The sequence below is a fragment of the Sylvia atricapilla genome, chromosome 5 (genome assembly GCF_009819655.1).
Source record: "Sylvia atricapilla isolate bSylAtr1 chromosome 5, bSylAtr1.pri, whole genome shotgun sequence".
Lineage (NCBI taxonomy): Eukaryota > Metazoa > Chordata > Aves > Passeriformes > Sylviidae > Sylvia > Sylvia atricapilla.
Genome location: NC_089144.1, coordinates 8,626,280 through 8,696,870, shown reverse-complemented (window position 1 = coordinate 8,696,870; position 70,591 = coordinate 8,626,280). Strand labels below are relative to the sequence as shown.

The 70,591-nt window shown below is 40.3% G+C and overlaps 4 protein-coding genes across 6 annotated transcripts; 3 read left to right on the top strand and 1 right to left on the bottom strand.

Annotated features, from left to right (window-relative positions):
* Window positions 1-30,155: 30,155 nt before the first annotated feature.
* Window positions 30,156-35,185, bottom strand: ALG10 (ALG10 alpha-1,2-glucosyltransferase). The gene is made up of 3 exons (XM_066318613.1): window positions 34,959-35,185; window positions 34,596-34,793; window positions 30,156-32,830 (listed from the first exon to the last, which is right to left on the bottom strand). The coding sequence occupies exons 1-3, from the start codon at window positions 35,142-35,144 to the stop codon at window positions 31,775-31,777; spliced, it is 1,440 nt and encodes a 479-aa protein (XP_066174710.1). The 5' UTR covers window positions 35,145-35,185; the 3' UTR covers window positions 30,156-31,774.
* Window positions 35,101-58,381, top strand: GTSE1 (G2 and S-phase expressed 1). The gene is made up of 12 exons (XM_066318609.1): window positions 35,101-35,187; window positions 47,183-47,266; window positions 47,957-48,014; window positions 48,091-48,694; window positions 49,797-49,967; window positions 51,315-51,468; window positions 52,635-53,012; window positions 53,190-53,262; window positions 53,656-53,901; window positions 55,054-55,252; window positions 56,828-56,968; window positions 57,933-58,381. Exons 1-12 carry the CDS (start codon window positions 35,157-35,159, stop codon window positions 58,014-58,016), a joined length of 2,223 nt encoding a protein of 740 aa, XP_066174706.1. The 5' UTR covers window positions 35,101-35,156; the 3' UTR covers window positions 58,017-58,381.
* On the top strand, window positions 35,470-37,604 carry TPRKB (TP53RK binding protein). Its single transcript, XM_066318608.1, has 4 exons — window positions 35,470-35,642; window positions 36,078-36,200; window positions 36,494-36,670; window positions 37,477-37,604. The coding sequence occupies exons 1-4, from the start codon at window positions 35,502-35,504 to the stop codon at window positions 37,561-37,563; spliced, it is 528 nt and encodes a 175-aa protein (XP_066174705.1). The 5' UTR covers window positions 35,470-35,501; the 3' UTR covers window positions 37,564-37,604.
* Window positions 58,382-59,098: 717 nt separating the features above from the next.
* On the top strand, window positions 59,099-69,108 carry TRMU (tRNA mitochondrial 2-thiouridylase). 3 transcript variants are annotated; one of them, XM_066318610.1, is made up of 11 exons: window positions 59,099-59,214; window positions 59,616-59,781; window positions 61,881-61,987; window positions 62,541-62,663; window positions 63,363-63,535; window positions 64,474-64,527; window positions 65,055-65,121; window positions 65,911-66,011; window positions 67,045-67,189; window positions 67,430-67,512; window positions 68,668-69,108. In XM_066318610.1, the coding sequence occupies exons 1-11, from the start codon at window positions 59,127-59,129 to the stop codon at window positions 68,812-68,814; spliced, it is 1,254 nt and encodes a 417-aa protein (XP_066174707.1). In that variant the 5' UTR covers window positions 59,099-59,126; the 3' UTR covers window positions 68,815-69,108. The 3 variants fall into 3 exon arrangements, with proteins under 3 accessions (XP_066174707.1, XP_066174708.1, XP_066174709.1); XM_066318611.1 differs by having other exon boundaries at window positions 67,077-67,189; window positions 68,668-68,797; XM_066318612.1 differs by lacking the exons at window positions 59,099-59,214; window positions 59,616-59,781; window positions 61,881-61,987 and having other exon boundaries at window positions 62,545-62,663; window positions 63,422-63,535.
* The last annotated feature ends 1,483 nt before the right edge of the window (window positions 69,109-70,591 follow it).

Here is a 70,591-nt window from a genome sequence, read left to right as displayed (position 1 = left end):
TGGACTCACCGTTTAATACTTGTTTTTCTTTCACTGTCTTTCAAAATAGATGAGTTTTATGAGACCCATGAACTGCAGATGTTTGGGATATCTGCCTACTGTCCAGGTCAAAAAAATAATGGTCCCTGAGCATAACTTCTCAAAGGAGCAAAGTGTGGTCAGCATGTGAATGTTCTGATTCTGAATATAAATATTTGAGAAAAAAAAATGTAAGAGATATTAAAAAAATGAAAAATGGTTGTAGTACAGCCAAGATGCTGAGCTGCTGGAGGAAGAGGAGGTCATAAAGGTGAGCTGCAGTAAAAAAATACCTGTGTTATTCATTAAGTGGCAACACCTTGCTTGTCTGCAAAATACCATTTATGTCTGAATTTCTGACTGTTTCTGTCTCCAGTCAGGGACTGTTAAGATAATTTATATTTCATGTTTTAGAAAATGTCAGGAATTAATCAAGGAATCAAGAGCAAAGCTCAGATCTGCTCTCGTTCAGTGAGACCCCTGTCCATGAGGTTAAAATTCTACCATTAATCTTTTCCAATTGCATGTTCTATTGAAGGAAGTAGAGATTGGTTAAGCTCTTCTGACTCCTCCTGGTCGCTACAATTTTTCTTTTGGAGCTGTGTCTTTCCACAAGAAAGGCATCAGGATGGCAATGTCAGCGCTCTGAATTACCTTTGCGTGCATTGTTTCTTTGTGGAGAACATAAAATACTGCAATTTATCTGCAGTGAGAAAGGTTTCTGCATCAAAACGTTTCTTAACTGTGTCTTGTGTGGTTTGCCTCTCAGTAAAACAGTAGAAAACACTTACTCCTCTTCTTTTCTGTAGCATGAAGGTGCTAAGGTCTCCTGTGAAAGTCAAACACATGCCAAAAACAGTCAAGGCAGCTCTTGCTTTAAAAGATGAGCAGCTGAAGGATGAAGCATGGGAGATGAGGGGAAACAGCAGAAAGAAATAAAAAGCCAGTGAGGCAAGAAGGGGTTTCTTACCTTTTGTGTGAGAACAGAGGGAGGACATCAGAGGCAAACTTTGTACACACAGCAAGCCAAAGTATCAGAGCTGAACAGAGGTGACAGCTCAGCAAACTCTGGGCAGGCTGGAAAACAGACCTCTCACATCTTTCACATTGTCACCCAACACCATGCCAACCACCTTCTTCTCCCTTTTTGGAAGAAAAGACATTATCTCTGTCACCTTTCCCATTTCTCTGTTGGAGAGACACCAAGCTGTGGGAGAGGCTGTGATGGAGGTGCTGCAGGGTTGGGCTGTCAGCCCAGCAGAACAGATGATGTCCCTCTTGGAGAGCCCAGTGCAGACTGCCCAAGCCTCCTGACAGAGGTGTGGAGATCCTCAGGGCGTGATGCTGATGTCTGGTCATCCTTACTGGGTCTTGGAGCAACAAAGATTTAGGCACCATTATTGCTTTAAGCTGGCCTCAGAACAGTAAAATAAAAAAAAAAAAATAAAAAAAGGTAAAACCCCAAGGATTGGATTGAACAATACAGGAGTGAATCAGAGAAACCACCCACATCCGCCTTTGAGTTTGTTACCTACTTCCACGACATCCAAGGATCCAGCAACTTTTTTTTTACTTCAAACAGTGAATTCATTAAGACATGCTAATTCCTTTTTAAAAACATCAACTGGCCTAATCACATTATAATTTTAAAAAATACATACTCTCATCTTTAATTTATTTTCCAGCATATTCAGGATCTCATTACAGAACAGCATTTCCAATCCAAGAGTGACCTAAAGTTTAACAAAACCCTTAAAGGATTCAGTCCTCCAAAAAAATAAATGTTTGTTTTCCCATCAGATTAATCGTTATTCACACAATTCCGTACCTCAGTTGTGCTGATGACTCTTGAACACAGACTGGAGCATCACCTTCCAGAGGAAAGCTTTCCATGGCAATCTAAATTCCTCACAAACAACAGTTATGCTTGAAATTCCATCGAGAATGTTTTTTTATTAGTTTATGTTTTCCCATCTTCTGTTGCCTTAAACCAGAACTGCCTTTATCTAACTTGTGAGATACTTGTTCTCTGAACCCTTTTAATGTAAATGTCGCTCCATTTTAAATTGTATTTCAAGTGGAGATTAAGAACACTCCTAGAAATGCGTTGGGGTGTTTTAACAAACTGCTGTCTGGTGAGGCAATATGTCCCTGTCACTCTGCTTGTAGCTTTATTACATCAGAAACTTTCCCAGTACCTGAGGCTGAGTCTGGGCTGCATATTAATCAGTGCATATTAATTAGCTGCAAAGCTTCAAACACGTAGCTTAATACAATGGTAATAATTTCTGAAGTTCCTAAATGTGAAACTGGGTGAATGTGTTGATAATGAGTTACTTTATGCTGACATCAAGTGGTGTCTCTTCAGTGAAAACACACCAGCACAGCTGCTGGATGCTGTAACTGATTTGGCACAGGCACAACAGAAAAATATTTGTGCTCCTAGCACAACTGAGGCAGTGCTGGAAGCTCTCAGCATGCAAAAGGGCCACCACTCATCTGCTCAGCAAACTTGTGACTCCAGAGCTGACACAATGCATTTTGCCCCTTCCCTTCCCAGCACCATACTGGTGTGTTGTGCTCTTTCCCAGTGGAAGCAGGGCCAGTGGTCAGCATGGGTGGTCTGAGCAGGGTGTGTCACAGGCTCTCCTGCACAGCCCTGGGGAAACAGCCCCACTTTGCCCCCATGCCACTCTGGCTGACCCTGAGCAAGGCAGACTGGCAGGGGGCCAGCTCCGTCCTGCCCTGAGCAAGGCTGATGCCTGCTTGCATCTCCTGGGTAACACTTGTGCTGCCGAAAAAGTGCTCCACCTGCTGAAAAGGATCAGAAGAAAGAGGAGGATGAGATCCTGCTATGGCTGTGCTCACGCTGCCAGGCAGCTGGGCAGCACAGGCAGTCCTGGGGCTCAGGTTTGGGAGGCAGATTTTTGTTGAGATCCATTACAGATCACAATCAAATTGTTTGTTGGGTGGAGAAATATGACATGCTTGAATTTTCTATGTAGTCTTCATCTGATCCCCAAGAACAAGTGTCCGTGTGTCCATCTCTCCGTGTGTCCGTGTGTACATCTGTCCTTGTCTCCACCTGTCTGTGTGTCCGTGTGTCCGTCTGTCCATATGTTGTTGTGTCCATCTTTCGGTGTGTTCATCTGACCGTGTGTTCGTGTGTCCATCTGTCCATCTGTCCGTGTGTCCATCTGTCCATCTGACTGTGTGTCCATCTGGATCCACGGTACTGTCTTTTGGCTTGTTATGTACATCACCCCATAACACTCTGTCTCTCCTGCAATTTTACATTAAAACTTTTTCCTACTTTTCCCCGAACTTTGAGATCAGGCTGGAAGAGCAGATCTTTAGCAGCACAGTGATGAAAGCTTAGGAGCAGTGGGGCACCGTGGACTGTCCCTGCAAACTCCCACCACCACATCTCCCTCCACAGCTGAGCCAGTCCGGTGCGGTGTGAGGACACCCTGCAAACACAAAAAGTACAACCAGCGCCTCACAGAAACACACTGCTGGCTTCCTTTCATTTCCCCCTCCATGTGATTAGTCTGTGCCTGCAGAGACTGGGCCAGGAGCAGGGTAGAGGTATTAATGAGGATTTCACCAAAGGCTGCGCTGCTGGTTGTGCAGTTCTCTCATAATTGCCAGGTTTCCCCGCGTTTGGGCTCAGCTGTGAAGGCAGCAGGAGGGCCCAGAGCCCTGTCAAGGAGGACACGATGCGCTCAGCTGGAGGGAAGCAGCTCTCCAAAAGCTCTGACTCAGGCGGACTCGTTAAGCCACCCCACATTCATCCAGCCTTGTTAAAGCCCGACATAAAAATAAAACCGCTTGTCGGCTGTGATTAAATTAGTGCCCCTATGAAACTTTGATATGCCTTCTGAAAATTAGTCGCGTTCAGAAAGCGCCGTCCTAAATGTTTCATCACGAGCTTTCCACGGCAGCGGCCACACTGCAAATCTTTTTATTTACAAGGAGAATGTTTTAGGTTAATTGCAGTGTTAAAGACAATGCCAGCTCTCTGCTGAATTGCCTCTTGCACGGAGGCTCGCTCCCACTTCCCAACCAACATTTGTGCAAAATGTGTCTCATTGTGTTTTGAAACACACATCATTTCTTATGCCAAGATTCATAATTTGGGTAGGTTATTTTAAGTAGTCTAAACAAGACACTGTGGGAGCAGTGCTGGGATGATTAAAAGCATTTGTGTGTTGCACAATGCTGTTACTGAGGGACCCTGTTTGCAGCATAGTCTATGTAGGAGGGTATAATTCCTCTCTGTGCTTTAATAGCCAGGCTTGGTGGTTTAAAACCAGGGTGAGCTCTACGGTGCAGCACAATGCAAAGAGAAGCGTAAAGCTGTCAGTAGAGCAGTACAGCTGTTATTGTTAGTGCTGTTTGTTCAGTGGTAATTACATTCTAGACTTAATGCAAGTCATGAAATAACAGCTCCTGCTCTGAACTGTTTGCAGACTTGGATGATATGTGGTCTGCACCAGGCTGGCCACTGGGTCTCCAGCCCTGATGCATCCTCCTCCTCTCTGGGGAAGAGTTTGCTCCTCTGGCACCAGCAGCCAAATGCTGAGCAAGCCAAATGTGTGCCCTGGCTCTCGACAGGGAGAACATGCTTCATCTGCAAGTGTTTGGTAGGCAGGGGCAGGAATTTGGAGCTGGGGCTTTCACATATTGGTGAATACCACCAAAAACAAGGTAATGGGGCAACTGTAAAACATGGATGTCAGTTTTCTTATAACATTGCAAAGAATCTGAAAGTCACCTTCACATGGAAATGAAATTGTGGTATTACTAATTTTGATCAATTAGTGAGGACAGTGGATTGCAAAGAAAAACTTGATGTGTGGTTACATAAGGAACAAGAACAATGTTTTAGGCCTCTTTGTTACGGTGGTAGCAGCCACCAGTAACAGTTTTCCTGAAACCAGGATATATCCCAGAGTGCTGCCTTGTGTTCCAGCCCTCTGAACAGCTAGTTATTCCTTCAGGAGTGGCTTTGAAGTCTCTAACACCTTCATCTTTTTTCTTGACTAAAATTCATAAAAATATATGTCCTTTACTGGGGGAAAAAAAAATAAAAAAGTTGCCTCTTGAAATCTTTACAATTTTTTATGTTGAAGAAAACACAATGCTCTGTGATTCATTTGTTCTCTGAAGAACTCAGTCACAGAGTTTCAATAATGAGTGGAACTTTTCAATCTTTTAACATAAATAGATGGGTTGCTTGTCTTCATAGGCTGAAACCACTAACCAATCCTTCAACAGATAACCTTACTGCCAGCTTTACAAGGAAAGAAAGGCTCTCAGTTAAAAAGCAAAACCACTTAGTATACATAACACATGCAGTACTGGCATTTTTAAATTAGGTTAATGTGTGCTTGGCAATAGAAGGAAAGAACCATTTTGTGGTATCACATTTTCTTCAAACACTGTTTCCAGGCTGCCACAATTTCACCTTCATAAGAGGCTTCAGGCAAGATGTGGCATACGTAAGAAGAGAGAAAGCAAAAGCTGCTTCACTGATATCAAGCCTTGGCTGCCCCACTGGATGTGGATTTTCCATGGGGACTTGGGGTTACCCAGAGCTGTGTCCCACCACCAGCTGTGGCAATCAGCCATGTGCATGTGAAATGAGCCCAGAGACATCTCCTGTCAGCACAAGCTGCCACGTGCTGCAAAGCTTTCAAAAAGCAAAGTCCTGATGGTGGATATTAGTGAGGAGGGTGAAGGGACACAGCTTCAGAGGAACTGCAAACATGTGCAGAAATAACCCTGCTTTTGAATGGTGTTATGCAAAAGAGCATGGCAGCAATAACTCTGAGAAGGAAGAAAGCTTTAGGGAGTTACTGACACAGGTGTCATAACCCAGGAAAGAGAACAGACCTGTCATCAGAAGGAAAAACAAAGTGCAAAGGATTTGTGAAGCAGTGGTAACACTGCTTAGAGACTACGTACTATAGAAAGTCTCTTATCATTTGTGTACCAGAAACGGACAAATTAATAGTGTAACACCCTGCAAAGTAGGGTGTCCACATTCTGAATTGCTAAAATAAAAATGCCAGATGAGGAGCATTTCCAAGTCCTCAGAAAGCTTACTGTCCTGGGGTGACTGTGATGCCTCTGTATCCCCAGTCGTCTGTTCTGTGTGTGCTGTAGGTTGTGTTCTGTGCCTTTAGGAGTGGTTCTGAGAGTGAGCAGAGAAGAAGACACGAGCAGTTTGTTTTAAAAAGTGTTCACTCCTCCACATTCCTTTTTTTTTCTTCCTCAGGATGGTGTGTTCGTCGGTTACTCAGACAGTGACCAGGGAGAGGTTTTTATTTTTCTTTTAGTTAGTTTAGCTAGCTGAGACAAAAAAGCTTCCTGGACTGTTTTTTTTCCTTTTTCTTAGGACTGTTTAAGTCTGCTCTGGACTGAAAACTCAGAGAAGGACTGGGATCCAGAATCCGTGGCCCACTGGGGCCTGGACCTCGGCATTTTCCAGCACTGAAGGGACTGAGATTGATAAAAGACTGAGAAAGAGCTGAGCTAACTCCTGGCAAGGACTTCCTCAGTTTTGCCATCTCTCTTTGGAGCAGCGAGAGGTTTTGTTGGTTTTTTGTTGTGTGTTTTTGTTTTGTTTTTTTTTTCATTACTCATGCTCGTGGGCATTTTGTTTGTTAAATAAATAGTTTTTTCCACTTTTGTCTGAGGAAATTCTTTTTCCTGGGCCAACTGGAGGTGAGGCCATTTGGGTTTGCTCCCCAGAGGAACCCCATTCAGAGGTTTCCTCCCAAATTTGCCCTAAACCAGGACACTTACTAACCCAGAGGCAGAAGGAATTACTGATATCATAGCAAGAAGAATTACATCTTTGAAGTCACACAAACACAGTGAGATTCAGCCGCAGAAGGTATCCATCATAAGAGAGATGGTCAGCTCAGATGCCCATCATGCATGGATGATGCAAACTAAAATACTTCAGGCAGCCCAACCACTCAGTGCTTCCCTGGCTAACCCACCAGCCTGCCACAGATCAGCAGAGCTGACAGCTGAGCTGAGAGCAGCAAAGAGCCCAGCCTTTGGGCACACCCTGCAGTGGGTGAGGAAACTCTCTTGCCCAGAGATCCAAGTGATTAAGCTTGTCAGTGCTCAGAGCTGAAGGAAAAATTCATCAATATGCCTCCTTCAGGCAGGCACTTCTGTATAATTTCAGCAGTACAGAAAGAAGACTAAGCTCATTAGCTAGGCTGGAACTGATAAACTCCTCTACCAGGATATATTCTTTTCAGTTACACACAGAAGAAAAATCTTCTGTCAAGGTATGTTTAGGTGCTGTGTGCTTTGAAGCCAACAGCATTAGCATGGCTCTTATTCAAATCCTAGATAAGCTGAGAGACCACATGCTTTATTCACTGGCTGAGGAATCTGATAAGGCCATTTTCCTCCAGAAGTTAAAATAAGCCTCCAAGCAAGATATTTCCCTGCCAGTAAGAACTCACCCCTATACACATGAGTCTTATTTGGGGAAACATTAATGAAGGGAAAAAATTAAAATTACTTTTTGTGTCCTGTGTGTGGAATCAGTCTGCCTTCCCGGGATCAGAGGAAGATGGATGGGGCATTTATCACGTGTGACATGAAGAAAAGTCTGGTGTGGACCTGCCATGTTTAAACACCAAAATGCAGTCATCAAAAATGGGGTTCAATCAAGCTTACAGCTGTGTCCTGGAGAACCTGCAGTCTTGCCCATGATCAAGTCCTCTTAAAAAAAAAGTCTACACCCAATGACATGTTGCAAACAAGCCATTGCAGATCATGCAGTTACAATACTTGCCAAAAGCATTTGTTGAGTTGACTCAGCTCTTCAGCAGGAAGGACGCAGAAAATTACCATGTTTTTCAAAACTTGGTTTCAGGGAATTGGCCATCTTAAACTAACTCATTCTTTGCTGCTCTCCAGGATTTCCTCTTCTGCCCCACTCAGGTTTGTGTGGCTAAAAGTTAACCCTATCAAGCTGGTTCTAGATGAGAGAAGCAGATGAGCCCTGTTCACCAGCACCATGGGTGAGCAGGAAGCAGGGAGGGCTGCACAAAGAGCCCAGGGGATGGAGGCCCAGACTGGCCTCTGCCTCCTTCTGCTGCAACTTCTCATTTTTCCAGGGCTGAGATGTGGGATCACCATGGGTAGGATGATGCAGGCTTGACCAAGAGCTATCCAACAGGTGAGGAAGGAGCACCATCACAACTGTTCAGTAGAGCTCCATGAGGCTGTTTATGAAGCCTTTCTTGCATTAGCATGAAAAGCACTACTTCTCTGGGTAGGGCATGATTTTGCTGCCAAGCATCCTCTCGTCATTTGCTGGAAGAAGTGTTTAAGTATTTCAGCAATGTTTGTGACAACATCTGCCAGGCACAATTCAACTCAATGCCTTTTAATGATTCATTTTCATGAATTGTCCAGCTATTTTAAGTGCACTGCAGTTACTTCAGAGGCAGTAGTAATGAAAACTTAGCACTTTGGATTTCTTACACTGTCAGGGTAAGCACAAGATGTGGGCCATTGCAAGCACCCAGGGTAAGTGCCTTTACAAGAGCTCTAATATAATTTCTTGGGAAGTGATCCAGATTATTTATGGTATAATTAAAGATATGGTACAATTAATTTGTAATTCTTCACTTGCATGGCAAATCTCCTTTTGATTAGTAAATATGCAATAGTTAAGTGCTATTATGGAAAAATATATTTATCATCAGACAGAGGGGGTGTCATCATTAAGTACATAATTACAGATCTATAATTGTAAGAAAGGCTATGTAGGCAATGTCTAGAGATACAGACATCTTTAAAAAAACATCATAATTTGTGCTCTCAGGGGACACAAAGCCACTGAAATGTGTACCTTTGAGTGCCTGGCAAAGTATTGTGTGCACATCAGGAACTTGGGATGGCCAGCAGCACACAGCTGTGGTTCAGCTCCCTGAGACAGCACCTTCTCCAGCAGTCCTGCCCTTGATTTAATTCACAGCTTAAGATGTGAAAGAGGCTTTAAACAGAATGGCAGAAAGAGAGGACAAGTCTTGGAGAATTCACCTTGTAGGCCATGTAGTGATTTACCTTCTACACCAGGGAAACAAAATTAAAGTTCTTCTCAAGGAAGGCCACATTTCAGAGCAACTTTGCCCCTCTTCTGGAGAGCCATAGATCATCACAAGATGTACAAAACAATAGAAGATCAAGCTTTGACTGTTTTGTTTAAATCCTCGGGGTCACACTTTTTTCCTGTCAGGTGGTTATTGAAGGTGAGCTGCAGAGAGTGGGACAGGTAGTTGAGATAAAATGTCAGGTGCCAATGAAATGCTTCCCTACTCACTTTGGCTGCATACACTTAGGGACTTGCTTAGTTCATGCTGCTAGCACAGCTGTACAATAACCTACTCCAGCCATTTACCCCTGGAAATTGGACTTCAGACACTTTTTGTCACATTGTAATGTAAGCCCATTATAATGTGGAAACATGGGCATAAGAGGATTTCCAGAAAAAAGGGCTCTAGCTGCTCTCCTAAACCTTCCAGAGAGTTCTGATACTGCTTTTTAACATTTTGTCCATCCAACCCTGCTGTTTGCAAGGAAGCAGGGATAAAGGCATAAATAAAGCTGTGGGGTGTGATCTGCATTTTGAGCTGGGAGCTACTGCTCTGGCACAAAGAATCATAGACAATATTGCAGAGTGCCGTGTATGTGACTAATGGTAACAAATGTGCTTACTCCTCTGATTTTGCAGAACACAGAATTCGTGAGAGCATTTATGTAAAATTGGAAATGATTGATTTCTATGCAAACTTCCTAACTGGGCTTCTCCAATTCATCCTGAAGGAGACATCAAGTATTTGTTCTTGTATCACAAGTGTTCCACACAGATAGAAAATTTTCAAATGTTTATCAAAAATAAATTCTCATTTACTGTCTACTTTTCAAAGCAAATTAGTTGAGCTGCCTTGCAAGTTCCAAAGGATATACCTCATTTAAAATACATATCACTTCAAGAGGAATGCCATAAATGTGTGTTCCCAGCAATGAACAGCTGGAGATTGCTTTTTTTAGGCCAGCCTCTTGCAAAAAAAAAGTTGACCTTCGCTTTTACACCCATCATATGAGGCATTCCCCAAGTAGTGGCCATTAGAGTAAATGTCCAAAAAATATTTGAAATGAAGTCAAGCAGCCTTGCCAAAGTGTGAGCAGGGGAAGCAACCACTGCAGGAGCAGAGTATCTCTACTCCAGTGGACCTGCAAGAGCAGAGAATGGCCAGGAAAGTCAAGGACTTGATTGCAGCAGATTTCCCCCAGTGGAGGCTGCAAAAGCACCACAATAAATTCCCATTGGCTGCTTGTGTCTCTGCTCAAGGAAAATCTGTAGTGCTGCAGCTCTGTGGTGTTGGTGCCAGGAAAGGCATTGCCCACCATGCTCCAGCACTGATGAAGTGACCCTGACAGCTCCAGGAGAGGCTGTGCAGTCCAGGCTCCCCAGATATCCTCTGCACCTCCCTGGTGTCTTGCTGGAGTTGGGGAAGATCATTACTTCACCATCTGAAGAGCCAAGCAAATATGCTTTAATTGGATTCAGCGTTGATCACAATATTGATTTAAGTTGGAAGATAGCCTGTGCATAGAAGCAAAACATATTTGGATGAAGAGGAGTCATTTACAGCTTCCCAGGGGAGAATAATTCTAGTTATAAGTGATGCTTGCCAAAATCCATTACCTGGCATTATAGATGAAGGAGATAAATTAATATCATGATTACCTTTTCTAAAAGTTAATGAATTTATCAAAGGCTTGCAGTGAGTCTAGTGCAAATGAGCTCAGAGATACACAGTCCTCAGTCACACCCTTATAACCAGGGAATGTCCCTAGTTGTAGGATCTGCCTTAACAGTTGTGGAGGTTTTAGATTATTTTTCTTTCTAGGGCTATATTGATAAGTATATAAGAAGTAGAGCCAAATCCCACTGTTCTCATTTAAGTGAGAAAAAAAATTGGTGTGGTTACTACTGATAGCACAGTTAATGCTCTGTTAATACAATGGTCTGGAAATGATGGGTCAGTAAGAAGGGACCAGTTTCTCCCACATAATATTAATAAGCAAAATAAGTACCTTCTCAGTACTGATTTTATGGGAATAAAAATTAAGTCTGACATTGCAGCTGTAAATTCAATATGATTTCTTTACAGGTCAACAGGGGGTATATTTCCTGTTTATTTTATTAATCAGTTTCATATGTTCTTCTGGAAATCAAGATATCAACACTTCTGATGTCAGGCAAAGCCTGAAAAAAACTGTCAGATATTTCCTTAATTCCTTCTTTAGTTTCACCTCTTCATTTAAATTAAGTGTAATTTAAATAGCATCTGAAATAAAGGTATGCCATTGGCTGGGTGTAGAATATGATTCATAAGCCTTTCACAAACAGCAGGGAAATAACAATTATTCTGACTGCTATTGCATATATTTTTGGCTTTAAAAGCCCATCTACCGTGTCAGTTAATGCTATCAATTTGAGCCCAAAATAACTGTCACTTTTTCATTTTTAATTCCTACATCTGTTACCCTATTTAATCTTGGCATAATAAGACAATTGGACATTTCCAAAAATAATCCCACAAATTATTTCCAGGCTCATGACTGAATTGCCACTGCATATCCAGAACACAGACCCTCCAGAAGGATTTGCAGCAGTAAACAATGCTTTTTCTTCCACACTAATATTTTTAGAGAATTGCCAGATGTTTTTCTAACTAAAGATGCCTTTCTGGCATCCCTGATTTGACTCAGTCACCTAATTGGCTCTGGTCCTTTAGGGGAGGTGGGATAGGAGCTGGTGATGTGCCTGGGCAGCTCATGATGGCAGACACACAGTGTGGCATCCTGTGCTTTAGAGATGCATCAATGGTACCAACGGGGCTGCTCAGCCCTTGCCCTGCTCCCTAGCAGCAAATTGTTGCATTTTTTTGGAAGGAGTTGTATCCTGAAGTGCAAAAGGCCCACTCAGATGAGTGACACTGGATGTTCATGGAGTGGGCTGGAAAGGCTGGTGAGAACAGGCACCAACAAGTGCAACCTGCCCTAAGGTGACACCTGACCATGAAGGGGTGCAGGCAACTGCCTCATTCTGCTCTGGGAGAGCCCAGGAGATCTGGCAGAGGCAGGAAAAGAAATGCAAGAAAAGAAACTACGCCCTTGGGCTGAAGTCACAGCCACATCCAGCAGCCTGTGACAAGGCAACACTGAAACACTGCACATGAAAGCAGCACAGACATTCCTCTCACAGACAGACAGACAGACAGACAGACAGTGTGTGTTTGACAGGTGTGTGACATCCTGTCTGTGCTTGGGTTGGTGGTGAAAAAAAAGGTATAATTTCAGCACAGGACTAGGCTGGAGAGAGAAGAGCTCATAACAAAAAAGCATCAGTTCAGAGGGCTTTTCTGATTCCTCTACAGTGCTGCTCTTGAAGTTCCTTCTTTTCATGGAAAACTTAAAAAAAAACCTTTTCCTTTGGTTTTCAGCACATAAAGGTACAGCAGAGAACGTGGGAAGGGCAATGGTTGTCTTTAGTGGCAACTTGAAATCTATTTTGACAGAGCAGCTAGAAAGAGTGTTGTAACATTTTCTAAGTACAATTCAGTTTATCAGTAGTTGCTGGGGCCTTCTCAGGTTTTTAAGCAATTTTAAATGAAAAAAAATCTAGAATAATTCATGGCACTTACTTTTTGTTTTCATCTGCCTTGGAGTTTTTTGGAAGTTAATAAAACCAACCTGCATATCTCAGTAATTGTGTTTACAGAAAGCCAGGCTGTAAATTCAGATTTCTAGCTTAATATTGTAAAATTCTAAGACCACTGTCTTCGATTGCTCATTATCCATCCAAAGCATTTTACTTATGCTGGAAACTTCAAATAAATTGATAGATTTATCTGCACCTATCAAATATTTTAGATGAAATGTTTATTTTCCCTCCTTTCAGTATAATAAAGCCTGTGAGGAATGCTGGAAGCCAGTTTTTGAGATGAAGCAGAGTAGAAGCAATGGCAGAGGAGAGGAAGCAAAAGATTGAGAGCATGGGGAAGGAGAGACTGAGTTTTGATCAAATAACTGGCTCCCAGTGGAAACACCCCCCCCAAAACCCCACAAAAAATACAAAACAAAACGAAACACCACAAACAAAAGACAACTCTCTTGCTGACAATTTAGTGGTAAAAGCTTTGAGGGATTTGTGCCTTTGTGCAACCTTATGGAGGTTCCTGTGTGCTGAAGCCAGCTGAATTAAATGGCCATATTCTTCACACAATCATTACAGCTGTATCTTTTGCTGGGTGGTGAACTGTAATGAGTTGATGTTGGATTTGAATAGGCTGCTATAAGGTAGCAACATCAAAAGAAAATAAAACATCCATTAGGAATCAAGGCTAGTTTATCTGACCCCAATATTGCTTTTGAAAATATTCTCCAAAAATTCTTGTCTTGATTTGCAGGGATTTGAAAGCTTCTTTTTTGATTCATCAAATGAAATTATCAGAAGGAAGCTACTTCAGATAAATACATCACTTGAAATGTTGATGAGTGCATTTCTGGCATTCAGGGAGCATTTCAATCAGCAGTGAAAAACATACCCCTTTTAGGTATATAGAGGAAATATTACAAAACTCTCCCATCATGGCATATCAAAAAGATAACTAATATATATTGGATTATCTTTGACAGTATCAGCAATCAGATACTGGAGAAAAAACATATTTGATACATGCTACCGGCTGTGTCTATTTCAAGAGAACATATTTTAAAAAACAAGGATGCATTATGGAAAAAAGATGCTTAAAAAACTCATTGGTTTTGAGCTCAATTGACCACCTGCTCCACCATACAGTAGATGACTGGCACAATGCCATGGGCCACATCTTGGCCCCCTCAAAGCCCAGGCAAGTTCTGCAATTCATTCAGTAAATCAGAAAAAAACCCCTAATTTTCAAGCAAGGTTGGAGGCCCTGGCAGCATCACTGGGGCAGGGACTGGTGGCCCTGGACTGTGCTGAGATGGGATCAAGGCCATGGGCAGGGACATGAGTGACCTCGGGACTGAGGCACATTCTCAAAGATCCTGCCTGTCTCCACAAGATAAAAATATGGGATAGAAAACATAATCTTCTGCTTTTACCTTGTAGGAAGAAGTATGCATCCTTACTTGCAGGACATGAAGAAGAAGAGAGGATTATGGAGGATTTTGAAGTGATGCACCTGGTTATCTCTCTTTTCCTTCACCAGGCAATCCCTTTTAAAGTGACTACATTTCATTCATGCATCATCATAATTCTGTTCTTGCCTAAATCTGATCATGTGCATGCCCTGCTGCTCCTTTTCTTCCTTCTGACTGTTTGATCCATTTCCTGTGCTGTTTGATCCATTTCTCTGATAGTTCAAACTAGAGAGTCCTTTGTAGTATCTGAGCTGGAAGTGTGTCTGCTCACAGAAAGAGTTTCCCAGGCTTTATCCATCCCTGTAGCTGTTTGGCTTTTTTCTTTACTTGTTAGTCCCCTTTTAGGAGGGTGTGGTTTTTTTGTCTGTTGCTTTTCCAGAGGTGCATAATAGTTACTAACCCTCACCTATTTCCTACCTGTAAAGACAATGAGACTCGAAAGTCACACATTGCTTCTGTGGCCTTTGAGAGGAGACCAGAGAGCCTAGGCAGATTGGTCCTTCTGCCACAGAATAGTTTCTCAAGTCATTGATGATGACCCTGGGAGAAACCAAAGCTTGAAAATGAAAAACATTAATAAACAGCAGAGAAAGCAGGGGATTCTTGATACAATGAAATCACTGGTTTAATTAAGATATTTTTCTTGGCGACATTTCTCACATTTTGTCCAATGGGAAGTAAATTAATCCAAAAGAGATTTAAAAAAAGAACACCTAACTAATGGTTTGAGGCATAAGAAAACAATTATTTTTATTTTATACTATTTAATCAAATTCAGAACTCAAAAGTTCAAATATTCTTTAATGCACTAAACTTCTTTATCCATCCTTACTGAAGGACCTATGGTATAAATATTCTGCTTACTCAAGGATAGCATTTGTTTTGCTGGGAGCAGGGCTATGGAGGACATAAATAATACAGCCCATTACAGTGTCTGTTGTAGTGGAACGACACAGAATGGTGCACTGACACATACAGTACATATTTTCTGGTCTTTTCACCTCCTCAGCTTCTACATGGATTCTGTCACAAATGAATAATACTTACTAGACTGGGTGACCCCAGAAATGTAGGGGTCTTCCTTTTTGCATTATGCTTCATTCCACCTGCAGTTTGTCTTTGCTTTCTCTCTCTCACTCTCTCTTTTTTTTTTTTTTTTTTTTTATTGTCATGGTCTGGGCTGATGGACAAAATTTCTGACAAAATATTTCATTTTCTCAGAGAATAATGATTGTTGGGATTTCAAACTTGCCTTTTATTAAATTGCAAAGAAGTTCCACTTATTTAAAGGTGTGATAGCTCCGGTAAAGGAGCTGTATCATACTATTACTGTTAACACAGAATAATTAAATTGAGGTGTTACAAGATACCAGTGTGATTAAAATCTATAACTAATATCAAGAGATCTAAGTCAGGTTTTAGAGGCAGCTGGACTAGAGTGCCCTTGGACTAGACATCTCCATCTGAGTGCTAAGATTCATCTTCCTGATCATCCGGTCACTACCTATTTCAACAAAAAATTCCATCAGGCTTTAGGCAGAAGAGAAGGAAATTAAGGGCAATAAAAAGGAGAGGAGGGAAACTAATACAAGTAAAGGACCTACTACCAAAATGCTGATTGTCAGTCCATGCAAGTGGCAGTGGGTCAAATCCAGTTAAATTATTCCACATTGTTGCATGTTCCAGAAGTAAATCCAAATACAATTTTAAGACTTTGTGGACAGACAGCATAGACAGTTTTTTGGATATGTTTCAACACACAGCACAGAGTGTAAAGTCCATGAAATCTTTGCATTGTCTACAGACTGCTAAAAGGAACCCTTTGCTTACACAGAAACATGCTTGTAGTGTGATGCCCACTGGCTGATCTAAAAAGTACTTTTAAAAAAAAACTTCAGAAAATCTTTGAACCAGCAGTGTGGGATGTGAAGCCAGTAGCTACTCCCATTGTCACTGACAGCCCCAAGTGGCACAAGCACCCGTGGTCCTTTGGGAGAAAATTCACCATAGGGATCAGAACACAGAAATTGTGATTCTCATCCTCTTTTGTACACCCAGAGGCAGCCAGATATTTGTAAGAACATGCACCAAGTGCAGCTATGCAGGGAAATATGCAAAATGTAGCACACACAGGTTTTGCAAGTGCTAACTGGGCAGGGTGAAACATGGGCACTGTAGCTGTGTGCTCTGCAAGGTCTGCAGCGCCAGAATACTGGAGTCAGCTTAGAAACCATGCTTCAAAAGTGTGATAAATGTAATGTATAAATTGGTGTATAAATTATTGTGTCAAAAGTTTGGACTATTAAAAGGCTACTCCAGGGCATCTCCGAGAATCCAAGGCCCATTGTGCAGCTGTGAAACCACAAAATTTGCAACAGAAACAACAGGGCTGGACTGGAGATGGCCCATTCATCAAGGATGGGCTTCCACTTCACAGCTGCTCAAGACATGATATCAATTTTGGTGGATGATCCGGAGGATGATCAAATCAACACCCCAAAGAAAAAATCCAGGAAGACTCCTGAATCATCTGTTCATACTTACGGGAACTCCTTTCAAAATCTTACTTGGGAATAAAGAAAAACATGAATATTCAGACTTTCAATAGACTTAGCCTTGGGACAAATAAACTGTATAAAACCCCTATGCTGAGACCCAGCATTTGTGGCAGGGTTGGATGGCACCTTTGCTGCTGACACTCTATCCACCCAACATTTGGTTGATGTTGTCTGATTTTATTGTGGCTTTTTAATTTGATCTTGGAAAACTGCTAAATAAATTCTTTTATTTTGGATGGGCTTCTAATCATTTATAACAAAAAGGATCTGGTAAACCTGACAGCTGCCAGTGACAAATTACATCCTTTTAAGAGCAAATACCCTGCTCTGAGTCCCCAAGTAAAATGCTAAGTGATCTGCTTTAGAGCAATTTTAGTAGAACAGACTCTGGTCAGAACATCTCAGAACAGGAGATGCTGAGCAAGTAGGGAGGCAATGTGAGGGAATGGAAGGAGCACATATTTCTGTCAGACAAAGAGATACAAATAGTTTGTTACTGCCTTCTCGAGCTGAGTGATTAAGCCCATGTTAAAAACTGTGATTTGTAAACAGATGGCTTTACAACCCTGCTGCTGCTGCTGCTTGCAAATAAACACCATCAAGTACCAACATCAGCAGAAACAGGTCCTTGTCTTCCTAATGGGAGACTTTCACTGGAATAACAGCAAATGGCCTGTTGGTATATTCAGTCTTCCTTACCTGTATTGTTTGGAAATCTGATGCCACCCTTCAATTTGTTCATGTTTACAAGTTGACATGAAGCCTTTGACTCTTACTGGAAGAAATGCACTTCACTACAGATCAAAGAAAAGCTGGTTTCAGAATGCTTATTTTAGATTTGCAGCCACAGGCTCAACTAGAGCAAGTAAGAGCAGGAGGAGTGGCTTTTAGCCAGCCTTGTAGTCGGGATCTTCCCCAGAGCATTCGGATGAGCATCGAAATGAGGTGACATGTAGTACCACAACAGTAAAGGCAGCCAAATATTCACGGTGACCCAGAGAGATGGTCTTAGAAAAAAACCTTATGTATATTTGAGAACACTTTAGAAATTTAGAATTTGTTGAAGTTCTTTTAAACATGGATAACTAAGTCCCTGGCCAAAGCTGACCTGATTTCTTAGGCTTGTAGGAGAGACATTGTAATTCCCAAATTCAGGCTGGCCTCTGGGATATCCCTCTCCTCTTTTTCATCAAACACTTACAGTACAATGTCATTTTCAGATTTTATAATAACCCAGAAATGCATTTACTGACCTGAGTGCCCCAAATGCCCCTGTAGAGGGCTCACCTGTCACCAGTGGCCACATCAGACCACACCAAGACCAGCTTTCCATCTCCTTCCTTGGCTTGGGACCTTGAAGACAGAGAGCATGAAACCCCTCTCATTGTGCTGTAGACTCAGACAAGGTCTTGACTTGTTTTCCCAGGTAGATGCTCCTTCTGACCTATTTCTCCTGACACTTTACTACCTACCATCATAGTTTCAGGCCAGTGCCCAGGGTCGTGGCAGTGCTCCAATCTCAGTGAAGAGCCTTTAGAAACAAAGTGGTTCAAGTGCCAACATCAACACAGACTTATTTCGTTAGTCTGTATAAACTGTCTGACACTATTTAAAGCCCACTTTGGCAATAGCTATGGAAAACAGGCATGCTGAAATAGGGAAGTAATTTAAAAACACTTTTTCTGCTCCTTTCACCCAGAAATCCTGTCTCAGGAAAGCCCCTGAATCACTCCCCTGACCCCATGCAGCAAAGCCAACGTGGTCCTCAGGGCACTGGGGGGAAGGCCAGGAGGGATTTTCAGTTCTCACAGGAGAGGACAGTGCCTCGCCCCCACCCCAGCCAGGTCCTGGCAGGGGGACCCTGGGCAGGAGCCCACTCCAGGGGCTATGGGCTGCACCTCCTGCACCCGAGGGGAATCTGGGTGCTCAGCAGGTAAATGCTCACTAGCAAGAATACCAAAATGAAAAACTAACTCCTCTCTTCATCCTTACTGCATAGATCAGAAAACAGAAATAGAAGATCAGGCCTCCCTGATAAACTCCCAGCCTTAATCACACATTTTCGTCAAACATGGTATTTCCCTTCATACCTTTAAAAAGAGTTCTGGGAATGTGGTTTTTAAGTCTTGCAGATATGATGACACAACACAGGACACTTTTTCCACTGTTCTATGGATGATTAAAACAGAAGATCCAAAGTACTATTTACTGTAATACCAATCTTCCACACGATGACTGTCTCTCTTCCCCCAAAGTGAATTAGAGGCTTTGTAACTAAAATAGTGAATCAATTTGCCGACACCAGAATCAGTGATAACTTTGCAATCTTCTAAGTCCATTAGGTTATTTAATGTATATATATAGACTCCCAGTTACTAGGCAGCATTTATACATGAATCCGTATTTCTTGCAACTATTTGTCATTTTATATTAGGAATACAATTTTTAGAGTTACCTAAGTCATCCTCCAAGATCCTGATGCTATTGAAAATTCTTTATTATTTTGGGTAAGCTGTGCCCTGTAGAAAAAGAATACTTTGGTAAAGTTTTGGCACACATTACAGTCAAATTTTGAGAGAGAAATGAGAATAGAATTACAATTAGAGCACATTGTGTTTGTACTATGATTGGTACTAGATCTAAGGGTCAACACAAGAACTTACAATAAAATACATAAATTAGAATTAGATATTGATTGAGCCTGATACAGCAACTTCCTTGGAGTCCTTATAGGTGAGTCTTCAGAAAAGTGATTCTAATGGATGCTCATCATATTAACAGTGAAACTGTAGGACTTTGCTGATCACTGTGTCACTATCAGCTTCAATTACAGTATTTTGTCTCTGGACAGGTGGATCAAAATCTGAGTGATTTTAGTAACCAAAGTCTGAGTAAGAATACAGTCTTTTTATGAAATCCAACAGGATCAGAAATCTCTTTTTCCCTGAGCTGCATAGTCACTTATTTGTGAGAGATGGATATACTTGGAAGAGCTCCTGATACAGTGATATGTCTAATATCCTGTGACATCCCATCCTTAAAGAGAAGGGAGATCCTGACATTGATGCTCACTTGAAAAAAAAATGACAAAAGTCAGAGGATCTGCAAAATCTACAGGTTTTATTAGCAAATTACACACTTGCCATGGAAACTGGTATAAGTTAGTCCTTTATCTTCTAGTATAAGCACACAACCAGCTATCAACATTTGAGACATACACAGCAGCCCATTATCTTCTGGGCTTCTGCAGTATCAAAGGAGGAACTAAACACAAGGAAAAAGTTAAAGTACCCTTTCACTTTAATTTCAGTGAACCTGGTATCTATTGAACAATTTCTTTAAAAACAAAAACAAACCAAAGATTCCAGAAACCATTTAAGTCATCATCTGTTACCTCTCCCTGGATTCTGACCACATGAACATGACAGATTTATTTTCTTTGCATCTTGTTTAATTAACATGCCTTTGTAGGAGCAGAGGCAGTGGCAGCAGGGGCCACACCTGACACTCACTGAATTCCAGGAAGCATTTTCTGTTCTCCTGCAGACAGGCTTTATTTGACAAGTGATTCTTTACGGCTGACTAATATGCCTTGGGTCAAGTTTATGGTTAGCACAGATACTTGTAGTGCAGATATGACTTACTACAACATGTGCCACTTGTAATTTTGTAATGAAAATCTCATATTCTCCAAGAGAGGGGAAAACAAAAGAAACAAGCAACAGCTTCATAAAGGAACATCTTTCAGGTTGTTCTACTTAGGCGATACCTAATTCCAAGCACACCAGCATTTACTTAGACAGAAGATTATTACTTTTTGAGGCAGGAATGCTTTGTGTTATAGGAATGCTATAAATCAAATACAGTGAGTTTCCAATAGTAAGACATTCAAGAAATCCTGGCTATTTAAGGGCAACACAGCCCGATATGCAATGAACTGAAAAATGGAAATGACAGAGTCAGTGCCAAGGTCTCAGCCTTTTCCTCATTATCCATGTTGTACAGTAATAGGTGAGATGAAGAACAAAAAACATCATTGTTTGAATCATGAGCTCTCAGCACTGTGGCTTTCATGCATAGGTCACCTACCCGCTTTCAGGTTTAAAAGTGTCAGCAATTATTTTAAGTTTCTGTGAAGGAAAAGGAGCAAATTGGACACATTGCCAGAAAAGCAAAAGTCGATGGGAGCTCAGCTCTTCAAGAAATACAGAAAGTATTGCAATAGTTCTTTTGAATTCTTGAACCCCATCATGGCACCACCTCTCACTCCTGTGAAGGAGCTCTTCAGAAGGAAGAAGCTATCTTAATAGAAATCTGGAAACTGAAAGATTGCTGTTGATAAATACATAGTACTCAGGCTTCTCTTCTTCATCCCCCAATTCTCTTCTTCTTCTTTTCTATAAAGTATGTTTTTATTCATGTTTTATTTGCATGATTTATTTAATTTGAACAATAAAGGGAAGGTTTAATAGGAGCAGTAGGAATTTGAGTATATTGACTCTTGTTGTCCAGTAGGGGAATTAATCCAATCTGTCTTTTATGACTGAAGCCAAAATGTAAAGGTTAATTTTTACAACTTTATTTTAAAGCAAAATCTCTTTGTAATTAATGATAAAAGATTACTTTTCAGTCTAATGTGTTTTCCTTCCATGAGGACTTGTATTTTCTTAAATAGCTACAAAGAAAGAAGACTATCCAATACATTTCCTTCAATAAACACTGGCTGTAATTTTTTGTTGGGTTATGTGTATTGGAAATATATTTATCCAAAGCAATTTTTAAGTATTACAAAATAAACGAACTATAGAACAAGAGGATGATACTAATTCTCCGTAAATAACTCACTGTCTGATTATAAAAAAAGCTTTGTAAAAAGCCATGAGATGCAGGGAGAAAATAAAGGCAACATAAAAAAAATCAGAAAAATGTCCTTATCCGCTAAGAGGAAAGACAATGACACTGTCACATATCACATACTAAATGCAAAAAGAAGAAAGTGATGGAAATTGAGGAAAAAAGCCATTCACAAGTGCCACTTGTGACCACTATCAGCAGCTGCACTCATGCATTTTGGAGGACATCAAGTTCTAATGGGTCACCAGGGAACCTGTCTCACCATCCATTCCCAGGCTGAGCAAATGCTGATGCTGCAACATCTCAGAGGAGGAGGCCAGGCCAGGCTAACAAATGACAAGCAGCTTTATGGCTGTCTTTAGTGTTTCTTGAAGGTGGCACAACACAGTCTGCTGAGCTCAGAGCTTTGTTACATTACCTCAGGACAAGGCAAAAAGGCTGTTAGCTTACCCCAGCTAGAAAAGACCAATCATCTGAAGAGGCCATACCAGGAAAACCAAGACAAGCAAAACTCTCACATTCCAAATTTTACTTTTAATAGCCAAGGTAGAATGATCACACACTTTTTCCAGTCTTTTTGATGCCATCCTGATGAAGCTGATGTACAGCCTACATTTACATCTCTTGAAATCCTTGCCCAAATGAACACTGTTCTTCAGCAGCAGGAATGAGATAAAGAAACAGCCTCAGCATGCTAGGGTGGCTGGGACAAATCCAGCTACAACTGTGGGCAGTCTGTGGCACATGCTTACATGGAGGAGAGAGGCCACCATTAAAGAAAGAACAGCCAAGCAAAAAGAGGTACAGCCTGGCGTGGGAGGAATGGGATCACTCACCCTAGAACGGGATGAAAGTGGAGGCAAGGGGCCCTTACCACGGAATTTACTCCTGGCCTAAGATTCCTGCAAATGCACACAGCATTACTTTTATCTTTTTTCTCCATGCAACTTACCAGGAATACCCTACAGTTTTTTCATTTTTTTGTTATCAAAAGAAAGTTCTAGTGAAGGTTCAAAGGAAAATATCAGATTAATAAAGGTATTTAGAATTATAAAAATGCAGATGAGCATATGAACAAATAGATCCATCTTTTCAGATTTGGTGCACTGCTTTCTACCTTATATGAGCTGATAACAGAAAATCTGTCAAAAGAAATCTTTTCAGCTTTGTATTTCCTTGCATTGTCCCATTGTTAAAAAAAAAATAGTAGTCACTGCCCTGAGTTTTAGTTTATTTTTTAACATTATATGTTCTAGTGAATATACAAATCCAAAAATCTCTAAGGTCTTTATGCCTGTTCTTTCAGGTTGTAAGATTGAGAGCACTCAGATGAAGCATTTCCAGAGAGAGTTATTACTTCTTCAGTGTGCAGTTCCTGTTGATTTATATCCTCCAATGTTCTTGGAGAATGCAGTATTGAAATGAAAATAGATCCATCTCATGAAGTTGTACTTACTACAATTTCAATTAAATTAGTGTGTGGGTAATGGAAAAGATTGCAATTGCCTTCTTCAACTCTGCCTTGGAAGTATATGTTCAAAGGCCTAAACAAATTGTCAATATCTATATGCTTGCAGAGTAACATGAAAGATTAAGTCTGATACCAAATTATCCTATCTACTTTATGCTAGATTTAATGAGAAAATAAATAATGGAATATATTCTGTCAATACACACTGTTGTTCACATTTTGACTGCAGGGTATAGATTCATTTGATGGAAGTATTACTCATGTTAATGCATAAACACTTCTTTAACGTAATACAACAGACCTCAAACCACTTTTTTTTATCCAACAGGCAATAAGGCCATGTCAATGGAAGAGGACCTTGCATTGTGAAAGAAAACACAGAGGGCTGAAGAACATTTATCATGAGATCCATCACAGCAAACCCCCTGGAAATCTTTTAAAGCTCTTTATGAAAGAGACTACAATTGATTTTTACAGGCTAATTTTTTGCCAAGTAACTGCAGACTATCAGTTAGTTAGAGGTTAGGGCTGACTTTAAAGGCTTTTTTTGGTTGCTTGTTCTCTGACGAACCGATGGGCAAGAAAGTGCAAGAGCATCATGTATTCTGTTGTGTGTGACTTAAACACAAGGTAGAATCTTTGCAGGTGTTAACATCTTTGATTCAGATTCAGTCACAAACGATTTACTTTAACTGATCTTTGCTTTAATTGCATGATAAGGTTTATAGAAGACTTAATTGCTAGTACCATGGACAATTGTTTTCCAGAAAGACTCCCTGTTCACAAAGAAGCTTTAATTATCATTCTAGGATTTGAAAGTGCAAGAGGAATGAGCCCACCAATTAATGGTGGAGGTGAGTTTTTCTTCAAAATCAAAGGCTTCCTACAAAGTTAGCTGATCTGAGAGTTGTTTAAAACAAGGCCTAAAGTCCTCTAGCCCTCAAGCAGAGGGATTCCATGTATTGGAGAGTGCATAGAGCCCCATCAGGGCAAATGAAATTTGGTTTAGTCAATATAAGGATAAGAAAAGCAGGCTTCCTTAAAGAATTCTTATAATCTGAATATCTTTCTTTTTAATTTGACAGAAAAGGAAATTTCCTGTGCTTGAACTCCACAAAGAAACTGTGTCTCAAGACAAACACAGCCAACTTCTCAATACAGCAGCAAACTACTTGACTTGGCCCTGGCTTTAGAGATCAAGACAGTAATCAACCAATTACACTTGCCTCCACAAGCATTTAACTTCAAAGAGCTCTACAGGAAACAGCCAAATCATAAACTGCTCAGCCACAAGCTGAAACTTCACATGCCCTAACTACTATTAACATAGTAATAACCAAGGAGAAGGAAGCAAACTGTTGTGTATATCTCCAGCCACTTCACTAATAAAGACAAAAGCAGTTGTTACAGGAATTGTTAATATATTTAATTTGGACTGAGTTTTCCATTGGCTTGACTTTGTAAGTCAAAAATTGATGCTTCATGTACAAGGTAGGCAGCATGCTCCTCACAGTAAGAGTATCCATGCATACAAGGTGCCACTGGCCTTGTTTCAGCTAAACAGAGCAGGGTGCACAGGTCCAGGTAGATTATACTCCTTCCTTACAGAAACAGATCTCAGAAATTTTTTGAAGTCTTCAATTATATTAATCATATCTTCATTATGTGCTGAAAATAAAGCTAGGGAAAACAATCTGGAGGAAAACAAATCCTCATATCTCTGTAGGTCAGTAGGTTAAGAGGCTGTTGTGTTGTGAGCTGCACATACCAGCATAAATTATATGCATCTGCACAAGTGGAAGAGGAAAATGGGGAGAATTGTCTTTGCACAGATGCAGCAAAAAGATCATAACTAGAGAGAAAAGGTTCCTAAGAGTTGAAGTAATTAATCCCTGCAAAAGCTCATCTAATGAAATAGCAAATTCATCACTACTTGACTGCTTTAAATAGTGTGTTTTCAAAAGTGTGAGCTCCATTTCAGCTTCGAAATTAATATTAAATTCTACGGGATTCACTTACATAATGTGGAAAGTAACTTCCTTCTTGGCAGAAGTTCTTAGATAAAAGTTTTGTGGCCTCCTGTCAGGCAAACAGCCAGACCAGGCCATTGTAATACTACCTGCCTCTTCCACCCCCACAAAATTTAAGTAATATATATTTTATAAGCAGTATAGGAGGGAGAAGTGAAATTACTAGTATTTATCTTAAAGGCAAACTTAAAGCTTCTCTCAGACAACAGCTGTTTCCAGAATCCCAAATATATTTTCTTAATACTTAAGAAAACTGCCAGACACTTAATTTCTTTTTGGTTTTAAGCAAACTATTCTTCTTCCTTGTTTCAAAAAAGAAGGCAGAAAATTCCATCCTAGTGATAGTCAAGGGAACAAAACTCACTGTTATGAAAGCAAATGTGCACTGATACAGCTTTAGCAAGGATACATACAAGTTTTTACTATAAACAGCAAATAAATGCCTTTTCCTTTGTCGTGTTGCTGTTTCTTTCTCCAGAGGCTGGACCTGAAGTGAGAAGGTAATTCCACAAGGCTTCTTGAGATTTTAATGCAACATAAATAATATAATGCAACATAAACAACTTAAAATATTGAGATTGGGCACTGGATTGGGCAGAAACTTTTCAAATTTAGCTAGCAGAGTGGTTACCAGGAAAATCAACTCAAATGCTGCCCTCAGTCCTGGAGGTGAGGCTTTCCCAGCTCAGGAACACCCTGCCTGAACAGGCAGAGCTCCAGCCAGCAGCCCACACTAGAAGGTGGTTTCAATGAGATGTCTGGCAGATGAATTCCCACCTTCACAACTACCTCTAATGTAAAACAATGCTATTGGTAATAAATACCTAGTGCTCATTCAGGAATGCACAGAGCACCTAGTAAGGAAGGAATGCCACATGCAGCACATAGAACAGCCCTGCTGCTCCTCACCAGGACTGTGGTTGTGCTGTGCTTACTCCCACACACTAAGTGTGGTGGCATTTGATCAGCACTGACCCCGAGGGTGAAGTGCTACCCCTGAAATCGGTGATGTTCCCAACCGTGTTTCCTTTGTTCTTTTGAAACCCCTCATTTAAATTTCCTTTGAGATTTGATGGAAACACAGGAAAATGCAGCATGATTTACATGTACCAAACCTGCAGGTCTGAAGTAGTGCCCTGAAATTAGACTCTTGCCAGTGATAATCACCATTCCTTTTTCATTATATTTTCACAAGATTATTTCTATGACAATACTTTTAGGAGGGTTGATATGAAAATTTCAAAATGCAATCTCATTACAGAAGATGGAAATGTAGCTAAGGACATGAACTTCTCCAATTACATCTTTGAAAAGGCATAGACTGCTGTTATTAATATGAGTTCAAATCAATTTGAATTAAATGCATGGGATATTAATTTACATCTACTTAAAACCAGGATATAAAGCACATGGGAAACATTGCTCTATCAATGTTTATTTTTTAAGACACATCAATTTTGTATTATAAACCTACTAAAGTATCTGGGCAACTGACAATGTAAAAAGCAGCCAGACAATGCTTTGTTTGAGATTTGGTGGGAATCAAATGGGAATTGCAGGAAAATGCAGGAAAATGTGATTTACAGATATTAAACTTATAGGTGTGAAGGGGATGTCTGAAAGTGGTCTCTGAAACAAGGTCAGGGTTGGTTTCTTCTCCCATGTAACTGGTGAGAGGACCAGATGAAATGGCCTTAAGTTTAGATTGGATATTAAAAATTTCTTCATGGAAAGGGTAGTCAGGCTTTGAAAGAGGCTCTCTAGGGAAGTGGTGGAATCAGCATTTCTCCAAGGGTTCAAAGGGTACACGGATTTGGCATATCTGGGGATATGGTTTAGTGGTGAAAAAAGCTGGTACTAGGTTCATAGCTGGATTTAATGGTCTTATGAGTCTTGTCCAACTTTAATGACTCTGTGATTCCATAAAACTGAAAGCAACTCCTTCCCTATTTGTGACACACAGCTGTGTTTCAAGTAAGCTCACAGCTCCTGAACACAGCAAAAACAGTTTTTTTATTCACAAATGCACAGCGAAGCGCTGAAACATCTTCCACCAAACCAGTTCACTGTCCGATTTCAGCAGGATCATCCTCCCAGAGATCCAGGCAGCTCTAGCCAGAAGATTCTCCTTGCAGCTGCAGAGGACATCCCCATCCATGTCTGGCAAGCAGCAGTCCCCTATCACCATGTACTTTAGCCAGTGACAGTGCTAAATTCAGTGGAGCCCTCTAACCCCAGAAGCACCCACTCACTCCTGCTCCTGGCAGCCTTGCACACTCCTAGCTGCGGCAGCACCGCCGTGATAATGATCTGCAGAAATATTTCTCCTCTTGCTTCCTGCTCCTCAAATCCCAACTATCCGTGAAGCTGAAGGAACAGCATGAGGTCCTGAGCATATTCTGAGATCAAGCAGAAAAACTGGCAAATTAAGGGCATTTTAGCTACACATGGCTGGGAAGATTTGCATTTCTGTCTCGTAGAGATCCTTTTTGTTTGCAAAAGGACATTTGTTAGCAGAACTAATTATCCACATCATCTAAAGCATACTTTTAAGAAGGATGTTTTTCTATAAAACATGCCTCAGGTGACAGAAAAATGTCACTGAATTGAAAATAAAAAGCATGTCTTATCTAACAAGGGATAAGCAAGAAAAGCGAAGTTTTTCAGGGGAAAAAGATTAGGATAGACAAGGTTTAAGATAATCAGAAGCATTTTCATGGACTGGGCTTTACAATTTTTTATAAAATGAAAACCAGATGACTCATTTAAAAGATGGTATATAGACTACTACAGGGCCAATGGACACTTGAGCATTTATAGTTTGTACATGCATCACCCAAATAAGAGTATTTTAGAAGATCACCATGTGTCAGTCTTAAAAGCAAAATTAGTTTGCTTTTCTCAATTTGTTCTTCAGGGTTTTTTTCTTCTTAGACAGAAACAAATAGAATGAATATGCAAAGAAAGTAAGAATACTGTGAAATTTAATAATAAAACACCCAAAGGAAATCTGCTAAAAACAACATCTTTACAGCAGCAGGATTTCAAGTGTCATTTTTTTTTTCTTAGAGCAGACATGAAAATTTCACTAAGAGGAAAAAAATGCCAGAAAGACACTTTGAAGATGAACAAAAACTTGTCCTAGTAAAACTTTAACATACTCTATGTGTTTAAAATTAACAAGGATATTACAGCTAAATCAGTTACTAAAACAAGCAACCAGCCATGAGAGAACTTGAAGTTTTTTAATTATCAGAGTGCTGCTGGAACAACATTCTGATTTCAAGCAGCATTCCACTAAGCACTTGGTCACCTCAACAAGACAGCACAGGACTGCCACCTTGTGAACAACAAAAACCAGCAAAGCTGCATCAACAGGACAAAATTCAACTGCCCCTAGACAATATAGAATACTTTTTCCTTACTTTCTAACAGAAGTAATCCATTTTATTTATCAAGCCTCTAGAAAATGAACAAATAAAAAAATATTTCAGCATCACTTATGCTATAAAATTCTTGCTAATTTTGAACATGAGTTATCAAAGTTAAAAGGAATGAAATATTGAATGCTCACAAACAGCAGAAAATGCAGTTCACAGCATAAAGGATTATCAAATTTCCTATCTTGCTGAATAAAACATATTTTTAACTAAAAGAAAAAAAAGATGTTCAATTGTTTGTATTCTTCCCCCACTTCAAAACAGTACAGCCATACTGTGACTGTTCAGCTATTTTATTATTCCAACATTTACTGAAAAATCATCTTATTTCTAAGAAAAACTAAAACTGAGCCTTTTTTTTCGAAGCAGCCATTACAGAAACGTTAGCTGTGCTATTTTTGGTTTTACCTTGAATACTTCAAGACATTAGTGAGATTTTATTCTAAATAGATAACTAATAAAATTTACAAGAAATTATTCTAAATTGATAACTAATAAAGTTTACAAGAAATTACCATTTTTAGGCTGTTGTTAAGAAATTTAATTGACACCTGCAGAGGTTTAACCTAAAGTAAGTAATTATGGTTCTATTGAATCTAGAAGCAGGATAAATACAGCCTTGTCTGCATGTCTTTAAGGAAAACAGCTAATAAATTAGAAACAACTATGATGGAAATATTTTAGCAGCAAAATAAAATCCATTTTTCAATGGATTTCAACAGTGCTACTGCTATTTGTCAAAGTTCTAGGAAATACTGATGGAATTTGGAGACCTTTCTTTATGACCAATTCTGATACAAATATAACCCCTCTGATTTCTGGAATGACTTGGCTAACATGCAATATTACCTGCAAACACCCTCAGGCTCATAGGCAAAAATGAAAATGTAGCTTTATTCTACAAATACATTCTCCTTTCATACTTTAGTAATTCATCAACTTCCCTCTTTAAATAAACTTCTATCAACTCAGCCTGCTTTCAAATGAGCAGAATACATTAAGTATAATTGTACTTTTTGATTAAAACCTGTAAGTATAATGATAAATTCCATTATAAAATACTATGCCATTTCATAGTATTGGTCAAGCAGCCCCAACAGGTGGAAGACATCTCTATTGCGTAATTTAATTTTGGTGGACATTTTGCACTCACTTTTCACAGAAAAAAAGAAAAAAAGAAAGGAAAAATGTTTTAAAATTGTACATTTAACCTGGTTCTCTGGTTCTTTTCACCTGAAACACAGCTGCTACTTCTGTTAAAAACAGGAAGCATGAACAGTCTCTCACCAGAGTTCATCATGGATGGCATCTGAAACCAGTAAAAACAGACATGCTGGATAAAACACCTGTGGACTACAGAGGGATCCTTGCAAGGGAAATTTTTTCTCAAGGGATTTAATACCTACTCCCCTACCTAAAACAAGAAAGAAACCTCGGATCTAAGATATAACTTGAAATAGTAGACAGAGCCCCATGCTTTTCCATGTTGCCATTCCAACTCAGTATTCCACGTCACAAATGAACTTGTACTTAAGCAGGCAAATGCTTTTTATCTTATGATTTTATTGGCATGGCATACAAAAACAAAACTGGAAGCAGAAGGCACACAAGACTTCCCCTCCCAAACCTGTGATATTGAAATCACAACACAACATCCTGGACTCTGCCAGAACCGCACTGGATTCTTCAGAAGCAATCCATTTTGGGTTTCTCTTGTTCCCTCAACTTGAAGAAGCAAATTGTGACTGACTAAAAATGGTTTTCCCTATGGTACACACTGACAACAAGTTACCTGGCAAAAAGCCAAGAAGCAAAAGGCAACCTGGCAAATACCTTAAATTCAACACACACACACTTACACACTGGAAGTGGTTTGAGGGTTTCCTTAGGAGAAACAGGGCTGCAAAGGCATGGATCAGAATCTGAACTCATCACAGGGTAGTACAGGGAAGGAACTGGAGCCAAGACATGGCTCCAAGCTACAGAGTACCTGAAGTTTTGGACATCACTCTCACCTACCACATACTCTAGCAATCAAATGTTTTGAGACTTAATGACATGATTTACTGACAGGAACCATTACAGCCTTCATTTACTCTGATGATAATGCACATGAGATGCTTTTAAATATATATACATACATACATATATATATATACATATTGCATTTTACCTTTGTCAAACAAAATAGATACACTCAAGTTCCATTAAATACGAAAAATACTTAAAAAGAATAGTTCAATAATGCCATTAGTATTTCTTGAAGATTACACACCAAAGATCTTTGAAAGACTCAGTGCAACTTAGGAATGCACTCAGACCAGATTTCAACACAAACCTGTGAGCACAGAACCACAGGACATAACTGCTCAATTATTTTAGAGGGCTGCAATCCACTGCACGTTGCAGTCTGACATCCGTAAACTAGTCCCTCTCTAACAGGTCATATTATCAAGTGCCATTTATGCTTTATTGTACAGTAGCATTTATTCCTCCAAAGAGGGTGCACACACAGAGTATCTGTTGTGTTTTCTAAATACCAGTTTGAAACAAAGTGTTCAAAACGTTCTAACGATTTAAGAGCCTACATTCTGCTTACAAAACTAATGTAAGCATTTAGTGACAAAAAAAAAAGGAATGAAAATTCAGTGAGATGTAAGAGGCTTTGAAAACATTGCACTTTAGTAGTGGTTTATACTTTGATCACTAGTAAACCTAAAAGGAAATGGCCTGATCTGAGGAATAAATATACACACAAATAAACAAAAAGGTTGAAAAGGTTGAAATTCTTCTTTTGTAAAAGAGAAACCTCCGAAACACACTTATAAACTCTTATACCTTCAACAGCATATTATATAATATTTTATTATCATGAAACATGACAGTAAACATCTCCCTTATTTTACGTTAATTGCAGAAAGGTTTTCTCACATTTCCCCTCATAGGAAATTTTAAAATTCTCATAAACTCAATATATGGAGTATCTTCACATCATAACAGATCTTGCATTTGGTTGCAACAGTATAAGCAAAGAGCTTACTTCACAGTTCCAACTAGGGAAAAGAGCCCTTAAATGATGCAAAACATTGTTTCATTCCAGAGTCCAGTCCTAAAAAAGAACTGTGTTTTCCTACAGGTATAAAAGTATCAAAAAAAAAAAAGTCACCACATAAACCTCTGTACTTCATCGCTATTTTCCCATTGGAATGTTCTGTTTAGAAAGAGATAAAAAGTTACAGCATTTACTAAAATATAAAAAGTTAGCTCCAGAAGTTGTCTATATAGAGACAGAAATGGAATATTGAGCCTATATATTAAGAATGGCAAAATAAAGTAACGAAATTCTAGTAATTTTTGAGGAACTGTGACTGCTAATAAACATACAAAATACATTAAGATCCAGAATATAGATTTTGATTTTAGGGTATCAGCAAAACTCCAGCCAGCAAATATATAGAATGGAACTAACAGGTATTTTACAAGCTCGTGTCTTTGGAACACTTTTCTCCAGACATAAAACGTATAATGTCTGTTATCTGCTAGTAAATACTTGTGGACATAGGTAAATTTCCAGATCAGGAATAAAGAGATGACAGTGATTAAGCCATATTGCACCGGGTGCTTTCGCAATGACAAAAGGAATTTCCTGATTTTAGCAGGGGTCAATAAATGAGGGAATGAAAAAACAATAGTAAAGGACAGAAAATAGAACAGCTGAGGAAAGTGCAAACAGGCTTCATGACTACTTCTATCACCAACAACTATTCCACCATTGAGGAAAACAAAAACAATGAAGATAGATACTAATATGATGTATGGCCAAGTTAAAGCAGTAAGTGTAACTAAATTTTTAGGTGACAAGAGATACTCAACAAGAAACTTCAGTACTCTGGTCAAATCAGAAAATGATCCTTTCCTGGAAGAAATCTTTTCATCTCTCTTTTTCTGCGACTCAATCTTCCAGGCATCATTTAGCTTCTCTGCAACAACATTCCCAGCACAAAAAACTGTCCACACAATATTTGTCTGACGAAACATGAAGCCACAAAATCCAAGGAGAGCAGAAGTTTTATGGTTACCATAAAGGCACATTAAATAGGAAAAGAGAGTAAAAAATACTGACCCAGGATCCGTATAATAAAGGAATGTAAAAAAATAAAGGGTGGGAAACATTGCAAGAGTTAATGCTGACAAGATTCTCTGGAAACCAGACACAGCCTAAAGAAGAAGCAGAAAAATGTGGTTAGACAATGCCCAATAAAATAAAATAGTGTATTTTATACACTAAAACTAGTATAGTTCTTGAGAATTCCATTAAGACAATACAACATCTCCTATGCTCTTTGTACCCATTATTGCACAAATGCTACATTTTTCTTAAGCTCCTGGTATGTTATTACAGTTACACAGTGTTAAAATCCAAGTGAAAAGTCCAGAACATTACTGCAGGTGAGTTAAAAATATGGCAACGAAAACCACACCAACTTCTTTCATATGTCAGGTGTGCACGTATTTGTGCCATTAAAATCACGGTGGGGGTATAATTGCTCCCATACCTTGGATGAAAAGGCTGCACTAATGGGCAGAAGAAAATAAAATCAGTGGCTAATGCCCCTGCAATCTCATCATGAGACTGTTTATCTGTGAGACAGCACCATTCTGTGCCTCTACTGTCACCTCTTTTGCACCCAGTCCATAGAGAGGCAAACTCCAAGCTTCTAATCTTTAATGCAGCTTTTATTGTTTTTCATCATTGCAATTCATGAGTCAGAAATTTTTAAAAAGGTAGGAGACCACGTAGTTAAAAACTCTTCCCAATTATTCCATTCACTACATGACAACAGCACAAATCATAACACTAAAACATGATGTTTTTGAATGATGTAGTGCAGGGTGAAATAGCCACTCATTACCTCAAAAGAAAGAGGACTTGAGAAAACACTGAGGTCAAAGAAACCTTGAAGTATCACTACATGCTTAGCCTACTCTCATGAAACTTTTTTCTTACATTTATGTTTCCACTTCCAAGTATAAAATTAAAAGTGGAAACAGTCTACTTAATCTAATTCTGTACATTTTTATCACGTATTTAAAATCGAAGAGGTTCCTCCAAAAGAAATTTTCTTTATAGTCAAGGAATCCTTCAGTTATCAGAGGAGAAGAAAAAAATGTTTTAAGGTTAGAAGTTAAATTAAGTAACTTTGTGAAGGATTTTAAATAGGCCATTAACTACTAAAACTACTTATTTATTTATTGCAGTGGTGGATGTTCCAGAATTTTAAATATACAGCATTCACGTATCTAAGCTGAACTGTTGTGGTCTGGATGTGTGGACAGCTAGACAGGTAAAAACTGGCTGGATGGTCACACTCTACCCAAAGGACAGTAACAACCCAAGTACCACAGGGATCTGTACTGGGACTTGTCATGTTTAATGGCTTTATTAAAGAAAAGAAAGCCTGTAGTTGACACTGGATGGGTAGGACCAGCCAATTTGCCCAAGAGCACAAGTATGATCCAGAGTGACCCACACAGCCTGGAGGAATGGGGTAACAAAAATATGGTGAAATTCAACCAGGACAAATCCAAATGCCTGCAGCTGAAACAGAAGAAATCCCCATAAATTACACAGCCTGCTCACAGAGCAGCTAAAGAGCTGCTGTTCAAGTTTTGTGAGGACTCCTAAGCAATGCCAACTGCAAGAACATTCAGATTTTTGGATAGCAAGTCGGCGTATCTACTAACTTTGATTTCAATAAGACACCTTATGTGCAAGAATGTGTTTTTAGAGGACGGCAACTTGTGCGAGGAAAAAAAAAATTAAAAATTAGAGAATAGGAACGTGCCTTCTCGGCCAAACGGGTGGTGGCACTCGCAGTTCTCTAAAACTGAGAACATCTCACACGTGTAGTGAAGGGAACATACCCTAAAGCCACCAAAGTTGCTTGTAGGAGCGCATAAAACTATTTCACTTTGACCGTACCTTATTCTTCTGATGGATCTTGAACAGAAGCAAATACAGCAAATAGAAGTTCCCGGCGCTGAAGAGGAGATTGATAAACCTGAGCATTCCCACAGAGCACACCACGCTTCCCGTCCAGCCGAGGAGCCACGCCGCGGGCTTCACCACCCCCACGGAGAGCAGGTACAGGCCGGGCAGCGTGGTGATCATGGGGTCCCACTGCAAAGCGACACACACGGCTTTGTCACCGGGCCCGAGCCGCGCCACCACACCCCGCCACGGCCCCTTCACGGCCGCGGGCACTGCTGTGCCCTGAGGGCTCCGAGCTCTGTGCGCGCTGCCGCTCCCAAACCCGCCTCCGCCCCCGGCCCCGAGCGCTGCTGCACGGGAGAGACCCTCCCTTGCCTGCAGGAAGCGGCCCTGGCAATAGGCCTGCGCCTGCGGGACGTGGAACACCTCGTCCATGTAGGGCCCGCGCTGCCGGCGGCTGACGGCGGCGAAGAGCAGGCAGGAGAGCAGGAAGGAGCCGCTCATGGCCCCCGAGAAGCCGTAGGCCTCGGCCCGCTCCATGCCGGCTCCGCGATGGGGCCGCCCTTCCGGGGAGGGGCGAGCGGCGGGGCGGGAAGGGCCGCGGGGCCGGGAGTCCCGGGAATCGGGCCGGGAACCCCGGGGATCGGGCCGGGAGTCCCGGGAATCGGGCCGGGAACCCCGGGAATCGGGCCGGGAGTCCCGGGAATCGGGCCGGGAACCCCGGGAATCGGGCCGGGAGTCCCGGGGATCGGGCCGGGAACCCCGGGAATCGGGCCGGGAACCCCGGGGATCGGGCCGGGAATCCCGGGAATCGCTGTCGGAAGCGCTGAGCCCCCAGCCCTGTGGCCGCGTGTTAGCGCTGTGTGTGCCGCGGGGCGAGGCGCCGCTGCCCTCGGGATGGAGCGAACGCACCGGCTGGAGCTGTTCCCTGAGCGCAGCGTCACGCTGCTCCTCTTTCAGCACGTGAAAAATGCCGCTGCTCTGCGGAAAAAAGCCATGGAAGGCTCCATGGACGGAGCTCTGATAAACCCTGCCATGGTGAGTGGATGGTGTGCCGCCCTGGGGGAGTTGAAATGCCCGCTCGCAGTCGCTGTCACACGAGTTGCTTTTCGTCCTCCCGGCTCTGCGCAAGGGCCCTTGTTTGATTTCATTGCTTCCTACAGCAGAAGGGTTCGTCTGTGTAACAGAACCTTGGCAAAATTGGCCAAAACCACTGTATTGATTAATATCACATCCTGCTTGGTGGAGTTTACGTCTGCTTCATGTATAAACTCGAGTGCTAAGTAATTTATGCTATCAAAAATCTGCTGGTTTGGTGCCTTTGTTCTCATTTAACCCATAAATAGTTTCAAAATCTAGTCCTTTTTTTTTTTTTGTTAAAATTAGGCTATCAAAGTGAAATGGTCAAGATTTTTTCCCAGATTTCAAAACAGTCAGTTGATTCTGTATAACTCATTCTGTTGTATTTTACAGATTGTAGATCCTTTTCAGATTCTTGTGGCAGCCAACAAAGCAGTGCATCTACAGAAGATAGGAAAAATGAAGACCAGAACGCTCTATGCAGAAATTATTTTCAGCCTTTCACCAAGCAACAATGTAAGATTTATGGAACAAATCTCTTTTTTGCCCAAAAACCTTGCTAAGATCCACACAGCCAAACTAAGTACATGTATTCCTTTAACACTCTACCTGACTACCAGTAGAAGTTTTTAATTGTTATTTTTAATAACACTAATGTGCTGTTATGGTTTGTAGCTTGTCAGAGTTCCACTAATGTAAAATGTCTGTTAATTTATGCTCTTGATGTATCTGACACAGTAACTGAAAAGGTTCCTTATATGTATGAGAAAGTGACTCAAAATATTTTATTTTTTTTAATCTTTTTTCAGATTTCAGATGCATTTAAAAAGTTCGGCATTTCAGACAGCGACACAGCAGTACTCATTGTGCTGGTTGTGGATGGAGACAAGACTGTAAATCTGGCAGATATAGTATCTCAGGTGGAAGGCCAGCAGGTTTCCTTAGATGAACTCCCCCAGCTAACAGACACTGCCAAAGTTAAAAAGGTGTGTGGCCAAAACAGAAGACTGACATGGAGAAAAGCGACAGTTTATTTATTTGTCTGATTAAATATCAACAGACATAGTTAACTTAGGATCTGTATTTCTTTAGCACGACTGCAAACTTAAGTGGACCTTGATTATTTCTTAGAGTTTTTTTTAGTTGAAACAAGTTTTCATTGTCACACCCTAACATCACAAAGTTTAAGTCTTCAAATTATTAATGTTGTCAGGGAATTAGAACACAAAAATAAATTCCTAATTGCTGCCTACCATCGAAGATTACTGTTTTTCAGGCAAATATTCATTTGATTAAAAATTTCAATCATGAGCAGTTTCATAAGCTTAAATAAATAGATAGTCCCAGTAGGGGTGGTTAAAATAAAACAGGTTAATTAGCTGTTTGGAGCTGTCTTGGGGCATATATGCTCTTAACAGATTACCATATGCTAAATAATTATTTTGAAGCATGTGTCTCTTACATGATAAAATCCAAGTAAATTAAATCATCTTCATCATGTCTGTCAAAGTATTGATAGGAGACATATGAATAAAATTGGACAAATCAGCATTTAACAGGTGGAGCTAAAAGTGATGATCTCATTCAGTTTCGTAGCTTTCCTTGTTCTTGCAGTTTCAGAATTTGCTTCAGTCCAAGTTTCATCTTGCAGTCACGAGAAGATAGGAATTTCCAATGTAAAAGTGGGGGAGAAGGGAATAATGCTTTCTTGTGTACGTATTTTTTGAAGTTATGCCATCAATTTTTTATCTTCCTTATACATATTTCCCATTTTTCTTGGTTTTTTCTGCAGATGTACAAAGTTACACCACAGGAAGAAAAAATCAGCACTTTATTGGATAGTGTTGTTTGCAGAATGTCAACAAAAGATGTTTTGTGAAAATGTGGAAATAAATTTCAGAGGAAGTGAAGTAGTACTGAGTAATTGGATGACATCTGAGCTTTAACCAAGGGTTGGACACAAGGGTAACCTGAGCTGTTATAAGCACAGAGAGCATGCCAAGCAGAATTTGCCATTGGCATTTCTTCCTTTTCCTTGACAAGGGAAAATTGGCAGTACTTTATGCTGACCTTAAACAAAAGGCTTGGAAATCTGTACTTTTGTCTTTTGTCAGATGTTTTGGTAGTCCCAGAAAGGGTTCAAACATTGTAAATAATTTTTATTAAACGTGCTCTGATTTGTTTTGTTTTGGCAACCTGATGGATGATATCCTTTTAACAATACTACTGCCAGAAAAGGCATCTTTACAGCCCAAGTATTTCTGATGGACTAGAAGGAAATTTTCCATAAACAATCAGCAGCATCTCCCTCTTTGTGCTGCTGGGATGGAGTTGCTGCCCAGCCTTTGAGGACAGAAGTGTGAAGCAGGGGCATCAGAGATGTGTACAGTGAAGAAAAAGGTCTGTGTGGATAATGCTGTGGTGGTGTTAGCACCTGACAGCCTGATGTCATCCATTCCTGGCTTTAGAGGATGAGGAGTGGTGCTTTTACTTCATGACACTGATTTATGTAAGCATGGTGATGCTGAACTAGAACCTGGTTACGGGTGCAGAATTCAGGCAGATTCGCACCATAGGTTGTATCCACTTAAATTGTCAATAGAGGTTATACAGCATTCTGAAAGAACATAAAACTTGTCTTGGTTTTTTGAACCACTGCTAGGAAAGGCCATCAAAGGAAACTTATTTCAGTAGTCACCAGGTGCAACAGCTGTGAATGTGTATCATTTCATCACATGTATGCATCCTGTTAAAGTAAAACTACTGTCCTAACTAGGTAGAAATTCATACTGTTTGTTATTTTTATGCTGTATTGTTTTTCCGGGATGTGCATAAAACTATAGCTGTCTGCAGTTTTGTTTATTTTTCTTATGTTTTCTGAGGTATTATGATTTGTGTACTTAAAATATCTTTGGAAGAGAATGCCTCATATTTTTACACATACATTTTGAAGGAGAGGTAAGTCTTGGAGTTGAAATGTTGTCCCATACTGTAAAGAGACCAGTGAACTGACATACAGACTTGTTTTTTTCTGTTTCTGTGTTTAATACAGAAATGCACAGCTTCAGTTTTGCATTTTGATTTCAGTTAAGTCTTCCCTTAGTTAAAACACAGTAGTACAAATACCATCCTTTTCTTACCAACCAGACCAATGGCAAATACAGTTACGGAGTACTAAGGGAATTCCAAGGTTTATCAAAGGATTAGGGACAAATGGCTGTGCTGACTTCTTGCTTTAAAGATGGCTTTACAGAATGCATCATCCTCTCTAAAGGGAAATGTGAAGCAGTAGTAAAAAATGGAGCTTGGAAGGACTCGAGTCTTTAAAAACAAAAGGGTGTCACATCAGCATGTGAGAATGACTGTGGAAAATGAGACTTGTTTTTCATTTCTGACAGTCCAGTTGGTACATGGAATATATCATAAGATCTACTGGCTGAACTACAATGTTTTTGTTAGTTTAAAATAACACAGACAGGCTTACTTAAACCACTGCCTTTTTTGAACATGTGTAAAACATCTGTCCAGTCTGTTTAATACAGGAGAAATAGTAATAAAATGATTGCTTCATAAAAGGTTTGACACATAAGTTCCAAACTTGGGTTCCCAGTTTTCTATTTCTCTGTTTCATTGGTGTAGAGACATTAAATAGCTTATTACTGTTGACATAAGTTAAATTGTGATCTACCATGAGACCCAAATGAGGTGTTTTGATGGGTGGATTTACAAGGAATTATTTTGGAAGCTGAAGTCTCCAAAGTGTCATTCAGCCAGGCAGATGACTTGGGTCTCTTTGCATTGAAGACTATGCCCAGCAAGACCACAGGTTTTCCCCAGACATGACTGCATTATCCAAGTTAAATGAGTTATTTACAAAAAACAGGAATAAAGGTGGATTTTGTTCACCTTGCAAAGGTACAATTGTCTTTCTGAACACATTAAAAGTTATTTAATTTAGATCTCTAATGTTGCTGTTAAATTAACCAAGGCTCTTTTCCCGGAAAGGAAAAATTTATGAAAAAGATACGCTTTTCAAAACATTTGATGTTCTGCAGCAGTTTCTTTTGAACTTTCATACTTCATTTCTATCACAAGGTGAAAAAGGAAACTGAAGTATTTGCAATAACTTATTTGGACCTCCAGTGCTTCAGAGGCAGGATTATACCTGCAGAATTTATAAATTTAACAGCTAAATGCTACATCATGACGTGTGGTCAATTGTTCTAGGTTTGTTTTTTTCCCTTTGTGAGGGTGCATTTGGGATTTTGTTTTTGACTTCCAGCACACTGAGGCCATTGCCTGTCCCACAACCCTGATCACCAGGGGTTTTTGTGCTGCTGTCAAAATGTGTAGGTCCCTCTCCCATCTCGTGGACTTCAAAACATATATTGACAAGGCAGGCCCATCCTTCAATTGTAATGTTCCTGCTACATGTTTAATGACTGGGTCCCTGTGCTCTGTGACAATGTATTTAATGTGCTTTTCTTATGTATTCCTTTGCGTGCTGTTCTTCAGGGAGCATCATCAAAGCACTGGTCCCATGTTAAAGTGTGCTGAGGTGGTGTCTGCCCAGGTAGTGCTGGTGGAGTTCATTGGTGGAGGAACACCAGTTCCAGCCACCTCACTGTCTGCTGAGAGCTGACAGGGGTGTCTTTGGTGCTACACTGACCTTTGTTAACACTCCTGGAGGTCTTTCACAGACATTTCTGTTTATATAACCCTCCTGATTCTGGATGGATAGCAAAATAGGGTACACAATACTTGTAAGAATTGTGTTGTCTGTAGCTACTACCTAATTACAAACGTGTATCTGAGACTGTAAATTTTTTTTTTTTTTACTGGAATACTGTATATTAGTTTAGGCAATGATAAAACATCGGGTTTAAGCTGAGTTTAGGCTCCCAAAGCTTGGCCTATTGTTTCCAACACTCACTGCCCCTCAGAGCTGCCAGTCCACTAATGTGTGCTCCTCAGGAGGAGACAACTAACAAAGAATTGAACAGAAACTGCCAACTGGCCCTATGTCCAAAGGGCTTGCAGGTTGTCTGAGTGGGGTTACTTCCCTGAAAATGTGGGAGAATGGAATGCCTCTCATCAGTGATGGGCTGGTGGATGTAGAAGCTTGTGCTACCATGAGATGTTAATGAATTATGGAAAAGCAAGTGGTGGTTGCAGATAAATACATACAAAATGAAAACTGAAGCAGCTGGTTCTGTGACAAAGGATTCACAAAAGCAGCGTATTTCATCGTTTTATTCCTGAGTTTACAAAGTCATTGCCATAAGTTAAAAATAACGGATGCAAGTCCCATATAAACTCTCTTCAGCAACAGAGATGAGAATTTGACTTTTTCAGTCATCTTTGCCAGCAGACTAGCTGGATTTGTTGATCGTTTTTTCCTGTGTTGTTCTGACATGGCAGATTATTTCCCTGCTTACAGTGTATGTTTTACATGGATTGGGACAGATTTAGCAGAGGTAGAGACTCGATGAGTTCACAAATGGAAAGCTGGGGTGGACATAAAAAAACATTGACCAATAAAACAGAAGTTGAACTCCTCTTTCTCGAACATTGTGCGTAAAGTTTCACATATGTGCTGAGGGTAATATAAATGTGTACAGGTCAAACAGGTCTCTGTTATTCACAAAATTATGTTCTGTACAGGGCTTGTTAAATTGCTTCATAGATTGACTTCCACAAGTAGCAACCATTTAAGCAGTTTCACATAAACTGAAGTATGCCGAGACCATTTCTTTTGGACCTCTTGAGTATGGATAATCGACACAAATACTTTAAATATTTGACAAAGAAACTTGCTATGTTACTGCTATAAAGATGAATCCTTTCTTGACCAGGCACCCCACAGTGCCACTAGAAGGATCATGATGATCACTGTGTAAAGGATGTGGACCGTAACAAGATCATCTCCATACTGGTGCTTGAACCCAGAGGTGCTGTGCCAGTTCTCACTTTTGTTTCCATTAGTTTTCTGTCTGTGAGCACGGAGAGAGTGTATCCTGACATAACAAAAAGCAAGATTAAAGTTAAAAATTATTCTTCTTAATTAACAGTTCAATAATGTTTGTAATGAAATCCAGAGTGTGCATTGAATCATTGACTAGATTTGGGAAAAAGCTCTTCAAACTGTCTGGGGCTAATAAAGTATTTTCTATAATTGGAAATGCAAAACATTTACCAGCCATTTGGGATTTGTCTCCCACTGACAGGCACAGAGACTGGGTATGAGCTTGTTGGAGGAAACACAGTGCTCTCACTCCTCACTATTGATACAGATCATTGTATGAGAAAAAAACATACCCTTTTATTTTGCAATATTATGAAAATGGAAGGGTTCAAATAAAAAATTGCCAATTTCCAAAGCTTTAATCCACAGGAATAAGCACAGCATGTGACCTTCCCATTCTGTTCTGGCATGTTTTTCTATCTGTGCTTTTCAGAGGTGACTCGTGTCAAGGTATTCATTAAGCAAAGGTAACAGGAGTAACTACACAAAGCATACCTGCAGGAATCTCTGCAGTAACATTTGACATTGCTTTGTCATCTTTCCCTAAGGGTTTCAAACTAGAAGTATTCACCTATGGCAACAGACCTCCAGTTATTCATTGAAAATTGCCTGCTAAGCCCCAGTGCTAAGTTTTTTAAATTATTTTTTAAGAGAAAATAAATGTTTAATGTGCACAATTACATCTGAACAGGAATGCCAAAAGGAGATTAACTAGCTTGTGATTTTCATGTTCGTTAGGAAGGGGTCTGAGATGGATTAGATGCATTGCAGGTCTGGTTCATATGTGTTCCTGCTGTTACTATGACAGAAGAGTAGAGATTACCACAAACGTTAGCACAGATAAAGCTTATGAGTAAAAAAGAACTTCACAAATTATATACTTAGGCACACTTGGAAGAGAGCTGTCAAAAATGTTAAAACTGAAAGACTAGGAAATGCAACCAAAAGGGAATTCACCAATAAACCAGAATTCTGCCGTTGAGCTTTTACAGAAGGTAACTGCAGAATTAGACCTTTAACACTGGTATCAGGACAGTCATGTCATGTGTAGCTGCAAATCAAGTAACACAGTTCATGATCATTTGGGAGCATCATGCGAAGAGCACGAGAGGAATATTCTGCCAACAGTTTGCTTTTCTATTCCTACCCCAGGGAAATGCAGTATATGCAGCTTACCTTCTGCAAGCATTCATGGTGTCTGGGTGATGGGGCTCCCACTGCGTCACAGTTCTTCTTGCAGAGAGGAAAAAAGCCTTTTTTATCCTTTGCTTCCTTGCACAAAATGAGAAAATTTTCTCTCAGTACCAAGAAAAAGAATCTTCCTTCCAAGCCCACCAACTTGGCCGACAATAATCTCGGAACACTTCTTAGGTATAAATGAAAGATCTCAAATTAATGGTTTCTAAAGCTGATTTTGACACAGTTCTTCAAGAAATTCCCTTGAGCAGTTCACAAGACAGGTTATGAGTAATCCCAATGACTGGCTTCTTTTAGCTGCTGGGATCTCTTGTTATAAACAGTAGCTCGCTGCTGAAGTGTTGCCAAATTCATAACAACACAAGTAATGCACAGATGGAGGGTGGTGGTGATGAAAAATGCAGGATGAGCTGTGACTTAGAATTACTTTCTATTAGATCACAGGCTATTTTGGGGTAAAACTTAGTTCCTTTCTACAACTGCAATTTGGTTTAAATTGCCTGGAGTGAAATTTCAAGCCACCATCACTAACATGTGTTCTAATACTCAAATATTTTTTATGAAAAAGCAGATGCCTTTTTAAAAAAACGTTGACTTTTATAATATGATCACATTCAATAAGCAGTCAATAAGCAATATATCACCACAAAACCCCACATTTTGACATCTAGGATTAGCAACATAGTCACATACATCCTATTATTCCCTGACTGCCTGCAGCCATTAATTACCAAGAGGCTGTGCCAATGCAGAATTTCTCCCAAGCTGGGTGTTGCATGATAGCTGGGTTAATGGTGGGTTTAGTATAATCAATTCAATGCCCCTGTAATGATTTGTAGGGCTTGTAAACAAACACATTTAAATTTGCAATTCATAAAGACACACCAAAACCCTTCTTTCCCAAAACGCTTAACTTCATCATCTTTAAAATAAGTATATTTCTTATTTAACTGTTACTTTCAGCTTATTGTCATATATAATTGCTATTAAGACAAATCTGAACTTGTAGTTCTGGTGCATTTCTAAAGGCTTTTGCCTTTTCTTCACATATGTCCTGGTTACAGCATTTATGTTTTTATATAAATAAAACTGGTTCCTTTTGTTTTATTATAACAACTAGTAATTTCCCAAAATCACTTACACTCCAAAAAATTAAGACTGAGTTTGTTGACCTATGTGACTAAAACTTTGTAACTGGAACCAGTGAAGCTACTGAGGATAAAGACTCATTCTTCATTATTAGTAATATATTAAATATAGAAAAACAAGTATTACAACGACTTGGAAGAAGAAATTCAGACATCAGTAAAGAATTACTGGCTTGAATCAGTTCTAGCTTTTTCAGATCTGATCCTGAGACTACAGGAAGGTACAACTCTTGGATTTGGTTTTCTTAAATAACATATCCAGGGATAGGTGCAGCAATATCTGCTGTATACTGCTCCAGGCACACTGCAGCTACAAAAGGCCAGCCCAGGGGAGCACAGCACTGCCCCAGGATTGCTCCAGCCACACCTTTCTGCTCACACCACCCATTCCTTGGCAACCCCAGTCCATTTGTTTCACTTCTTTCTCTGACTTCGAGATTCCATTTCCTTTGACGAAAGGAAATTCTTCCTTTCGTCAAAGGAAATGAAATCTTGTGATTTCAAACAGTATCACTTTGGCAAGGTTTGGTCCATTTCCCTGCACTTCATGTCATCCCATTCCATTTTCATTTTTTCACTTTGGTTCGAAAATTTCAACAATGAAATCTTAAAAACAGAGAATAAAGTGTAACAAACACCTTGGAAGGGAGATATGATATGATATGATCAAATAAAATGCAAGTAAAAAAAGAAAAGAAAATTTGGAAATGCAGTGGCTCGAACCAAATCGATTGGTGCAGTGAAAAGGACCAAAAATTACCAAAATTAAATTTACTAAAGTCGCAAAATCAGGGAATTAAGTCAAACAAAAAGACAGGAAAAGAACTTGATGAAATGAAATTAAATGCTTAAAGAAAAAAAAATCTGCAACAAAGGAAAAAAATCAAATGGCAAGGGATGACATGAAGTGCAAAGAAATGGACCACATCTTACCAAATTGATCCTCATTGAAATGGCAAGATTTCATTTCCTTTGAGAAAATGAAGAATTTCCTTTCATGAAAGGAAATGAAATCTTGAAAACAGAACAAAGTGAAACAAATGGACTAGGTAGGAACGATAACGACATGAAATTGAATGGCAAGAAATAAATCAATAAACTGAAGTAGTTACATCCGTAAATGTAATTCAAGGAGCAATGAGAAGAACATCAAAGAGAACGAGTAGAAAATTCTGATGTAAAAGGCTGGAAGACAGAAACTGTAACAATGAGGATTGGCCTATTTTACAGGCAACAAAGCTGGATATTCCCCATGCAACCTACCACTGCCAGCCAGGAGGGAATCCTCGTGTCATTTCAAGGCAGGGAGAAGTGTGAGGTGAGCATGTTAATATTCAGCAGAAGCCTATTTGTCCCAGCCATTTACTGTGCACAGCTGCCAAAACATAGGGTACTTGCTATATAGTCAACTGAAATATATGTTTCTTGTGGGGCTCCCATGAAAGGTAAAAAAACCACAAATGGTCGACTGGAGAAAGAATTAGAGAGTATCTTATCTACACGAAAATGTGCAGGTATTAACTAGTCTTATTCAGCTGATAAATTCCAGCTGATTGATTCAGTCATCCCAAAATACTTAGAACAGAATACATCGCTGGAATGCAATTTCTCATGCCATGCACACATTATGAGAAAACCCTAAGCACTGCACAGCATTGAAGTTAGAAGAAATGTGAAGAGTGGTGTTTTCCTAGTGTTTTTTATGAGCACAGTTCTACTTTTAAAAACTATTCTACCAGGTTGCTTTAATGGGACTGATAATGATAGTCTGTAGCTAGGACTGACATCCACGGATCTCTATTCCTTATACCACCTGAGGATTAGATATATTTCCCCTTCACAAAATCACAGATTCATTAGGCTGGAAAAGACCTCTGAGTCCAGCCTTTGACTGAACACTACCTTGACAACCAGACCGCAGCACTGAGCGCCACAGCAAGTCTTCCCTCCAGGATGATGACTCCACCACCTTCCAATGCCTAGTCATCTCTCTGCCATTAAATTCCTCCCGTGTCCAAGCTGAACCTCCGTTTAGCCTCACTTCTAAAGTTAAGCTATTAGGACAACCATATCCAGCAAAGGTATCAAGGAAACCAAAGGAATCGGGGCGCAGGCCCCGCCGCAGCCGTCACGGCGGCTGTGCCCGGACTCACGGCACTCGCCGCCACGGCCTCAAGGTGAGGCCTTCTGCAAGGCCCACACCCTGCTGAGGCTTTCCTTTGCTGCCACCACCGCGGCTTCATGGGCCGGCCAGACAAGCCGGGCTGTGCAAGGACAGCCCGCGGGGGTGACACACCACGGCCAGGACCGCGCAGGGGCGAGGCCGGGCCGGAGTGAGGCAGCGCGGCCTGCGCAGCCCAGCGAGGCCGCTGTTGGGAGCCCCTGCCGCCTACAAACCCCAGAATGCACCGGGAGCTCCCGTGTATCCTTCGAACGCGCCAATGAGGGCGCGGGGCGCGTCACGTGAGCAGGGCCGCGCTGTTCGAGTCCGTGCGGGGCGCGGCGCGGCTGGTGCGCGGTGCCGGTGAGCGGGGGCGGCCGGGGCCCGGGCCTTTCCCTTTCCCAGAGCCCCAGCCTGGTGCTCGGAGGCCTTTTCCCGTTTCCCCTCGCCGTCAGGGAACGGGTGGGGGCTGTGCGAGCTCGCCCGAGCTGGGGCGTTGGGCGGTCGGCGGGATGGTGAGCTACGTGGCATCCCATAAGCCGCCTTTGCGATAGTGCCCAGCGACAGGACGAGTAGTAATTTAAATTAAATTAAACCATAAGACGTTTAATTTCAATGGGAATAAGAACTTTTCATCGAGGGTGGCAGAACATCGGAATAGGCTGCCTAGGGAGGTCATGAAGTCTCCCTCTCTGGAGATTTTGCTAACCCACCTGGAGGCGTTCCTGTGTAACCTGCTCCAGGTGACCCTGCCTGGATACAGGATTGCACTAGATGATCTCCAGAGGTCCCCTCCAACACTAACTATTCTGAGGTTCTGCGTGGCAGCCCCTAAATATGAGAGTCTTCAAAGGGAATGTTTGCCTCCTTGCTAATTCAGCAGTATCATCAAAGTTTGTGACCCTGCTGTTGTCTGGTTTGGGGTTTTTTTTTAAACCTCTTGCATGTCTCCTTCTATATTTTTCAGGTACTATGGAGGAAAAAAAAGAAATGTCAGCACATAGCCTGAGTCATGTGACTGAAGAGAAACTGGACGTTTGCATGAGCAATGGTAGGTGGAGAGAACAAGTTGATTTCTTTGTGTGGCATATCCCGTTATAGGTTAGGACAGCTCAGATCAGTAAACATCTGCCTTACATCACATTCTGTGTGCTCACTTTCCTTGGATGGACTGCTGTTGCTAGTCTCAGAAGCCTCCCGAGGACCCTGTGGAGCATGGTGCCAAAGGTTGTGTAATAGTGACTGATGTCATCAACCTCTCTTCTATATATCTAATCCGAGCTCCCCCCTTATCCCTCAGCTGCTGATTTATTTAGTGTATATTTTAACTAATAAGAAAAGTAATCTTTCTCACTGGCTTCTGCTACTGTTCTATGGTAGCCTGAGCAAAAAAAGAACTGGTGAATGGGACAAATGCATTGTCACATAGCTCTAGATTAAATGTTCTCACTTATTTTGATTGGAGGCTGCTGATAAGGTGCATTCCATGTTGCTGTTATAGCTGCTTAGAAGCATTAAGCTGTTTCACAATATTTGGGCATCTCACAATTTTGATCATATTCACAATTGTACCTTAAATTTCTTGGACCTAAAATATGATTTCCTAAGTTTAATATTTTAAACTTGGTAGCTAAAGCTTTGGTTTTTTGCCAGCTGACATCACTCACCAAATTGTCAGAGCATAATGTAATCATTTTCATTGCAAATCCATGCTGTGACAAAATCCTTCTTATTGTTTCAGACTTTTCTCTTCTGACTGATGAAAAGTTTGATTTTGACCTTTCCCTCTCTTCAACAAGGTAAGTTATGTAAGTACAGCAGACCCTTCAAAAGGGGCACACATGAAGTGCTGGGCTAAATTCTTTTTCTTTGTAGTGGAAATGAAGATGAAGTTTTTGTTGGACCCGTGGGACATAAAGAAAGATGTATTGCTGCCCGTATTGAAGCAAAGAAGTGTGTGTCTGCTTCTGATGATAAACTCCTGTGGAGCCCACTTCAAGGAGAAAAATTTGTGGAAATTTTCAAAGAAGCTCATTTGTTGGCACTGCAAATAGAGACTGGAAGCAAGAGCAAGGAGACCAAGATAGGTCAATCAGAAGAAAAGGAAAACAAGATTGTAGAAACATTTGTGGAAGACTCAAGGTCAAAGGTGAAGATCCTGAGAAACAGAAGCACAGAAATAACTCCAAGGGCTATTAAGCGGGAGACGTTCTGTGTGCAGGACAGCCCAGCATGTCAGCTGCCACCTTGTTTTCAGAAGGCATCACAGGAACTCGTGTCAGATGGCGAAGTACATGCTCTTCCTGCACCTCCTAACAGAAGCCCCGTTAAAATTTGTGTGTCTCCTACAAAACATGCCAGTTTGCCCCTGATGGAGGAACAGAAAATGAAGGAAACAAATACAAAGGCAATTGGCAAACTGCCAGTGGCAAAACTGTCATCTACTTTTGTAAAGAGCAGTTTGTTGACAATTGAGAAGGTAAAGTCAGGCTCTGGGCAACTTTTTTTTCAAGTAAAGTCTGTGTTTTAGGAATATTTAACCTGTCTACAATCTTTTATTTTTAAAAGTGAACTTTAATCTTCTGATACTTCTCTACCTCAGAAGATCCTTAGTCAAAAAACATAGGAAAAAAAAAAAGTGAGGGCAGGTACTATGGTATGGTAACCAATTACTTTGTCAATTATGACAATGTAGAGCATTTGCAAGTAAATTTCTTTTCGGTTGTAATCTTGTTTTGTGAATACTATAATTCTTGGTTTCACTTCTAACTGGTTTCTGACACTGCTGTGTTGCTGGTAAAATTACTACACTGTTACACTTCATGTGTAATTTTACACTTAATTTTGCACTTAATGTGTAAAAGTGGTTTTATTTACTGTTAATCTTTCCCAATGGAAATGAATTCTGGGATAGCAAGGAAACAGTTGTGGTAGTGACCTTGTGAGCACAAATCCCAGTCTTTAGATAAGACTATCTTTTGGATTTTATTGCTCTATGCTTTATAGCTTAGGTTCTAGTATGTATTACAGATTTAACTGAAAATGTGGTAAGGGCTTTCTAAGAACCATCACCTATAGAAATTACAGGACTTTGATTTTCCTTTGTAGTATAAATTTCTTCTTGGTTTTGTGTGCTATTAAGAAAAGACATTGTCCTAAATGCTTTAACTAGGCAAATTATACCCCACTGTCTGAAGAGTTTGCATGATGCAGTCTACTACAGTAATGTCTTACCTTTTGGAAGCCAGAGTAAAGTAGAATAATAATAAATGTAAAGTCCAATACAGCTGTAAGGTACAGCTGTAACACTATGTAGATGAATATGATTATATGATTTGTAATGATGAATTGTTGCAGAACTGTCCTTAAGTTGCTCTCCCAGTATCTGGGTTCAAGCATGTCCTAGTAGTTGGCAAATACATTCACTAGACTTACTTCAGACTGTATTTGATGACTTCACTGGATTTGGAGGCTTCTTCATTGACTGTTGTCTGTGTTTCTGAACAGAATCAATGCAAAAAGCTTTATAGTGATTTCTAGAAGCACTAGTAGCTTTTAAAATGTTGCGTTGAAATTTGCAGCTCAAACAAGGAAAAAATGCTAGCGTTTCTACAAAAAGAGACTTGAACAGCATGGGATCATCTGAAGATGTAATTTCTGATAAATCCAGTATTGGTTTGGATTCCAATGAGTCTGTGTTCAGTAGCAGTTCTTCAGTGCAAGACACAAAAGTCCTTCCTGCACCAAGTAAGGTAATGGCAAGCCTCCTCAATATGAAAAGAACTTCTGTAGAATTTCTGATGAAAAGAAATTAATGTAGTTTATTCTCTAATTTAATTTAAAGCTGTCATGTAAAATGATTTTAAGGAAAAGTAATCAATGTTTTTATATTTGCCATTCTTGATCGTGTGCTCTAAGTCTGTAACACATCAATGTATTTAAGAGCAATTACAAATGTGTTGGATTAACAAGCATGCCTTTGTTTTTAAAGCACTGGCTGCAGGTAAGTGATGAGCAGTTTCCTGTAAGAAAGTTTTTGATGTGTAGTTAACTATATCATATGAAAATGTTGCTGTAATTTGCATGCAGGTAGTATACCTATAGCTGTCAGTTATAGGTAGTATACCTATAGTTGGCTTTGAAGCTTCAAATACTTATTTTAATGCTGGGTGCTGCTTCACCAAACCACAGAATTGCTGAGGTTGGAAGGGACCTTTTGAGGTCATCTGGTCCAATGAGCTGCTCAAGCAGGACCACGTGGAGTCATTTGCCCAGGCACATGGCCAGCTTCTGAATATCTCCAAGGATGAAGTTTTGGCAATCTCAGAGGGCAGCCAGTGCCAGAGATTGGTGACTCTTGAAGAAAGGAAAGTGTTTCCTGATGTTCAGAAGTAGAACCTACTGTGTTTTACTCTGCCCATTGCCTCTAGTCCTGTCACTGGGCACCACTGGCTACTGTCCTTTCAGATATTTCTATGTATTGATGAGATCCACCTTGGGCCTTATCTTCCCCAGCTTTTAGCCTTTCCTTAGGTGCTCCAGTCCCTTAATCATTCTAGGGGTCCTTAGCTGGGCTCTTTCCAGTAGCTCCAAATCACTCTCATATGGGGGAGCCTGGAACTGTGTGGAGATCTTCAGGTGTGGGCTCTCAGTGCTGAGCAGTCCCTTCACTTGCTGCCAGCGCTCCTCCTTGTGCAGCCCAGGATACTGTCAGCTTTCTTTGCTGCAGGGATGCATTGCAGACTCGTGTTCAGCTTGTCCACCAGCACTCCCAAGGGCCTGGCCTGCAAAGCTGCTTTCCAGCTGCTTGTGCCCAGCATATGCTGGTGCCTGGGCTGACTCTTTTTATTCTTTAAATCCGTACTCAAGTTTGCGGCAGGAATAAAAATAAATGCCTCCTAGATCTGATGTTCCAGTTCTGTATAATAATCCAGATACAAGGATCTGGAAAATTCAGAAATTTCTAAGAAAATTCACTTTTTAAAGTGTAATCTGAGTTGAGGCGCTCCTCTGAAATTCTCAAGTTCACGAAGTTACAATACCAAGACAACTAATGGCAAAATAATCTGTTAAATAGTGTTTTTTTTCTTTTGATTCAGCCTGCCTTAAGGAAATTGACATATCTGAAATGTCCTGGTGTTGCCAGTGGTCTCACAAGAAAGACTACATCATCATCATCATCTTCATCATCAGTGTCCAGCATGAACTCAAGTCTTAATTCAAGTTTACCAATTTCTCCTATAGGCAAAAAAGGTAATTTGCTTTCACTACAGATTTGTGCCACAAATCAATTTTGAAATAGTTACTTCAATTTTCGGACTTTGGATTTGGAAGTGTTTTAATGGTGTTCAGTACATTCAAGCACTAAGAAATGTTTTGTATGGAGAATAAAATTTTCTAGGCTAGACCAGTAAATCCCTGTGGACTAAAGATAAATGTTAGACATCCATAATTTATAGATTGACTAGATTCACACAAACCTGCTGCCTACACGTGAGCATGTGACACAGCTAGGAAGGAAGCAATACCCCAGGAATTCTGTTCTCCTCTCATGATCTCCTCTGTTATAGCCAAGAACGTGAGCTTCTGAATGCTCTAAGCTGTCTAACTGGAATTAAAAGAAAAAAAACAAAACACCAAAGCAACTGAAACTTGGAAGGTGGAAGGCATTGTTCCACGTTTCTGTAAGCCTAAATAAAGGATGAGCTTTACTCAAGCAGATGGGGAAAAACACCTCTAGAGAGAAAACACAGCCAAGAGGCTTGTGCTGTATTGAGACCATCAATTTGACCATTTCAGTAAGCCTCAAAGGATCAGAAAAATGGTCTCCTAAAAGTACTGACTACAGTTCTTGTACATCTATCAAAATACCAACTTCGAGCAAATTTTTATTTTGTACCTTGTTTCTGGGAGATCAATAACATTTTTAAAAGCTTAGTAAGAACTATTTTATGCAATAGAACTGTCTAATCAAGATTCATCCTGTTAATGAAAGTAACCTACAGACTAAAAGTAAGAACTTTACAGAAATCTGGGAAAAATGCTTGTGCAGTAGTTTAGCCTGTGGTGTTAATCAGTGTAACTCAAACTATTACTTCCTTGAAAGGCTGCTCAAGGGAACAGAGCCAGCTCTGCTGGGAGTAAATGCTGGAAGTAATTCGAATCTCCAAGCTGTTTTGGCATTCCTTGAAGACTGTTCTTTCACTTGATTGCAGTAATTCAGGAATTTGGTGAGAAGACTATAAAATAAAATTGCCAAAGAATTTGAGGAATAAATTTGCAGTAGTTGTATATATTCTCATTTAACTTGAATTGTTTGAACTTAATTTTGAATGCTGTAAATTGCTATTTTTCATTCCTGTGTTAGTACAATTATTCTGCTTAGTCAAAAGCTTCAGAAGTACAACTTTCTATTTCAGGAAAATCAAGCATGTCATCAAAAGCTACTGTGAGTGGCTCTAAGCTTTCATCTGGTACAGGCAGGCTGGCCCTTGTCAGACCTACCACAGTGTCATCTCTGCAGGCTGCCAATGCTGAGAAATCCAGGAAGCAAATGAGATCAGCTAGTACTCCCAAAATATCTAGTGCTATAAGCCTGGCTAAATCTTCAGCTTCTGCAACATCATCTGAGGCTGCAGGCAGTGGAATTCAGAGACCAAGCTCTGTTCCCAGTCTGCAGCAGCTATGTCAGCAGAATAAAGATGGGAGTTCAACAAAAAGAAGCCTGTGTCCAAAGCCCAAGGCCAGAGTTTTGTCTGTTTCCATAAGTCAAACTAAGGCTCCTGTGAAGACTCTAGGTAAGCACATACTTCTGTTTTGGTTATTAAAGGCAATGTTACCTTGAAGGTTTGTTATTTGCTTCATTACATATCTGTCCAGCTTTAGGAAGGAGTCAGTATTTAACTGAAAGTTAACTGCTGTAAAAAAAAAATAAATATGAATCTGATAGCAATTAACCAAACTTTTCTCTTTAGATGCAACACCAAACAAATTGGCACCAAAAGCAGCACCTTCTCTTGGATTAACATTCTGTGGCACACCTGGAAGGTAGGGCTTCACTGAAAATTGAATGCACTGAGGCATTCTTCTTGGCATGCAACATGGCTGGGTGTTGCAACAGCCTTTTAAAAGTTCTAACTTCATTGTCTAGTCACTTGAGACCTGCCAAGTTAGATGTGTTGATGCCTCTTGGAACAGATTTAAAACAAAACTCAAAACTAAACCAAATAACCCCTCCCACTATTCAGAAGGGATTTCTTTGCAGTGCTAAATAGACTAAAATAATTCTTATCGAGTAAAGCCTTTACTATTGCTGTGAGTATCAGCTTTAAGGTGACTACTGTTCCCTTGCTGACCAAAGAGAAATGGATTTTCATTGTTTGGTAGAAGAGTGTTATTCAATTTCCAGAAGGTTTTGGCTAAGGCATGTTCCTCTTCTAGTGCCATAGCAGTCAGCACTCCTCTGAAGGCCTCAGAAGATAAAGTCCTGCCGAGGTTTTGTTTCCCTGAGAAGTCCACCACGACTCCGGCCAGCGCGAGGCGCTCTGGGCTGCCTACACCTGTCCGCCGGCTCTCGGGCTTCCCAGCAGTGACTCCCAAAAGTGTGCCAAGAGTGGCTTTTTCTCCACATGCTGCATCTCTTCGCCAGAGCTTCAGCTTTTCCACCAAAAAGACTTTTACAGCTGGGTAAGACACAAATCTTCATAAATGGAATGAGTATTGTAGGCAAACTGTCTCTGTGTGAGCTCTAGTGATGACTCTTGGGTTTCAAGGGCCTCTGCTAAATGTTAGAATAAAGCATTTGAGCACAGAAAAGCTGTATAGGCCTAATAAAAATAACTTGTGAATGGTAAAATGCTAAAAGCCCTACTGAGGTGAGTCAATGTCTAACACTAAAGAATTACAGCTTTAATAGGAAATTATTTGTATTTCTTGAGCAAGGGAAAATTTAAGACTTGTGTCTGATGCTCTGGTTTTATTTTGCTATTGCCTTCTGATGAAGGGGAAAAGCTGATTAAAATGCATATAATTTTTAACTTTTGTTTTATATTCATTTGTTTTATATTGTTGCCAGTGGTCTGTATAACTACACTTTTTAAAGCATCAGTCAAAAAGCCAAGGATTTTGTTGACTTGAACTTTATTTTCTGAGCAGCTTTACTTATGTTTTAATTCTGGTTTTTCTTCTGTGAAATTAATTAGTGTTGTTGCCTTCTTCATGTTATCTGCCCAGCATCTTTACACATATATATGTATGCAGGCTTCTTTTGTGACTGGTGGAGGGGTACTGTATTAAAGTAGGAATGATTCATGCCTAGAAACCTGTGTCATGTGACTTAGGCTAAAGGTCTCAAATAGTCTTTTTTTGCTCTCAAGGAAACAATTATCCTGTCTACAATGACTTCATAACACTAATCAGATTACAGCCTCTGGTTCTCCAGCCAGGGTCAGTACTTCTTGACAGCAGGGGCTGAAGTGAGTTGCTCAGTGATACATAGACAAAATCAATTTTTGCTAGCTGTTCCAAATTTAAAAAAAACAAAAAACAACAACAACAACAAAATACTTTGTGTGAAGTTTAGGCCAGATAGAAATATCAAGATTAAATTCTTCATAAGCCCATCTTTTTTTTGCATAGGTAGGCTATACTTTTTCTGCAGAATGAAATGTTTTGTATTTTGTGGATAACTAGCATTTATTTGATAAAAATATGGGAAGCCTTTTGGTCATTTTAGCTTGGGGTAAAAAGGGAGAAAATGAGGTTAGAAATTGGCTTGCGTGTCTTTAGTAGTTAATGCTGATTAAAGAACTCAATTATCACTGATGCTGTTTCCCCTAGTTCTAAACAGAAACAAGAGAGTAAGACACAGGCATCTTCAGAAGATGATACATCTCCTCCACCTGTCCAGCCTCTTGTACTTAACTTCTCACCAGAGAAAGCTGCTACAGAAGGAGTAGAAAATGCACTAAAAGAGGTGAAAGTACAAAATGAGCTGGGTGAAGTACAAAATGAGCTGGCTGAAGAGAAACAACCTGAGGTAAGAAATGACAATATATTTTCCTACAAAACTACTAAATAACCTGCTTGGATTATTTCAAGATAAGAGATACGTAGGGAAAGCACTTCAGCATGCCATGAAGCTAAAATATGTTGGAATAATGAAATAATAGAATATTCTGAGTTGGAAGGGGACCCATCAGAATCATCAAGTCCAGCTCTTGGCCCTGCACAGGACATTCAGGAATCACACTAAACACCACTTGAATTCTGTCAGGCTGGTTACTGTGACCACTTTCCTGGGGAGCCTGTTCCAGTGCCCAACCACCCTCTGAGTAAAAAACCTTTTCCTGCTATCCAACCTAAACCTCCCCAGCTCACCTTCATGATGTTTCCCTGAGTCCTGTCACTGATCATGAGAATGAAGAGATCCCCTGAGGATGTCTAAGACTACAGTAAGGTCTCCCCTCATCTCCTCCAGGTTGAACAGACCAATTGCCCTCAGCTGCCCCTCGTAAGGCTTCCCCTCTAGACCCATCACCATCCTTGTTGCCTCCCTCTGGATGCTCTCAAATCTCTTTTTGTGTTGTGGTGCCCAACTGGCTGTAACCATGTGCACCCTCTAGTGTCTATAGTTAGCACTGAACATCATATGTTCAGTATTTCTATTAAGTGTGTTATCATCTCAAATGCACTGTCAAACACTTGCAGATTGTATATTAAATTTCCGCTTTTGGAAGAGTACTGTGAAATCCTTGTAGCTTCAATTAGAGAAGTAATGTTGCAGGGCAGTTGGTGTTGCAGCCATAAAGCTCCTTTAGGGATTTAAAAAACCCTCCAAACCCAAAACACAGCTGTAGCTAAATTCAGTCACCTAAAAGGAGCACAAATTTGCATACAATGAGTGAGGATTAAACCCCAAAGTCCACATAGCAGTAAACTTAAGTGTCAAGTAAATAGTTCAGTGAACACTTCCCATCTCTCAGGAAGGTAGTGGCTTCATGTTGAAGCCACAGGCATTAAGAAGAAAGGACTGAAGTTGTAGTTCTGAAATATTAACCTGACCAAGCGTCTATTGATTTACAGATACTGAGGTTTAGAATAATCTTTGGATTGATTAGTTGATGTTATTGCATCAGTATGTTCCTTGTTAGCTTACTTGGTGGCATAAAGTGTGTTTCAGAGCTGCTTAGTACATGTATGGGGTAGTTAAACTGGACAAAAGGACAACTAGAGTGTGAAGCTGTAGAGAATAGTTTATATGCCTAAATAACATTGCACAGTAATTGTAGTCAAATCATTTAAGTGTTAAGAGGGTTACTAATCTTCTGGTTTAAATTTAACTCTACTTTTAAGTGAAAAACTGTTTTATGCCCCAGGGGATCTCTTTTGCTTTGTCTTAACCACATTTTCCCTGCAATGCTAGCCACTGGCAGAGCAGGAGCTGAGGTTTCTACACTGTGTGCAATGAATCCTGCCTGAAAAATACCAAGCTGGAAATTAAGCCTGATCTGTGATTATTACAGCTGTATAAGCTAAATTGATTGCCTTGATGTATATGAAAGAAACTTGGTGAACAGGGGAGAAAACCTGATCTGTTGTTTTTTTTTTAAAGGCTTTACTGCTAGATATTGTTGCAGACAAATCTCTCCCACACACTTCTGAATGTGAAAGTAGACCTTTGATTGACCTTTCCAATACTCCCGAAGTGAGTAAGATTATTTCTCCAAAGCCTGTGTTATCTGGGCAGATAAAGGTAAGTTTTATTCAAATCATCCGGTGCAAGTTATGTTAACAGAAAAATGTCAACTGGCTGCATACCCTTGTCTGCAGAGCAGTTCCACTATACTGTAGGAATTATTTAATATTAGCTCAGTATGATATACATAATTAGGTCCTCCTAAGAAAATGTCATGTTTAAAAACAAATAATGTGTTCTGAACTAGAGCTCAGTGAGCAATCTGCAAATAGGAAAAGGAGGAGGATGGAGAAAGAACTTAGTACTTAAAAGCAGTTGTTATAGAATAAAACTGCTCTGAAGCAGGAAGTGAATGTTGTCTTCAGTAGAGTTGTCATGCTTGTTTCTTGTTTCACATTTCTCACACATTTTCAGTCCTTGGCAGCAGCTCATTTTAATCAAAAAAGAAAGGATACCTCTCCACTCCTAATCCTTAACAGAAGTTGTGTGCTGTTAGAATCTGCTCTAAATTTTATAATTTCTGGGCAAGTATCTTTTATACATTAGTGACTGGAAGGCAGATGCCTTTAGATCACTGTCAGATGAATGCTGGTAACTATGAGGATGCAGCCTTTAACAAAAGGCTGAACTGAGTATCGGGCCCTTGAAATTCTGTCAGAAGAGGAGTACTGCAGAACTCTGACTTTAGGGAGCATGTTCAGAGGAGTTCAGAAGTGCTGTGTCCTGTCTGGATGGCACTGTCACTAGAATATGCATAGTAGTGAAATTTAGAAAAGGCTTTTAGGTTTTTAAGGTAAGTATGGGCAATAACCACCTTGTGAGAAGCCTGTGCTTGTCTAAGAATCAATGTGTTTTTAAGAACCTGAACACAAAAGCTTGAGTGTGATGCTTCTATTTGTCTTCTAGATACTAATAGGAACCCTAAACAAGAAGAATACAAGAGAATAATAGATTATAGCTACTAGTAGCTATGCACAACAGTTGACTACACTAGCTAAATTTTACTCTTTTTTTCTTTCAGCTAATTGATTTGAGTTCTCCTCTTATCACTCTGAGCCCTGATGTAAACAAAGAAAATCTGGATTCCCCTCTCCTCAAGTTCTGAATTTGAACTGAAATGAAGAAATCTTAGCAACTGTGATCTTTGAAGTGTTTTTGGTGTTATTCCTCACTTGTACAATTTTTTGAAGATGGCTGCAGATTGTCTGATGAACTGCATTAACAAAATAGAATTCTAACAGTCTTGATAGAGTCAGAGCCTGATAATGGTTTTGTTTATTGTTTATTGTGCTGCAATGGATGTATTTAAACTATGTAACACAAAGGCAAAAAAATTTGAACTGGAATTCCAGTTTCCGAATTGGAAACTTGCCTCCTTACTTCCTACCGATTGTGATTTAATTCCTTTCCTCTATGTACAACAAAGTTTTAATTTAAAATAAATTACTTGTTTGCTAAACCTATACAAAATAGCAACTTTTTATTGCATGGAGTGTCTAGACTTTTCTAGTGTTTCCCTTACAAATAGCACTATGTTGGTAAAACTAGTGGACTTCAGCGTGGCATTGCAAATTTGGAAACAAACATTTTACTATCGTTAGTAAATGAATAAATCCAACAGAAGAATAAATAGCAATATATTTATTTATACATATATATATATAAACGAAATAAATCCAACAGAATAAATCCCACAGCACCACCTGAATTTCTGTCATGCGAAGGAGAAGATAAACACCTTGTTACTGCCACATGCTTTAGTGGTAGCTGCCCAAGATAACACCTTGTTACTGCCAGATCGTTTAGTGGTAGCTGCCCCCAAGCTGGGGCTAAACTTTGGCTTGTTCAAGGATAACTGACGTGAAGCAATCAGAGGGCGATGTTTCCTTCTGGGATTCCTCAGGGCTCTGCGGGGTTGCTGTGGCCCGGGGCTGGTGCAGACGCCGTGTGAGGGCTGCGGCCCGCCGAGGCACCGAGCGCCGCTGTCCCCGCGGCAGTGCGCAGGCGCGGCGGGGCGGGGCCGGGCGGAAGCGGAGGCGGGGCCGGCGGGGCGGGGCCGGCGGGGCGGGGCCGGCGGGGCGGGGCCGGCGGGGCGGGGCCGGCGGGGCGGGGCCGGCGGGGCGGGGCCGGCGGGGCGGGGCCGGCGGGGCGGGGCCGGCGGGGCGGGGCCGGGAGGGGGAGGGGGCGGGGCCGGCGGGGCCGTGCTGCCGCGGCCATGCTGGCGGCCCAGGCGCGCCGTGTGGCCTGCGCCCTGTCGGGCGGTGTGGACAGCGCCGTGGCCGCGCTGCTGCTGCGCCGCCGAGGTGCGGGGCTGGGGCGGAGGGACTGAGGGCGGTGAGGCCCTGCCCTGGGCCGTGCGGCGCCTCCCCGCGGTGCCCGGCCGCCCCTCGGGCTGCCGGAGCGGCCCCAGGCCGGCAGGACACCGCTGAGGGCCGGGCACCGCGGGGCCGGCGGGACGGCCCTAAACGAGGGGACGGGAGGTGTGACTGGCCGTCGTCGCGTTAGGTTGCTAAAAGAGCTTGGGTTAGCTATTAGCTAGAGAAAAAAAACATAGCTGTATGGTAACTGTACTGTAAAACGTAGCACAGGGCTACTCACATCTTCGGTAAGATGCAGTTACTAAAGCCGTTCTTGATAAACACAGAGTTTGTGTCCACGCTGGAAGAATTTAACTTTCTAAGGCATTCTTGTCTTCATTTCATAGGGTACCAAGTGACAGGTGTGTTCATGAAGAACTGGGACCCTCTGGATGAACAGGGAGCTTGCTCCATTGACAGAGATTGTGAAGATGCTTATCGGGTGTGCCAGAAGCTTGATATCCCATTTCACCAGGTTTCCTACGTGAAGGAATACTGGAATGAAGTATTCAGGTAGAAACACATTTACAATAGCTGGTCTTTCAGTTTATTAGTGTGATATCATGTTGCAATGAAAAGTAAGAATGGATAGATAATAAGCAATGGCAATTCTTTGTAATTTTATCAATGCTAAGAGAAACCCCTGAAGCCTGTTAAATATTGAGGAATTATTTATTCTCTTGTTTGTAATTAAGGTCAGAATTTATATTGCTTTAGTGCATTTTTTATTTTTTTTAGCTAGTACGAGATTTCTTCTTGTGTGAGTGTGTAGAAATTACTTTGTTGCAGTTTATTTCTTTAGCTACTGATTTACTGGCCCAACCTTACTGCAACTTGAAAAAAAGTTATTTAATGGGGTACTGTTATTGTCTGTGTGTGTAACTTATGCAGTGCATTTTACATAATCTGTGCTGAATCCAGTTTAGCACAAAATGATTGTGACCTAGCCTTGCTTCTTTAAACTCGTAACAGATCTGAAACTGTTCTCTTAAGAGGGTGCTCAGATTTTCTGTGAACTTGTTGTGCTTTAGGGGAGCTCTACACAGGAAAAGCTGAGAGATTTTCTTAGAAGGTAGGACAAGAAGGGGCACGTTGGTATGACAGCATAATTTATCTTTGTGCATTGGATATAAGTGCATAAAAATTGTTCCCTGATCTTCATCATCCCTCTTTGAAGTAGAGCTGTTATTACCTTATGTGAAACTGAGGAATAACCTGGTCATGCTGCTTGTACTGTATGTTGAAGTGACATCAAGCTGAGCACCAAGCTTTTGGATGGTCAGTGAAGAAAACAGCAAAATAGCTCTTTTCTGGGAAAGTTCACTCCGTTTTTCCCCTTTTGGTGAGGGAATGAGTGCTACAAAACTTCTTGGAGTTCATTAACTGTTTAGGAAACAGTGTTTCCTAACATTCTGTTACAAGTGTCTTGGTTTGTTTCAGAATCCTTTTTTTCTTTACTGTCATCGCTGATCTTAATTTTACTCCTCCTCTTTAATGAGTTGTTCACCATAAAACACCTTCTATAACAAGAACTGTTCCAGGTCTTGGCTTTTCCACGGTTTGTACAAAGCCTGTTTCAGTTCTTTCTGTCAGAGAAGGATCCAGTAGACTCCCTTCCTTGCCCTTTCTCTGATTCTGTGCTTTACTAGAAGGTCTGAATTGCTGTGAGAGTGGCTTTGTGATGACTCCTTTATAGAACTCCTAGGGTACCTTAAGAGTGTGGTGTGAGCTCTAGGTGGACCCAGGTGATTTAATTATTTGTGTGAGTTGTTGTATTCAGAGCTTTTAAAAAGGAGTTAGAGAAAATAAGAGATATGTTGCTTTATTTTCTGTTTTTTAATGTAGTGTTACACAGTAAGGAAGAAGAGATTGTTTTTCAGATGCGAAAAAAAGTAAAACCAAATACTGGGATTGCTGTTGTTCTTTTAAATCCAGTCTGTGTCCTCAGTTCTTTTTGAGTGCAGTGGCTACTGACAACAACCTGATAAACAAAATGATGCTGTGATAAGGCCTTTTGATATCTCAGGGTAGCCTTGTATGCTGGTTTAATTTCATTAGCTATTATTTCAGTGTTTTCAAGTGAATAATGCTAAGTAATTATGCAGCAGTGTAAAACTACAACATAACTTCGAGAAACTTAGAATTTCTAGAAAGGAAAAAAAAACAAGGACAGGAAAAAGTCTCTAAAATTAAGCCCCATGAGTGGCTGCTTGGGGTGACATCATTGCAGCTGAAGTTACTGTCTGTTCAGTTGAGACACTCCTACTTGTGTACCACCATATTGTCCCACTGAAAAATTAAATTGGGTTGTTTCATTCTGAAGGTAAGTATTTCGTGAGGGATTAGTAGGGGTGTCCTTAATAAAGCAGAGTTACAAGATTATAAGTGGTAATTTGACCCTGTCCTCAGTGCACTTTGGAGAAAATCTTCCAGACACCGTTTTTTTGCACATTAAAATCTTATGGGTACTTTATTTCTAACATAAAATGTTTACAATGACTGAGTCTTCTCTGGGACTGGGACTCAGCTTTTCATATTTAAACACTGTCCAGTTTCAGATAGTATTATGCATGTTAATGATTCTGATGGACATTTGAATCTTTGTTTTACAGTGACCTCTTAAAAGAGTATGAATTGGGAAGGACGCCTAATCCCGATATTTTGTGTAACAAGCACATCAAATTCAACCACTTTCTGCATTATGCTATGGATAACCTTGGTAAGGCATTTTCAAGTGTGTCAATACAGAGTGTGTGCCATGAAAATGCTTAAAGGAAACAAACTCTTTAAAAGGTGGGGAAATACATGTTCATGTGCATGCCTAACTCATGTCTCTGTCGTAGCATGTCAATAATAGCGAAGTATTTGGTTTTAAGATTGCTTTTACATAAAGAATCATAGAATGGTTCAGATTGGGAGGGACCTTTAAAGGTCATCTAGTCCAGCTCCCCTGCCCTGGGCAGGGACATCTTCCACTAGATTAGGTTGCTTATATGTAGGAACAGATTTATTTTAGGAACATGCATTGACCTGACCATTAAGTTTTACATTCTTAGGTGGTCCTTAAAGTACAAAAGCACAAGTGCTGGCATGCTGGTGAATAGTTTGCATTATTTAAATAGCAGGAGTACGATTATTGTCTAAGATTTCTCTATAGGTTTTTTTCTTTCATTGCTTTCTGCTTTTCTTACTGTATGTTTGCAATTGTGTTTTGAATTGTGAATTTCAAGTTTGTGCCTTTATGTTAGCTTTGGTTTTTCTTTCCTTAACAGGAGCAGATGCAATTGCTACTGGGCATTACGCCAGGACCTCACTGGAGGATGAGGAAGTGTTTCAACAGAAACATACTAAAAGACCACAGAAGCTTTTCAGAAACCGTTTTGAAGTTAGAAATAGTAAGTTGTGTCTTCATTTTGTACGTTGTCCTACGAAAGAGAAATTAAAACTATATTTGGTGTCACAGAATCAGGGATGTTTATGACCTTACACACAGTGATTACTGATTAAACCCCAGCCTTTGTAGACGGTTGTTTGTACTAAACAAGGTATTTACATTACTGAAAATGACCCTGACTTGTCAAGCATTACATTTTCTTGTTCTAAGAGTCAGATGAATGTCTGATATATGGCGAGAAGCATGCTATACCCAAAGAGAAAAAACCTTGTAAACTAAAGCTATGCAAAGCTGCCACAGTGATGATTTTACATTATGGATTCCCTGCTTTCATTTGTCCACCCCTGGATTTAAAGGGGTTTATTTGTTTCTTTGTTTTAATTCTACTTCTGGAAAGTTGTTTTTCTTTTTTGTGTTGTTGATGTCCTTGCCAGTGACACATGCACTACTGAAATAGATGAGGCAGTGTAATTCTTTTTTAAGATTCTGTGTAGTACAAAACCAGAATCTTCTAGATCTTTTTAGTGATGAGAAAATATCCAAGTGTTTTTGTTGGATTTTGAAAAACATGTAAAATACTGTCTCTGACATGTATTTGAAAATAATAAATCAGAATTGTTGATTGTTAAACAAAATACTAAAGCAATTTGAACTACTGCTAGTAGTAATGTTGAGTTGTTTCATGTGTTTCACTTTGCAGCTGTGAAACTCCTTCAAGGGGCTGACCTCTTTAAGGACCAGACCTTCTTTCTAAGTCAGATTTCACAGGATGCTTTGAGGAAAACCATCTTCCCTTTAGGAGATTTAACAAAAACTTTTGTAAAGAAGATAGCAGCAGAACATGACCTTCATCATGTGCTAAAGAAAAAAGAGGCATGGTAACACTTAACACTCTTTTGATATTTATTTCTCTGTAAAACAACTTTGCTGAGCTTTTTGAACTTTAACCTGTGACAAGCCATCCGTTTCTATAGTTGGAATAATATATATGTTGGGAATGATTTTTCATAGCTGGCTACTTCCTTAAAAGTACTTCTAGAAGCTTGTGGTTAGTTGTGTATTTTAGCTTGCTGTTGTATCTCAGAAGAACTAAGATGGAGGTGAATGTGTAGGATGCTATGAGCCTAAAAGAAAGCATCCTCTATCACAGCAAGGGAGAAGCTTTTGTTCTTTAATCTCCATAGCTTTTAAGAGCTTCCTCACTTACTGTTATTTCTCACTATGTCTTTAGAAATTGGATCATGCTGTTTTTCCACTGTTACCCTTAAAAAAATAGTTACGTTTCTTTGAGAGCTAAGACTTCATGAATGGATCTTAAAAACTTTAGTGCAGGCAGTAGTTACGTTGCTGATGCTGCCTTGATTGCTCTCATGCTAATATTCAGCCTCAGTAAATGGATGTTTGAAGAATGTCAGCAGTAACTGGAAGGAAAAAAAAAGCCTATTTGGTTCTGAAAAGGTTTTTTTTCCAGGAAATGGACCATCACTGTATATTTTTGTTGCTTTTGTACTTTAATATGAAAGAGAAGTCTGTTTTTAATATAAATACAACCTAGTCACCGAAGTTAATGTATTTATTGAACAGATGTTCTACTTCTTATTATCCCTCTTACTTCTGTGCTTACAGCTCTCACTGATTCTTATAGAATTAGTTAGCCTATATTGCAGCAGGTGTTGTGGATTTGTTTTTGAGATGCCTAAGATAGTTTGGGATACATGGGAGGGAAAAATACCTTGGACAGATTATTAATAGACATTATTTCATATGTTTTTCTTTGCTTTTGTGTATTCAATTCCATGTTTCTTTTTCAGAGTATGGGGGTCTGTTTCATTGGTAAGAGAAACTTTGAGGATTTTCTTCTTGAGGTGAGCAGCACTAAATCTTTGACAATCTTTGTTTCCTCTGGTGTTCAGGTTTTAAAACACTGTCTATAGAAAAATCTCTAGCAGCTTGTGGCCCTCTGCAAGTTGCACTGTCCCACCTCCTTTTGCAGTCACAAGCTGAGTTAGATGCTGACACCCACAGCCTGTAGGAAGCATCTTACCCCTCTGCCAGGTGTCACTCATTTTCTGGAGCAAAAGAGTGAACCTGCACTCCTGTGCCTGCCAGGCTCTGACAAATGATTGGAATGTGAGAGGGACAAAGTGCTGTTCTGCTGTCTCCTGACATATGTGAGGATAGGGGAAGTGTAGCCTAGAATAACTGCTCATAGGGACTGCCCTTCCTGCTTTTCTCTGAGAGCAGCATCAAGGAGGAGTCTGTAAGCTGCTTGGGCAGAGTTTGCTTCTTGAAGATTTATTTTTCAGCTTTGAGATAATGTAGTGACAGAATCTGAAATATACTATGAGGTTTTCTTGGGCTGTCTTGTGACTTAACTCTTCCTCTTTGTTAGTATTTGGAACCTCAACCAGGTAACTTTGTTTCCATTGAAGATAAGAAGGTGATGGGAAGGCACAAAGGTAATTGGCTAACCCACTTTAATAACTTTTAGATAAATGGAACAATATCACTTATATTTGGAGGGACAAATTTGGGGAAATTCCAAAGGAATCTATGGGTTTTACTCAGTTGGTTAAACCATGGAAAATTTGTTGTATACAATAGTAGAGCCTTGAACTACAGCTGATTCTTGTTCCATATTTCAAAAAAGCAAATAATTATTAAGGTTACTCTGTTGATACTAAGTAGTTGTTATTTTAATACCAAGAGACATTCTTCACTTAATTCCTTCAAAATGACTGTGCTTCAGTTCCACATTCTTCAGTACCTAAACTTGGCAGAAGAAAATGCCCCTCTGTGATGCACACCAGGACATCATCAAACACGGGCAACTTAACTTTTCCTTTTCTCCTGTGTGTTTTTCCTTTGCTGTCCTCAGTTCAAGCTGCCAGAACTGAGTTCCTCTCCCAAGGGATTTATGATAATAAAATGTTATACCAGTGCATAAAAGTAAGGGAGACTGACGAGACTGAGTTGTAGATAACCCATAAATTGAAACTGAAGTAAATAAAGACCAAGGAATGCTACAGTTGAAATGCATTAATTTGTAATCTTCAGTTTGCATTTCAGGTACAGATGAAATTTCAAGTAAATGTTAGTTTAGTTTGTGGCTGGCCATCTTCTCTAAGACAGCCTGGTTTGTTATTCTTTGTGTACTGATAAAGTTTTGGGGAAATGATTTTAATGTGTTCTTCTGAAAGTAAAAGATGAAAAGTTGCTAGCAGCGTTCCATTTTCACATTTCTTTAGGTTGGTTCCTCTTCACAATAGGCCAGAGGGCTCGGCTGGCAGGCCTCAGGGATGCTTGGTTTGTTGTAGACAAAGATGTCAGCACTGGAGATGTCTTTGTGGTGAGTTAATTAATTAACACTGGGTTTGCAAATGACTAATGCATGCATTTTGTGACTGCTGCTGTGTGGAACTTGAGCCTAACCTGGGCAGAATTCTTGGCTTTCCTCCTGGGGAAACAAGAACCAGCTAGCATAACATCAGCAGACGTGAAATATCTTTTCCAAACAGGCTTTTCATGAGTGCCAAGCTGGTTTAGATTTTGGCGTAGAGCTTTTCCAAGCAAAGGGCAAATACTGAAAAGAATCAGCCAATCTTTGAGCTCTCATTTTCTACTCCAAAGCATGAGGGTTTCATCTTGGTTATTATGACATGGTTTGTAAAATGTATATAACCTTGGTTTATGATATATTGCTGCTTTGTTTTTGTAGCAAAAGAATGAGGAGCCAGGGACACAGTTTTGTCGTTTTGAAAACTGAGGCAGAATATGTATGCTAAATAATAAATAATTGGTGTGTTAATGGCTAATGATATGAGGTGATGCAGAGTTCTGCAGCCTGCTAGCATTGATAATATTTCTTCCTGTTCATGCAGTTGTTATTCTTCCTGGATACTGATGAGTATAATGAGGTGTTCTGCTGCTTGTTGATATACCAGTGCAGGGGACGATAATCAAATGAGCATTGAGAAGAAACAGACAGGAGCACTAAGAAGAATTTTTATGTCCTGCAGCGAGTTTGTCAAAGGCAGTGCCTTTGCTGGGGAGGTGTTCATTTGGGAAGCTGGAGAAGAGGGAGGTAGCATCTTGTTGAGATAGGGTAAAGATGGTCATATTTCTGAACTCAGCTTGAAGAAGGCAGAAATGCACTTGGAGGGAAAAGTATACAAGAAGAGAGACATGACTCTGAGGAGTAGGAGACTGACAGATCACTCAGGCTTACTTTAGCCTAATTTAAGTGCTAATAAGTGTTTGCTTTCTTGCTCATACTGCCTTCATTTTGCCATGGCTTGATGCTTCTTCTATATTTCATGCTTCAGTTTGCAAGTTACATGCTCTTTGGCAAAAACATCAGCAATAAATAAACGTATTTTAAGGCACCGTCAAGCGATCACCCTGCTCTGTACAGAGACCTCCTGCGGACAAACCGAGTGCACTGGATAGCAGAGGAGCCTCCGGCAGAGCTCGTCAGAGAGAAGATGATGGAGTGTCATTTCAGATTTCGGCACCAGATGGCACTGGGTAGTCAAACCTTGTTTTTCTTTTGTCTCACTCAGTTTGTGGAACTCTGTTAGCGTGTTCGTGTAGTTCTGCTGTAATAGTGGATAGGTTTTGGCTTGGTCTTCCTGTTTCTGCAGTGTCTTACAAAACTGTTCTGTGCAGTAGTATCTTGGCTTAGATCTGTTTAGCCTTGGTTTTCCAAATTCTTTAGTGTGAATGTAATGTTTTAACTGTCAGGTGTTTGATCATTTTCTCCTCTAGTGCCTTGTGTCCTGACTCTAAACCAAGATGGGAGTGTGTGGGTAACACTGGTGAAGCCAGCTAGAGCTATCACACCTGGACAGGTAAGTTATTAGAAGTAGTTTTCTTTCCATTTTTGTGTTTTACCTTATCTGGCTAACAGAACAAAGTAGCTTTTTTATTAACTGGCGCCAAGTAATTAATTTATTTGCATGTGAGAGTGGTTAGCTCTATTTTGACTGTTTATCAGCTATTTTCAGGGAGATTGTTTCTAGTTCTAATGGTCTGTTGTTACCTGTATAGTCTAAGAAACTTGCTTAGAAATACATGGAAATTCTAGAAATACATGGAAGCATCTCTGGTAATCAGTTGTATATGCAGAAATGGAAGCTGCTGTTGTTGGCAAGAAATAGATTTTAAAAGGCATTAATTTGGTAATTGCTTTATATTTAGTGTTTAGTGTTCAAACCTGTTTAGTGAGACTGGTGAATTCCATTGTCCTGCACAGAGCCGAGAAGAGGTGCTGTGCCTTTTAACGTTGCCAGTGTAAAGAGACTCCATCACATTCCAGCACACTGGCTCTCAAGCATTCCCTGCATCCCTTCTCCCAGCATGCTCCCCAATACTTAGGGGCCTGTGGGACACATCAGGAGGGAAATTTCCTGAGAACTGTAGTGGAGAGAAGCTGAGAAGAATCCAGCCAGAGCTTATGAGAAGCATGAGAAGCCCCTGAGTGCCAGGAGCTGCTGAACCTGTAACCAGGTTCTGTACTGCCAAGTAGTGAGACAAGGCAGGGGACCTGGGCTCCCTTCTCCTGCAGGAACCTGCTGAGCACATCAGGGAGCTCCAGTTGCTTCCTTGGAGATGGTCTGCTGCCATAGTCCTTGGTCCCCTTCCTGTTTTGACAAGTGCCTCCATAGGCACAGTTCTCTGGGGAAGATCCGGTGAAGATGCAGATGACATTATGTATGTCATCCCCTTTGGAAAGGAAACTTTCCAGCACAATCTATTCCACCTCAGTAACTGAAGAGTTCTGAGAGAGTTCATGATGAAATTTCCACCAACGTGTTCACTCATGTGAACCTGCGAATCCTCTAATTGGGGGGTTTTGTTTGTCTCAGTTGTTTTGTTCTTTTCAAGATTTAGACAGAACAGATATAAATTGCTCACTGTCTGGCAGGTCTTGCACAGCCTGCAGTTGCTCACCATGGTTTTTGCAGCTGGTAAAAAGACTTTCCTTCCCTGTGTTTATCTCCTAGTTTGCTGTGTTCTACAAGGGAGATGAGTGCCTGGGCAGTGGGAAGATCCTGAGGATAGGCCCATCAGTGTATACCTTGCAACAGGGCAAGAACCGAGAGGAGAGTCCAAAGAAGGAAGAGATTGACAAAATAGAACCAGCAACGTAACACCTGGGATTGTTTACTGAAGGACTTCGGAGGATTTGCTGCCTGAGAACAATAAAAACTATAATAAATGCAGTTCTTAAGGCCAGTTAACCAGAGAGTCCCAACTCTTTACTCTTAGCACTGAAGGAGTTTAAAACTGAAGCCAGTCTGGTGCAATTTTGCTGGACTGTATGGTGCTGTTTATATTAATACGTATCAAGGGATGTCCTAAGGTGTTCTGTATAGTAGTTATACATACAAGAATTTTAATACAAAAATCGTGTCTGAAATAGTAAATTTATCTCTTATGTGTAAGTGAAATCCTTTTCCCCCCTTATTTAAAGGTACCTGTCCCTAGTAAAGTGCATTTTACACTAAATGTGTGCTTGTGCTTTGAACTCTGGAAGAGGAATGAATGATGTTTAAGTTCAGCATTTGGAATGGACTCCAGGCAACAAATAATTGCTTTTCATTTTGGATGGTTTTATAGAAAATGCATTGAATTTTTAAACTGTATTAAGTAGTTGCTTCAGGTGTTTACATAGATCAGAATTAAAAATTTTAGGGGCTTAACAGTCTTGAATGTTAAGTGTTTTCACACAACTGACTAATTTTCTCTTAACTGCTGAGGTCTGAGGCTCTTCTGTTTGTCTCCTGGAGAAGAGAATGCATTGCTGTGCTTGAGAAAAATGCAAATTCACAGGGATTTCCTTACTGTGGATCAAGCTTAATATAGACCTTCTAATAATTGTAACCTCCCATGTATCAAAATGGAGTGCTCTTAGGAAGAGTTGAATACTCCATCCAAATTAGATAGGTTTATAAGGACTGGGTCCATATTGAGGATACCCCAAACTTATAATACAACTTCATTGCAGCAAGTTAGCAAAAATGAATTCCTGTCTTTCACCATGGTGGTAGAAGGTAGCTGTTCCTGAAGTACAGTTGTGCAGGAGCAGGACTTCCTGGTGGTGTAGAATTTTGAGATTTTAACTGGCAGTGAGATCCCAGGTTAGCTGAGAGCTGCTGAGCCAATGTCTCATAGCAGGAAAGGTTAACCATGTTCTGCTTGCAGCACAGCTTTTTATTGGTCATTTCTTCTGCCACTTTGGGCAACAAATTGCAAGCAGATGATTTCACTTTCAAGTTGTCATTAAGCTTTTCAGGTCTTGAAATATTTGGTTTCAAAGATTCACATGTGTAACTATTTGGAGAAGAACTTTTTCCTTCCAAAGTACAAAATGTGATAATAAGATTAGGATCATGTAACTGAAAAACCACAACTCATGTCAGCTAAGGCTGGGTCTGAATTGAAGTCTCTGTTGTGCCCATTGAATGTCTTTGAAACCTGTGTTTCTGAGTGTAAAACGGCTAAAAAATTGCACACCAAGTGCGGTTTTATTCCAGAAGTGCTTGTGTGAAACCTGTCTTAGTTGCACTCCTGGTTTTGCTCCATCTTGGCAGTGTTCCTGGTGCTGGAGGACAGAAGTGTCACTCTGCAAGGAGAGCAGGGCTGTCCTGTGGTTGTGTCTTCACCTTTGGTTAGGATCTTTGGAGCATTAAGATGTTGCACAGGTGTGGTGAAGGATTTCATTTGCACTTTGGCAGGACAGTATTTACAATCCCGCAGTGAAAGCGTCGGCTCTTAGTGTTTGCATTGGCTTTTAGGGCTGAGAGAAGCTGTCATCCTCCCATTTCAAAACTGAGCATTCACTCTTTTTAGCTGCTTTCTCTCTTTAGTAGCAAACCACAGGGAACAAAGCTGCTGTTGTTTTTATAAAGTTTATCCTCTTTTTAG

Bases quoted from the DNA above. Each gene is read 5' to 3' on its own strand.
- ALG10 (XM_066318613.1), bottom strand. From the start codon at position 35,144: ATGGAGCGGGCCGAGGCCTACGGCTTCTCGGGGGCCATGAGCGGCTCC. The intron at 34,794-34,958 runs GCAGCAGCGCTC...GTCGCTTTGCAG, and splicing joins CAAGGGAGGGTCTCTCCCGT to TGGGACCCCATGATCACCAC. The intron at 32,831-34,595 runs GTACGGTCAAAG...CTTCTTCTTTAG, and splicing joins AGATCCATCAGAAGAATAAG to GCTGTGTCTGGTTTCCAGAG.
- GTSE1 (XM_066318609.1), top strand. From the start codon at position 35,157: ATGGGGCCGCCCTTCCGGGGAGGGGCGAGCG. The intron at 35,188-47,182 runs GCGGGGCGGGAA...TATATTTTTCAG, and splicing joins CTTCCGGGGAGGGGCGAGCG to GTACTATGGAGGAAAAAAAA. The intron at 51,469-52,634 runs GTAATTTGCTTT...TTTCTATTTCAG, and splicing joins TTCTCCTATAGGCAAAAAAG to GAAAATCAAGCATGTCATCA.
- TPRKB (XM_066318608.1), top strand. From the start codon at position 35,502: ATGGAGCGAACGCACCGGCTGGAGCTGTTCCCTGAGCGCAGCGTCACG. The intron at 35,643-36,077 runs GTGAGTGGATGG...TGTATTTTACAG, and splicing joins CTCTGATAAACCCTGCCATG to ATTGTAGATCCTTTTCAGAT. The intron at 36,201-36,493 runs GTAAGATTTATG...ATCTTTTTTCAG, and splicing joins GCCTTTCACCAAGCAACAAT to ATTTCAGATGCATTTAAAAA.
- TRMU (XM_066318610.1), top strand. From the start codon at position 59,127: ATGCTGGCGGCCCAGGCGCGCCGTGTGGCCTGCGCCCTGTCGGGCGGT. The intron at 59,215-59,615 runs GTGCGGGGCTGG...TTCATTTCATAG, and splicing joins GCTGCTGCTGCGCCGCCGAG to GGTACCAAGTGACAGGTGTG. The intron at 67,190-67,429 runs GTAGTCAAACCT...TTTCTCCTCTAG, and splicing joins TCGGCACCAGATGGCACTGG to TGCCTTGTGTCCTGACTCTA.